Raw genomic sequence first — 72,089 nt, 5'->3', positions numbered from 1 at the left:
CAACAGATCGAAGAGGATGAAGCAAAGATTCAGCTGGCATCTCTTCAGTTGGGAGGCACAACTCTTGTATGGTGGGAGAGAAAACTTCAGAAAGGTAGCAAGTATAATGGTAAAATCCTTTCATCATGGTTTGAGTTTGTTTCTAAATTAAGAGGGAATTTTTACCAATTGGGTTACAAGCAAAAATACATGATGGAGTGGTAAAACTTGAGATAGGAAGGTCATAATGTTCAATTTTTTATAGAAGATTTTAGGAAGAAAGCATTGGTATTGAATATTCCTTTAGACTCACTAGAAACATTAATGAAATACATTGGCGCTTTACACAATTATCTTTGTCACTCAATCTTATTATTTGATCCCACTAATCTAGATGAAGCCAATGTGAAAGCAATTCATAGTGAAAATAGGGGAAATCATAGACAAGAAGATCACCCAAAGAAGCCTCCATTCAAGCCCTAGAACAACAAGTTTAAAATAAAAGGAAATGGTAAGAAGACAATGATAAAAAATAAAGAGGAAGGAAAGTCCTCTTGCACTCATTGCAAGAAATATGGGCATAATGAGGAACATTGTTGGAAACTACATCTAGAGTTAAAGCCTAAGAATTTGGTGGAAAAGGGAAGCAGAAGACGGTTGCTCCAACGCAACAAGACATAGGTTCAAATTACGGTGATGAGATACAGATCACAACCATTGGGATACAAGGTAAAGGTTCCTTTCATGATAGTGCAAGTTATGAAATTAAAGCTCATGATGATGAAAGAAAAAGAAGCAAATTGTTTCATATAAGAGTTGTATCTAAGCACACAAAAATAGATACATTTTTTTATCTCAGTTCTCAAGTTAATTTGATTTCACAATCAATTGTTAAGAAGTTGGGTTTGGAGATGAGACCTCATCTGAAACCTTACCCTCTTGGTTGGGTGAGCAACAATGCAAAACTTAATGTCACCAAGCAGTGTAGGGTCATATTTGCTATTGCTTCAAAGTTAATAGATGAGATTGACTTAGATATTGTTCCACTTTACATTTGTGGCATGGTTTTGGGAAGCCCGTACTTATATGACGGGAAAGCAGTCTTCTTCAGGCATGAGAACAAATACCATCTCACTAAATATGGTGGAATATATTTTAAGAGCTCACCACATGAAAGTCAAGTCAACTCTTGTCAGTGTAGGACAGATGAAGAGACTCATGCACTCCAACAACAAGTGTATGCTCATGGTTGTGAGGGAAAAATATGTTGAGGCAACTGATGTTTTCAAAGGTTGTAATCCTTGTCACAGGAAAGAGATGTCTAATATTAAGTTTCTAACTATGATGAGATTTTTCATGAACAGGGAGGATTGCCTCCCAAGTGGGAAATTCAAAATGAAATCCTTCTAAATGTGGTCATTTACAGTGCGAATAAAGGACTATTTGAGTGGTTGGTAATGCCATTTGGGATTTGTAATGCACTAGCTAGATTCATGCGTGCAATGAATGATGCATTTCGACCATTCTTAGATGAGTTTGTGCTTGTATACTTAGATGATATACTTGTATTTAGTAAAACTTGGAATGATCATGTAAAACATCCCAAGCAAGTACTAGATACTTTGCAAAGGGAAAATTTGAATGCAAATTTGTCCAAATGTGAATTTGGAAAAACTTTTTCGGTGTATTTGGGTCTTTTTGTTTGGGGAGGTCAATTTAAGTTTAATCCTTCTAAAGTTGATGTAATTGTAAAATGGCCTAAACCTACAAATGTGACAGAAGTGAGAATCTTCTTGGGAGTAGTTCATTACATGAGAACATTCATAGTTAAATTCTCAATCATTGCATCTCCTTGCATGCCCTATCCAGTGTAAAGTAGTAGAGGGCTTTTGACACCTTGAAGGAAAAGATCAGCACAACGTGAGCACTAGCCTTGCTAGACCTTCAACAGTCATTTGAGATCAAGACAGATGCCAGTGGATATGCTATGGGTGAAGCACCCATGCAACATTGTACACTTGTTTGTTACCACTTTAATACTTCTCTCAAGCTATTGTTAACTATCCCACATATGACAAAGAGTTGTATGTCTTGGTTCAAAGTGTCAAGAAATTGAAGCATTTCTTGACAGGTAAGGAGACTATCATACATACAAACCATCATCCCTTACAATATCTCTAGTACAGACCAAGTTGTAGCAGGCTCGTCACTTTAGGTGGATGGAATTCCTTCAACAATTCCATTTGGTAATCAAGTACAAGAAGGGTACAAGTAACAAAATCGCAGATATGATTTCTAGACTTCCTGTTTCTTCATCTATTGTTTTGAAGAATGATTCTTTATCTCATGATAGCTATGTTGAATTGTATGATATTGATGAATATTTTAAAGATGGTTATGAGAGGCTAGCCCATGGATCACAGGGAAAGAACTATCATTTGCAAGACAAGTTACTCTACCATCTTGGCAAGTTATGTATTCCTAAAAGTGAAAGAGTCCATGTAATTCGAGAAGCTCACACTTCTCTTGTGTCTGGTCATTTTCGGGTAGGAAAAACCCTCTCTCATGTGGAGAGGTTTTGTTATTGGCCTTGGATGAAAGAAATTGTAACCAAGTATGTAAAGGGTTGTGCGATGTGCTCTACTTGTAAGACAACTAATAGAAAATTGGGGTTGTACACAACACTCCTTGTTCCTTCTCATATTTGGGAGAGTATCTCCATGGATTTTGTGTGGGAGTTTCCTTTGTAAAAAATGGGTCATAACTACTTGTATGTATTAGTGGATAGGTTTACCAAGATGTGCGTCTTGATGACATGTAAAAAGTAGATTACTACTTAGCAAATTGCTCAAATTTTCTTTCAGCATATATGGGTCCATTTTGGACTACCCACATCCATTGTCTCGAATCGATATTCTCGATTCCTTGGAGAGTTTTGGACAAGCTTGTGGAGAATGATGGACACCAAGCTAAAGAGGAGTATGAATTTCCATCCACAAGGCGACAGATAGATAAAGGTCGTCAACAAAAAAATTCTTCATTTTCTCTGAGGGTATTGCAGCAAGCATCCTAAGTTGTGGGATGAAAAAATACATTATGTTCAACATGCATACAATAGGGTGTTGCACTTTACTCAAAAATCTCCATTTAAGACATGTTTTTGGTACCTGCCAAAATCACCCTTAGATTTGGTCTTTGGGAAAGATGAGGATTCCAATGAACAAAGTGATGAAGACAGAGCTCTCAAGTTCATTCAAAGGATCCAAATGATACATCAAGTAGTGCAGGAACATTTGGAGAAGAGTCGGGTATAGTCTAAGGCCTAACATGGCAATCACCGAGTTGGTCATCAGTTTCAAGTTGGAGACAGAGTATGGCTTCACATCAGCAATGACAGGTTGAAGTGAGAAGGTTAAAGGTTAAAACCAATAAGAGATGGTCCATTCACCATCTTAGAAAATATTGGGACAAATTCTTATTGCCTTAACTTACCGACTTATATGAAAATGTATTTTGTAATCAATGTAGATAACTTGAAACTTTATGAACCTCCCACGATCATGGATGTAAATGAGAGTGGTCAAATTCCATTAGTGGAGAACTTTTCTCCAGAGTAATTAGACAAGTTTATCGAAGACATCATCTTGGACAAAAGGATCAAGACTTCAAGACCAGGAGATGTGGAGTACCTTCGAGTGGGTTTCAAAGGAATGCATCCCAACAAGGCATGATGGATTAAAAAAAGAGAAAGTGAGCAGGAAATTCCCTCACCTACCTATTGATTGATAAGGATTTTGGAGGCCTAAAAGATCCTCAGTGGGGAGGATTGATCTAGGAGGATCCAAAAGGGCTCAAAATTTGAAGTCCTCAAATCTCAACAAAGTCGACACCAAGTTATAGATATTCTCAAGACAATTCCAATGATGCGAATGATACCTCATGACAAACTTATTCTCATCTCAATTTTTTTGGAAACATGTAAAAATTTGGCACTGATAGTGTCACGTGGCACCACCAAAAGAGATGACATGGCAAAACAAGTCATTCAAGTGGAAGTTGATGTGGTAGACAAGTCAACAATGACACTGCAAGACATATGACACATGGCCTAATCAATTAGTGCCACCTGGAAACCCACAATTAGCCACTTTGGTATACTAAAAATTGTTGTAACAGTTGGGGTTGAACCCCCGACCTTGCCAGAATGAGCCAACAGTCCAACTGTTGCACCAACGGGAGTGTTTGTTAAACACTCAGGTGGCGAATTATATTTATAAATGTTTTGTTATATAATATTCAAATGTGGAGGGGTCCTACAGGTTTGACCCTAGGACCCCACCAATGGGCAACACCAAATATTATATCTGCCAAACTTAATGAAGCACCAAATTGTTGGAACGACATGCCAAGGTTAGTCAAGTTGTGGACCACACATGATTATGCATTGTATTATACCCCAAAAGGGAGGCCCACAAGTTTTACCCTGGGACCTCCCTTAACTGTTAGGCCTTAACTTATATTTTCCATTCAAACCACCAACAATTCTCGTTGGTAGGTTTGCCCACAATTTGGTATTTAAACCTTACATTTTTCATGTGACAAAAAGATGGAAGGCCACAACTCAGCACGCAAGTCGAGAGGAGATTCGCACCCAGAAGGGCACAAAATTTGAGGGAGATTTTGGAGCATATTTTATGGCATATTCTAAGGAATATTATATAGGAATATTATGATCTATTGTGGAAGCCTTGAATATTCTCCAAGGGGTTCAGAGGGGAGGGTGACAGAACCATATGAAGTTTATAGTCATTTTTCATGAAATTTCAAGACGAATCCATTAGTGTAGTTGGAATTGGGATTCGAGCAGTGGATTTTTGGGTCATCCCCAGAAGTGAGGTATTTCCATGTATTTGCCATTATTTTGTTGAGATAATATAGAATCCTCTCCACTTTGAAGCTAGGCTCGAAGAATTAGCTCACACATTGTTAATGAACTTCATTAACAAAACTTGGTGAACTGTCTATATTGTCTTATTTCTGTGTTGTTTCTCTATGGATGTTGCATTTATGGTATTTTCGTTCTCTTCAAACAATTATGTTTAACATCACCAAAGAAAATATATTGGATCATTTCATAACCCCATCTTCATGATAAACTATGGACGATGGGTGAAGTTGTAAAGTAACACCTTCCACAACACGAGATAGTCCAAGGGGGTGGGAGGGAGTGTTACAAAGTGGTATTAGAGCCCAAGTTCAACACTCGCATTGGATTGGCCTCGAAAAAGAAAGAAAAAAATATAATTTATTTATATGTATGTTGATTTTAAACTTGCAGATGTCGTGACTATAAAATGTTTACATGTCTCTTTATTATATGTAACCAACATGGGTGTTAGATGTGTGAATATAATTATATCAACATGTGTTAGATTAACATGCTTAGTGTTGGCATGGCAATGTAACAAATTAATATGTTTATGCTTTATATATCTAACAACTATGTGTGCTTGAAAACACATAAGAAGATACAATTTGCTGCAGGAAATAGAAGAATGGATAGTAATATGTTTCAACGCAGCATGGACAAAGTCCATCCTAAGCAGGGACAATAAAGCTTCCTTAATAGAATAAATACTCTTTTAAGCTTGAATGTTAAGTTTAAGAGTTGCAAAGGAGAGAACAAAAGGCTTATTACAAAATAAGAAGAATAAGAAAAGTTGAACATAATGTTGCTACAAAACTTTTCCTACATGTAAGGATTATTGCAACATCAATCAAATGTTGGAAATATGGAAGGATATCAAACTTACAAAACCAGAGATAAACTTCGTAAGGATGGAGAGAAAATAAAGACATTGACATTTTGAGGCTACAGAGAATAACACATGATCCATGAATGGACTAACAAAAAAAAGAAAAAAATCTCTTGTAAATTCCAGACACCTAAAACAACAACCAAGAATACATAGGGAGATGAGGAAACATCTCCACAAACTTTCCAAGATATTGTAAAATCCTATTGAACTATTTAGAATGTTGTTTTGGATCTTGAAGTTGTTGTAAAAAAGACTTTGAGTAAGACTCATATTTAATTTTTGTCCATGTACTAAGTGTTCATAGTGAAGTAACTACAAAATGTTGGACGTGTCGTGAATCAAGATATTTTGCAATTCTTCATGTGGCATTGGCTATATGTTCCTACTTTGTTGGTTTTTAGCATGGTCATGCTTTGTGTTGTTTGTCATGTGTTGTTGTTGTCGTTTTTCTTTATTTTTCATTGTCTTTCCTTTCTCGTTTGGTACTGGTTTGGTTTGTTGGGTGTGGGAAAGGAAAGGAAAGAAGATCATGGAGAAGAGTTGAATAAAACCCAACTATAAGTTCAAGACCCTGATTAAATTGTGTGCATGTGATAGATTGTAGTAGAATGCAAAAGAATATAACAAATCAGCCAAGGGGGGACCTGCCTAGGTCCACTTGAACAAAATGGACAGTGGTATGACAACCATGAAAATAGTGCAAGAAGGGAGTTTCCTTGACTTATATAGTGCTTGGTTGTTGCATGTTCTACATTTTATGAATAATGAGACGAAGGTATAATAATGGAATTTTGTTTGGAAAGTCATTTGTTGAAAACCATCATAGTAGGAGGATGACTAATTCAATTTATTTTTATATATTGATTGCATGAATGGTATGCAAATAACAATTAATTCTTGCTATAGTTTGAGAAATATAGTGAAGTTACCTAATGGACACCATGCCATGTGGGGGATCCATTGGGTGAGTGTGCAATAATGACTTCTTGCCATTAACTACTATTATCAATGTACTCATGTTTATGTCTACTCATGCTTATTCTTATCACATTGTTGTGTGAATAAATGGAAACGATAGCTCCTAAAAGTTGACTCCAAAAATAACAACATATAAATATCTTGGAATGTGTGCATATACGACACATGCTTGTCAAAATGAATATGCATAGGAATTGTTGAATATTGCAACAAAAGGTGTGCTAACATCCAACTAGGTTTCTTGAAAATATTTCAACCACAAGTGCTTGCCAATTGTTGTTAAATCACCGAATTATTGGGTGCTTTCCATTTGCTACTAAACTACTAGATATTGGATGCTTTCCAATTGTTATTAAACCATCAAATTACTAGGTGCTTGCAATTGTTGTTAAACTATCAAATTACTAGGTGCTTGCTTGTTCATTGTTAAACCATTGGTGCTAATAATTTTTTTGTTAAACTACCAACACAATGAACCATTGGGGGTCTATTGTTGGCTGTGAGACCACTAAATATCTCAAATATACTATTAAATTTTGGGATGTACTGGTTAATTATATGATGAAATTAATTAACCATGTGTTTAGTCTCTCTCTCTCTCTACCTGACAACCATAAGTTAGCACATTTCCTTGGATGATTTTAAATGACCTGTATAAGAAATTGGAATATTTGGTGTTGTGGGGAAAAATGCCTATGCAGGACGATCCTATCCACCTAAGGTGTGACAGTGCCTTAGCAACAAACGAGTATAGCTATACTGGTTTCTTCCTTTATGAAATGTGAAAGAAGAGAGATCAATAGACTTACCGGTGTCTTCCGTTTGTCCCTCGATCCAATCTCCCTTCTCTTTGGGTGTTCACAGCTACTTGCCTTCTTGCTTATCCAGCTACAACTTCCTGCAAGATCACAAGGGAACAGCTACTTGCGACAAGAGAACAGCTACTTGAGACAAGAGAAGAACAATACACAAAGACAGATGTTCACATTCATAACTAGTTTAGGATTAGAAATAAACCAAATACACTAACACATTCATACATCAAAATACATCAGCATATAGGAGAAACCAAGATAGCTTTATTGATGAATAACAAGGTTCAGGAAGAGATACAACCCAGAGGGCTCCAATCCAGCATCTCCTTCCCAGCAAATGGAATTCCTCTCTTTTCCCCCCTTCAAAGCATTAAGCACCCAATGATTCTAGTCACAAACCAACAACAATTCTTTGCAATAACAAAATTCCAGCCTCTAGATCTCATGGAGGAGAGATCCATATATAGATGTTTGGAGAGAGGATGAGTCAGCTTGAGATCTGACTAGTGTCCTCTCCCTCTGTCAGTTCTTGAGTCCACTTGGAGGTTCTTGCTTCCACTTGGAGATTTGGAACCTCTTACTCATCACCAGTCGAATTCCCTGAGGCAAGTGTCATTTTGGAAGCTTCCTGGGTTTTGACACCTTGAGAAATGAGCCTGCCACTTGTCCACTCTCGTTCAGCGCAGGTAGCCTTTGTTCCAGTTGACATTCAACGCAGGTAGCCAGTGTTGGCTTTGACATTCAGCACAAACAGCTAGTGTAGCCACTGAAATGATCCTGAATTGACTTGTTTTTGAGCAGTTTCAGGTGGAGAACTTCTGTGAATTGCCGTGGTTTGTTAGCCTTGTTCCTCTAGGGGTAGGAACAACATGTTTAGGGACTTTGGATCCCTTAGATTATGGACATTTCATGCTCAATGCTGTAAGGCACAAAAATGTCTATAACAGTTGCCCCCTAAAGTATGAGGCTGTTTATCGGGCGAAATGCTTTATCAGGGGGATCCGAAGTTCATCCAATGCTGGGAGGAGACATGTAATAAGATACAATACAATACATTATTTTTCATACTGCTTTCATGATCTAGCTGAGGTGGGCATTCCGATGCTCAGCTTTATAAATACCATTTTCTGTACATAGAACAGACAATCGTCTGATGGTAGACTGATAATTTTGATGAAATTATCATCCTTTGAGTAGGATGATTATCTGCTGCAATGATGTACATGTCAATGTCTTTATCTTTCCTGAATATATATCGCAGCCCGGATGGATGAAACTAGATCCGGGGTCTTCAAACTCGTTCGATCTTCACTCTAAGTACAAGTTGATCCATGTGAGAAATGTTCTGAAGTCGAACATGGAAAGAGATCGCTTGATTACCGGTCAATGATGTAAACCGTTAACAAGCGCGAGAGGAATCACCGATAATGATAATGGCCCTCAAGGTACTGCAGTACAATTCACGTGGTGTGAATAAAGGACTTGGCGTCGAACACCACGCAAAATCTTTCGGTCGAAGGTCATTGATGTATACCTGTCGCCGGAAGTGAGAAACTTGCCATTGTGGCATGCAAGTTTCAAAGTACTGAAGGGGTTGTTCCTAGATCAACTTCCTGGATAATGAGCTGATGTCGACAAGAAGCGATCCGTCACAGGAGGGCCTTAATGAATCCCACATCAGTGACACGGAACGGAGCTAATGATTTTAATGGAGGTGAAAACGATCTGTGACATATGATTCAGGGTGGCGGTCATGAATGGATGAGGGATAATGTATGGTAGTGGATGGGACACGGTTGACTCTTCTGACTGACTTCTCTTGAACATGTGGCGACACTGATACGATGGATCGGTAGCATTACCCCAAATATGGATGGTATGGCGAGACCATGGATGTGACCGGTGAATGAAACAACCCAACCCGATTGTGGTACGGAGGAAAAGTGTCATGTTCAAGAGCGACTTGCTACCATCAAAGTTTTCTTTAGTTTCTCCCAATTTTTCCCCAGTCATTGCTGACCAATACCTCTTTATTTTTGTCAAGCTTGAGGAGGATAACATATGCTTGTTCTATAACCTGCCCTTCGGGCAAGCCCATCGCTATGTTTTAACGAGCCTAGCGATAGTGAAACTCGTTCTCGTCTAAAGACAAGTTTGTCGCTATTTAATGATTTTAACGAGTCTAACGACAAGGATAACTCGGTCCTTTTCATTTTTAGAGAGTCTGAAAAGGTACATAAAGTTAACTCCAAAAGTCCTTTTTCGTCATCTAATCCCTTAAGTCCGAAAAAGTATAAAACAATACAGAAGGGATGAGTTTTCGATAATTTTAACGAGCCGAACAAAACAAGCGCTCGATCTTTTTGTGCACTAATCCCTCAGGTCCAAAAAGATTAAAATCTAGAGGAGGGATAGCTCTCCCGGTCGCTTTAACGAGCTGGAAGGCCAAAACTCGGCAATCTTTTCATATTTTACGAGTCAGTTGAAAAGAGCTTAAAGAAGACTCGTCTTTTGAGGAACAAGTGATAAAGAGGGATAGCAGCTGATTCCAGGTACAGGTTGGAATTTTCCAATCACGGCAGTGTCACAAGGATGGCTAGGTGAAATCACTCTTCGCAGCTGTTCCTCAAAGTGGGTAAACAATCATATGGAGGTGAACGATCGGCCAAATGAAAAGTGGAGGTGATGGTGCAAACACGACCAAGGCTTTAATGGCTGATGATATTACATTCACAGTGGTTATTTACTGGGTAGGTTCATTTTTTATTTTAAAATGAGCTTAAACGCTGGTGGAAACACTTGCTCATTGCTTATGTTTATTTTTTAACGAGCATGAAGTCCGCGTTAAAACTGCTCGGATCTTGCGTTTATTTTTTAACGAGCATGAACTTTGTGCTAAAACTGCTCGATTACCCAGTCATAAGATAAGAGTGTCTCATCAAGATTCTATTTTTTATGGAGCTTCATCTCACTAAGCTTTGCTCCGCATCCTTTCTTTATGCAAGTTAGGAAACAGCTAACCCAAAAAACAGATAAATAACCGCTCTTTGCTTGCACTCTAAAAGGTTTGCATGCCCCCAGGTATAAAGTACGATTTCAAGGTTACCTCTACTTCTTTTCCGTCAAAACATTTGTTTTAACGAGAGAGGCTTACCTCTTTCAGGTTACCCAAAGATTGTCTCGTTAATCTTTCAAACAAAACACTTCCTCGGCAATGTCTACCGAAATAGACAAAGGTGAGTGACGATTCTTGTCAACTTACATAACTTTGACAAAAGAATCATATTCTAGAATAACCCCTCTTCCTCTACGGACGGGGTACAGACTAGTCATATTCTCCCGCGGAAACCTACTCTATACCCAAAGTTTCCCTGCCGAAGCAGACCAGGACGCATGCCCCCTGGGTTCCAGTCATATCCTCCCGGATTACTCGCGCTCATCAGGAGGACGAAGCGTGCGTTGAGACACTTCTTGCGTGAATAGACCATTTAGGGATGGTACATGACTATTTGCGATGCGTGATCCGGGAAACGAAAGTTGGTCCACGAGCTTGACCCATTCTTCCTTCATGCGGAAAACACATTACTCTAAAGAGTGAGGAGACACTAGCTCCCATGCAATATATATAGTCTCGTCCAAGGAGTAGGTTATAATCCAAGGGTCCTTGAATGACCATCACGTTCATTTGAACGGTCTTCCCTTTCAATGTTATGGGCACATTGGGGAGGATCCCTAAAGGTCGACTGGTTCCTTTATCAAAACCCGATAGATTTCTCATTTCAGGTAAAAGCGCCGGCGAACCAAGCGTTTTCCAAGCAATAGAGGAAAGGATACTCACAGATGCCCCCTCATTAATGATAGTGCTAGCCATTACCATTCTGTATATTTGAACGATAATTCTGAATGGTATGCTTGCTGGCAACCGGGGTCTGCCTAGTTGGTTCCAATCAAAGGACACAACCAGGTTGCTTGGTGGTGGGACCGAATAAATGGCCGGATATCGCTCTAACGAACTTCCTTCCTGCGATAAAGGAATGGGGGCATTGCCCCCTTATTCATCAGAGTCAGTGTTGATGAAGAGAATTCGGACGGTGTCGTCTTTATTCTCCTCTGTGATGGTATCATTCGAAGATAGAGCCTCTGAAGGCAAAACCGGGTCAACTGCCGTATCAACCTTTTGACTTTCGTCAGGCATGGATCCAGACAGTTCATCTTCAATGATAGGTGCTTCAGCTGACCACCTAGGCGGGTCAGCCGGGTTCTCAACTAGTGAAGGACTTGGCAGGAGTTTTTGATATCTAGGAGGAAGTTGCGCTCGTAAAATCGGACGATCTTCCAAAACTCTTTTAGCCTCGTCTAAGAAGGGACAACGGTGGATGGCGTGATCGCCTTCACACAGTTTACAGGGAAATCTAGCTTTCCCTCTCTGTCCTGGGACTTCACTTTCACTAGTCGACGGTGAGCAGTCAACATGGCTATCAGAGGTTGATGCTACCGAATTGTGCAAACGGGGAGACCAGTCCCTTAGTATTCGAGGGATACAGGGACAATCTCTATGGAAGTGGTCTCCCTTGCATATGACGCATGGCGATTTAGGCCTGGTCAGTGCTGTGTGTGGATTTTTGTCAGACGACACTCGTTTGCCCCCAGTCGCCTTTGGCTCCTTCTTCTTCTTTTCCTTCTTCTCCTTAGGAACTTGGTTTTTGGCTTTACCAGTTCCGTCAAGCGAAGAGGAAGGAGGAGAGGAAGATGAAGTAGAAGGCTGGTGGGCAACTCTGGTCTGGTCTAACTGTTGACTCGACTGTTCAGGAATGGTGGTGTTCTGAACGACATTGGTTGAAAAGAGCCAGACTGGCAGGCCAATTGTCAGTCCTGGAAGCGACAATGTGGCCATGTGGGGCGCACCAACATCTCCCCAAGAGGAGAAGGGACTAGGATTTCCACCAAGGGGAATTCCTTGGTTGGTGTGCTCCATTTTTTCAACCTAAAGATCAACGCAGGAATTAAAGGGTGATTGTTCCGTTTAAAATAAATTTTAACGACGCTTAGACACAACTTGCTTTTTCAGTTTTAAAGAGTCGAGAAAAAGCTAAAGATGACTCTAGTCTCCTTCGATGTTTTAACGAGCTCGAAGTGACAAATGCTCGGATGGACTTTTTCCGTTATAGAGTCTGAAAAAGGCCAAAAGGAACTGCTCTGGAGTTCTAGGCAGAGGGTGTGCCAAACTTTTCGCAAAACCGCAGAATACTTTTTAGGGTACGGGCGGTCGATCTTCCTGAATGCTGTGTTCAGTGCATTGCGATCAGTAGGGCGGCCGACACGGCTTCCTAAGGATAAAGGTTTTATGCCTATAGGGGTCTTCCAATATATACGCGACGGTACGTGGGAGCACAATCCGTACTGGCCCTATCGTCCCTCAGGAGGAATCACCCACCATCCACGAGATCGACAGTCACCAGGCTTAACGACGCTAGAACACGTCTCTAGCCTAGACCTCTATGTTGTGCGTTATGTTACAAAGCGTTGTTAAGTTCATTCAATTTATTTTAGGTTGATATTTTTAAAGTTTGCCTTTCAAGGTTCACCACGAGATGTATGATACAAATTCCTAAATGCAGTCTAAAGATGATAAGCAAGCTTTATATCTTTTCAACTTTGAAAATCCTAGCTACTAAGGGAAAAGAAAGACACCATCTTTTCTCAAAGAGCAATCAACACAATGCACTTTTCCTAAATCCAACATGCAAACTATCAAATGCAAAATGCACAATGCAGGTGTTTGTTTTCCGCTTTCTTAGTATTGATGCCTACAAAGAAAGCTTTTTGTACAACTTTGAATTTGCTTTTAAATGATCAATACAAACAAGTTTACTTTTTCGAAATCAGAGAAGATAGAAGAGATTACAACACTTAACGATTTTCGAAATAAAGACTTGTTTCGACACTTAAAAGAGACAAATTCAAACCAATAAGCAAAAGTAAATATATAATCAATCTGCAAACAGCCAATGAACTCTCTTCTAAGATCACAATCAACAGATCTGAATCAAGGGCTACAGGATGACTATTTCACTCATGCAAAGGAAAACTGTAAATGATGCCACAAACACATAAAAACACTCACAGTCTTTTTGTACAAAAGGAGGCGGAATGTAAGCAGAGAAAAGGGGTTATTAGACTGGTACCTATGCTGGTTACAGGCTGCAAAAATCAGAGATCAAAACAAGGCAAAACAGAGCAGAGAACCCCAGCTGCACAAGAGCAAACTGGTTCAGCGCAACCTCAACACAGGGGTTTTGACATTCAGCGCAGGTAGCCTTCACGGGACCTGCGTTGAAATGCAGAATCCCTTCACTGGGTCTGCGCTGAAGGAGAAACTCTCGTTTCCCTCAGGTTCTGGGTCACAGATTGCTACTCAATCAACTGTTTCAGGCCAAATAAAAGCAACAAGCAAGGTGTAATCAAAGGGATGCTTTGAGAGGCTACTAAGATCTATCACAAGGATCATCAAATCATTTGTGAATCCATTGTTCAGATCATAGACAAGTCCAGCAATTGGATCAAAGCAGCAACTTTCTACTTTGCATCCGGGAAAGATGTAGTTCGATTGTTGCTGTCAAGTCTACGATGCAAACAATAATAGAAAAACAAATAAAATGACTAAACAAATCTCCCCAGCGGAGTCGCCAATTTGTTGTGGGGAAAAATGCCTATGCAGGACGATCCTATCCACCTAAGGTGTGACAGTGCCTTAGCAACAAACGAGTACAACTATACTGGTTTCTTCCTTTATGAAATGTGAAAGAAGAGAGATCAATAGACTTACCGGTGTCTTCCGTTTGTCCCTCGATCCAATCTCTCTTCTCTTTGGGTGTTCACAGCTACTTGCCTTCTTGCTTATCCAGCTACAACTTCCTGCAAGATCACAAGGGAACAACTACTTGCGACAAGAGAACAACTACTTGAGACAAGAGAAGAACACTACACAAAGACAGATGTTCACATTCATAACTAGTTTAGGATTAGAAATAAACCAAATACACTAACACATTCATACATCAAAATACATCAGCATATAGGAGAAACCAAGATAGCTTTATTGATGAATAACAAGGTTCAGGAAGAGATACAACCCAGAGGGCTCCAATCCAGCATCTCCTTCCCAGCAAATGGAATTCCTCTCTTTTCCCCCCTTCAAAGCATTAAGCACCCAATTATTCTAGTCACAAACCAACAACAATTCTTTGCAATAACAAAATTCTAGCCTCTAGATCTCATGAAGGAGAGATCCATATATAGATGTTTGGAGAGAGGATGAGTCAGCTTGAGATCTGACTAGTGTCCTCTCCCTCTGTCAGTTCTTGAGTCCACTTGGAGGTTCTTTCTTCCACTTGGAGATTTGGAACCTCTTACTCATCACCAGTCGAATTCCCTGAGGCAAGTGTCATTTTGGAAGCTTCCTGGGTTTTGACACCTTGAGAAATGAGCCTGCCACTTGTCCACTCTCGTTCAGCGTAGGTAGCCTTTGTTCCAGTTGACATTCAACGTAGGTAGCCAGTGTTGGCTTTGAAATTCAGCGCAAACAGCTAGTGTAGCCACTGAAATGATCCTGAATTGACTTGTTTTTGAGCAGTTTCAGGTGGAGAACTTCTGTGAATTGCTGTGGTTTGTTAGCCTTGTTCCTCTAGGGGTAGGAACAACATGTTTAGGGACTTTGGATCCCTTAGATTATGGACATTTCATGCTCAATGCTGTAAGGCACAAAAATGTCTATAAGATTTGGGTTTATTGCTGCAACATTCCATGAGTAGCAAGGATATATTTTTGGCGGTGAGACCACTAACTATCTCAAATCTACTATTAAATTTCATGATGTACTAGTTAATGATATGATGAAATTAATGAACCATGTGTTTAGGCTCTCTCTCTCTCTACCTGAAAACCATAAGTTAACACATTTCCTTGGATAATTTTAAATGGCCTGTATAAGGAATTGGAATAATTGGGTTTATTGGTGCAAAATTTCATGAGTAGCAAGGATATATTATGTGAAATTTTGTGTGGGACCATGCCACTCTTCTTGTCTCAACGACCATAAATTGGGAGAATGCGGATCCCTAATTCCCTGTGTTGATTACCAAGCCAAGATCCATCTTTGCAGGTGCTTGACCTTTGAGACTTTGGAGTATTTGAATATATTTGGCCGAGAATGGTGTTGTTGCTTTTTATTTCAAAACGAGTTTGGAATCATTGTGAACCACATTGAACTACTCAGTTGTGAAACCTTGAATAGGTGACAGGTTGATAGATCCCAAGGACAAAAGGCATTGAGGGAAAACCTTCGAGTGTTCAGCCTTTGGGCCTTTAGGGAAATCAAATGGTTTAAGAGAAGTCACGACTGATCATCCCCCGGTCTGATGTGACATGTACTGGGTTGGTACCACCAACATCGGGCCCTCGAACCTTGGGGGCAACTTATGTGTAATTGAATGGGACTGTAGCCAACAACATACAGTTTGACATGACATGGACCAAAATAGGCCCCACCAAACCTTCAACCAATAAGCCACCGAACCCTAATAAAGATCGAAAGAATCAAACTCGGAAGGTAAGTCTGATTCACTAATGGAAACCAAAATGATAGAACTACACTACTAGATGACCAAGACATCAAGCCCCAAAATATGATGGGTAGCACAACCAAGCAGAACCAGTTCAGTGTGATGTGGCCCAAGGGTGACCCCACTAGGATCTCAACCTTTGGACATCGAACACTATCAACAATGAGAGCAGAGAGGAAGTGGTCCTCCCAATATGAAGAGAAGTGTGCTGGGGTGGACCCATTGGGCTCGCAGTCTTGTGGCCACTAGATTAACAATTCATATATGTGGAGAGTGGATCTGAGAGAGCCCTAATCTAGTATGACGTGGACTTGGGGGCTCCACCTCACTCAGGGATCTCCACCTTCAATCGTATTACATGTTGAATACGCTTGTTGTGTTGGTGAGCCTAAACCACTATAACCTAGTAGTGGTGGGCCCCATAAGGTTGAGATGGTAATGCCACTTGAATAAGGAAAAGGCCACATGGTGCCCTAATGATGACTTGGCCTTATTTCCAAAAGTTATAACAAGCATAAATTTTGATCTGAAACTCAGATTGACAAGAAATATTAATTTTTTCACACAATGGTTATGTAATATGCAAAAAGCACATGTATATACATACCATTCTATATGTGTTGCATGGATATTCTTCTTGTAATCAAAGAAAGCATTGGAGAAATTATGCTTGTTATACCATTTATGGTTGTCCTTTGTGCAAGTCTAATGAAGGGAAACTATCTTAACTCCTCTGTTTGAATGATCATCTCCCTTGGGTATGCATTGGATTCTTTCTAGACACTTCTCGCATGATTGAAAGATGGTGCCTTTTTATATGGAGTCACATGCCATAAATTTATATGAGTTCTTCTTGTAATAACTTGGGTTCCTTGCTTGAAGCATCTCTTACTTCAATTTCCTAGAACCATTCTCTAGTTTCTCCTTTGCCATACGCTAAACCTATACAACAATGTCTTTTCTCAACCTCCAAAGGATTATTCATTCCTTGGGCATTGATGTTGAAGCCCTTTCAATTAAAGCCCATCTTGGTTAGTAGTTTAAAGCCAATACTATGAGCATGCTTCTCAAGTTCACCAAAGGAAGCATCTACATCTTGATGGGAAGAAATAGCGCGATGAATGACTTACAATGCATACTTCAACCATGGATTTTTCATTTGTTGTAGAGGATGGCCTCTTTTAGATGGTTGGCTTTGATTTATCCTCTACTCTTTCACCATTTTGGATTTTTTCAAAAAATATCTAACATGGCTTGCAACTCAAGTTGTATCTCTTCAATGATTCCCATGAAAAATTTATAATAGACCCAGGTTAAAATTTCATGTAATAAAGTTAAAAAAGGAAAAATAAGACCAAGGTGATGGGACATGTATTCCAAGCTGAATGTTGGGGAAAAATATCCTAGCGGGCATCACTTGTTGTGTATTATGGCTAAATGGAAATTGGCAAAGGCAATGGCAAAGGATTTGGAAAGGCAAAAAGGCATTATTGGTATTTTATTTATGGAAATAAAGGAAAATAGGAGAAAAGGGAGGTGAAAGGTCACATGTTGCATGTGAGGAGGAAATTGAAGGAAAATAGAGGGAAAATGAAGAAATAAGAGGCACCAATAATAAAAAGAGATCAAAGCATCAATTTAGGGCCTTTTGTCAATTTTGTTGCGGAATTAGTCTCAGAGAGAATAAGAGCATCAAGAGGAGAAAGAAACCAAGAAAGAAAAGGAAGGACAAGGAAAGCAAAGGAAAGCAAGGATCAAGTGTTACACTTCATTTTGTCACCATGACAAATAATCATCAAAATTGGATCTCTCACCATCCATCCAAGTGTCATGAAGCACTCCCTTGCAAGTAAAAAACCTATATACCTTGAATAAAGTGGAATTTATGGATATCTTGGTTCAAAACCCTACTTTTGAGCATCTGCACAGTTTTTCTAAAGAAAAACCACACATGTGCAGTTTCTTCCACTGCAAAATTGCGCAGATTTGCGCTCTGTTTCTGGACAAAAATTGTGCAAGTCAATCAATAAAAAGTAAAAAAAAAAGAGTAACATCTAGAAGCATTGTTGGGCGAATCATTCCCAACAGAAAGCCTCGAACTCATGTTTATTCGAGCCTAACCTCATTTTTGATGGAACTAATTTCCTTTCTTCAAGGAGCCCTCATCCCTATTTTAGTGGATCTCATCCTTGGACTAAGGATCTCAAACTACTTCCTTTTGGCCTATAAATCAAGCCATAGGTGGGGGAATTGAGGGAGGCCGCTGAGAGTAAGTTTATGCTGGAGTAATCAGGTTGGAGAGCTTATCATTCTTGGAGAGGATTGAGATCAATAGGAGGAGCTTCACAACGACAAGGCATAGGTTTTGTAGCTCCTTTATGTTTATGAAATTAATACAAACAAGCATTTCTACTCACTTCATTGTTTAATGGATTAATTGATCAATTTCATGGATGGTTTATGTTATTAATATTTTTCCATTGGAATGATGTCATTTATATTTATCCATTGGAATGATGTTTGTTACTAGTCTCCTTGATCACTAGTTTGAATTGTTGAATCATTTATGCTGCATATGCCTTTGATCCTTTGTTGTTTCCATGTGTGCGGGTCTAGATTCAAGAATTGAGGGAGGCTACTGAGAGTAAGTTTATGCTGGAGTAATCAGGTTGGAGAGCTTATCATTCTTGGAGAGGATTGAGGTCAATGGGAGGAGCTTCACAACATCAAGGCACAGGTTTTGTAGCTCCTTTGTGTTTATGAAATTAATACAAACAAAAATTTCTTCTCACTTCATTGTTTAATGGATTAATTGATCAATTTCATGGATGGTTTATGTTATTAATATTTTTCCATTGGAATGATGTTATTTATATTTGTCCATTGGAATGATGTTTGTTACTAGTCTCCTTGATCACTAGTTTGAATTATTGAATCACTTATGTTGCATATGCCTTTGATCCTTTGTTGTTTCTGTTATGCTCTTGACTTGCGAGAAGATGCCAGAATACCAAATATACGAAGAAATACAACCTAGAACACAGAACAAAATGAGAAATAACAACATGTATTTTATTATTCAGAGATGAAAGCAATGTTCACTTGCCTCTTCGAGGGGGCAACCTCCAATAGAGTAGGGCTTGATTACAAAATAAGACACAACGCTCCTCAATGGGGAGTCTCTATCCTTTATATAGGATTCATACATGCAATACCATGGTTCTCTTAATACCATCTATCTAATACCATGGCCTGTTTGCAACTAACTGTGGTCCCTTTCTTTAAATGCGGGTCAACCACTTACAATTATTAATATGGGCTTTATTGACTCTTTAACTAACTATAACTATGACTCGACCCTATTACATAAATAAGGGGGTTAGAGTTGGACCCTAACATTTTCCGTGTGTGCGGGTCTAGATTCAAGCATGGAGGGGCTACACTGAAGCACAAAGAGGGATCTTCATCAAGCATGTCGTAATAAGTTATGAATTTCCATTTCTCACCTTGTTAGCTTATGATTTAAGGAAAGATAGATTCTAGTTTCCTTTTAGGATCTATGGAGATTGCTCTTCTCAGCAAGAGGAATTTATCCACCTAACAAATTGGCAACCATACCGGGGGAACGTCCTGTTCTCTTCCATCTCTTTGTTTTTTATTCTCAGACCTGTTTTGATAGCTTTATTTGAGTCTTGACAAGTTAATGATCTTTCAGATTTTGTGATTTGTTTGGATACTTTTTTATTTTTTTCTTTAAGTTTCTCGACCTGCGCGGTTTCTGTTTAGAAACAGAGCGCAGATCTACGCAGATTACCTTTATTAACAGTGCGCATGCGCATTGTACTATACTGTCTACCTGCACATACTCTGAGATTTTTTTGAAAAATAGCTTTTCCTCTCATTAAAATCTGAATTTTTTTTTTTTAAGGTTTCATTACATTTGTCTATGACTCCAGTCAGTCTCCGTGTGTTTGATCAAGTGTTGTGAAGGAGTTTTCTTGAGATTTGTCCATTTTCAAGGATTGAAAGGTAGGGTTTCTCAAGAATTAGTGTTTTGATGAGATGTGCTTCTTGTGCTGCATTGAAAACAAGAGTCATTTTTATTCCAATACTGAAGTTTAATCAGAATTACACTTTAAGCGTTGATTTCATAACATTCATTCAAGCATTTTCATTTTAAGGATTTCATTGGGTGTTTTGAATTTGATTTCCTTTGGTCTTTTCTCAAATATTTCTCTTAGTTTCTTAAAAAATTTTGCATGTTTTTGCTTTCATTATGTCAGAGTGTTAATCGCCTTTGAGTGTCATTATTTTTTTATCTTTGGAAATTTCCCCCGATTTCCTTTATTTACACTTGATTAGTTCTTTAGTTGTATTAGTGAAGGGAAATAACCTTGTTGTTCTTTCACTACTTTGTAATCATCTTGTGTTTGTTTTGAAGAATTCTCTTGCATAGATTACATTTGCATGGTTAGAATTCTCATTTCATGAACATAAATTACGCATAGATACATTTGCATAGTGTTCACGTAAATTGTGCATAGATTACATTTGCATAGTTTTCAGACAAATTGTGCATAGATTTCATTGTGTGGTTTGCAACTTAGAGCTTTGAATTGCATTGAAAAATTAGAAGTGGTACACTTTAGAGTTAATATTTTTAAAGAAGAATCTCTTTACTTACTCTAGCTAGAATTCATCGAAACGAAGAGATTACAAATTTCATATTTTATGCATTAGAGTTTTGAGTCAATTCATAATGCCATCAATTTCATGTCCATTTACCCTTTGAGTAAATTGTTATCGTTCTGTTATTTTGAAGATTGGCAAGACAAAAGTCACAAAAGATACATCAACCACTTATGAGTCTAGGACCTAGCGTTCCTAGACTCGGAGAGGGCTCTCTCTATGTAGTTACGATTTAACTTGTTTTTAGTGCTATAATGTTTTGGGTTAGATATTAAGAATAAAAGATTTGCTTGTTTGTTTGTTCATTTGGTTTGGGAAAAGGTCATTTTCTTAATATTTTCCATTGGGCTATGGAGTCACAGGCAGGGTGGTAACATCAATTTTGCAGAGCGTTTACAGGGCAAGATAACTGTCCTCACTAGATCTTTTAAAGTAGAATGATAAATGGAATGACAGACAATGATATCAATTAGGATTACAAAGAATTTAAGTATTTTGTAATCATACTTCAGAAGAAAACACAAAGATTGTAAATACAGATAGCAGTAAGGTGCTCCAACAACATATCTTAAACTATAGTTTATGTTTTACAATAAGAAGTGAAAATGCATGGATGAGTAAACAGAAATACATTAAACACAGAGAGAAAAACATCACCAGGTCAAAACAGATCAAGTATCTTGTAAACTATCCTTTTATTGTTTCTCCAACTCGAAATTAAAATGCTCCTAATAGAAAAATAGTTCAGATGACTAGGGTCCAACTCCTAATACTCCCAATGCATGGATTATTTAAAGAAAAACTACAACGATTTGCCTTGTACACTTGGCAATCTATTATTTATTACAATGAAGGAAAAATTGACTAATGTAACTAAGGAGTAGCCACGCTGAGAGGACTGGGACAGGTGTCCCTCCTTTTCTGGAATACTGTTGCCTGAAGTGCTAGTTAAACTGGAGTGGTTTTGTTGACATGGTTGGTGCTGACTCAAACTTGTATGACTACTCTAGTCATCCTTGTCTCGTTCTTCCTGATAGTCACATAAGTCACTCCACGCTTCCCCTTCAAGGATCTTAATTTTGATCAACCTTCGATACACTTCATTAGCATCAGTGTATTTGGAAAATGATGGCTTGACCAAAAATATATGATTCAACTCATGTTGGATGTAAATCTGATTGTTGATTGCTTCTAGTAAAGCTTTCCCTGTTATGTTGCCTTTGATGTTTGACAAATTTGCAGCATCTGTAGCTATACCTTGAAGCTTCTGGACATAATCCCCTCTTTCCATGAGTTTGTCATTTATAACAAATAGAGAGGGAAGACCCTTTTGGTGCAGAGGCTACATTCTGTTAAAAAACCTGTTTACTGTCAACTCTAAAACTTGGAACTTTTCCTTCAACTGCACATTTAAATTCTTCTTTGTCAACACCTTCTTGACTTGTAGTATGGTCTTTGTCCTGTCTGCTACTCCCAAGTCTTCCAACTCATATTTGTTTCTTGCATTCATGAACTTGATAATTCTGTTTGTTATCTCTGGCATATCTCCCAACTTTGTGTTGGTGGCTGAAATGGCTTCTTTGGCTTTCTCTAGCAACTCTTTCTGCTAAAAAATAATTTGGATTCTAGGCCAAATTTCATTCATCCGATCTATGATATTGTGCCAAATGATTTCCTTAACCCTCCCTAGAGTATTCCCAATGGAGGATTCTTTTTTCTGACTTTTGAAGTCTCTCAATCAATGCCTTTGCTCTCTGCATCTCTACTAAGTGGTTATCTTCAGCCCTTTTGATATGATATTATAGCACACTAACTTGGGATTCCAACTTTTTAATTTCGTCATTTTGTAGGTTCATTCCCTCCATAGATTTTGCCAATTGTTCTGTACTGCTCCCTGCTCCTGTTGCTGTACCTGTTGGAGTAGTTATGGGGAGGGACGTTAGAGGAAGGGTCTCCATTGTGGACGTAGCCATCTGTGCTACTTTTTATTTTTCATGCACCATCTTTTCCATCTCTATCTCCATCTATCTGATTTGGATGGACTGATCTACTATAAGTTTCATCAGGTCAACTTTTATGCTCTCTGTTTCCTCTATTTCCTTGGTTAGTGGGTCATGTGTAGTAGGCAACTTGAGTCGCTTCTTCAGAGCTGCGATGTCTAGCTCTTTCTTCTTTATCACTTCCTTAGTTGCCTTGGTATCTGAGGGGTCATACCCAATTTTTATTATTAAGTCTTCCAAAGACTTAATCTTGGTGTCCTTTGATAATGATGAAATTTTCTCCATCTTCAACTAAGACTGAGCATTTGAAAGTGCTACCTGCATTTTAAACAAATTCATGGAAGTTCTGGTCAAAGTGGATGAAATCATTTCACCTGTTTGCTTGTGCATCTCTAGCTGATCAATTGGATGCACATTTTTTACATCAAACTCAAATGAGGTCTACTTGTAGTCTACTGGAGTTTTAGGCTCTGATGTTTGTGCCTCCAAAAATGCCATATGCATCTTGCCCTTCTCTGAGTCAAAGGCAGAGAGAAGTCTGCCTTGTGCAGTTGCACTCTGCTTCCAAAACTGAGCATAAGTGCTCTTCTTGAGCATTTCATTCCTAATTTTGATTTCCCTGAAGGTATCAAACACAATTTCTTCTTTTTCTTTAGTCACCTTTGTAGATGAGGACACTTGAAGAGTTTGATGTCTTTATAAAGTTGGAGTAGAAGGAAATGATTATCCTCCAATAGGTGAAGAGTCTGGAATATCAATTATTTTGATCACTGTCTATGGTGGTGATCCTTTATCTATATCCATATGTTGTTTTCTGGCTTTCTTTCTGTACTTCAATATGAACTCCTTTATGGACATATCAATTCTTGGTGATTGCTCTTCCTTGGATCTTTTCCCTGTTATTCCTTGCTCTGGCTCTTTTCCCTTTTCAGACCTTTCTTCAGTAGTTTGTTTCTCCTGTGGCCTTGGGGTTTGTGCATTGGATGAGGAGATTACTTGCTCCTCGACCTCCTGTAATGTATCTGGCACCCACTCTGTTTGATTCATGTATTTTTCGATTTCAGGTCTTTGAGTGTGGATGTAGGTCATGGATTTATTTTCCACCCTCTTCTTAGAAATAATACCCCAAGGGTCATAAGACCACGTGAAGCTATGGGTGAAATTCATCTCTCTTAGTCTTCTATCTGCCTCCTCTCCTACAACTTTGCTATTGCAAATGAAAGGACCAATTTGGGACTTGACCCTAAATTGGGATTTCTTCTTGGCTACTACAAAATGCATCTCATCTGCACTGATCATCTGTCTAATATATTCTAATGCAAAGATCCTCATGGGGATGAACTTTGGTAGCTTGTAGCGGGGAAATTCACAACCATACACTCTTAGCTCAGTGTAGTTTTGGTACAAGTACTAATCACCAGTTCTGGCTTGATCAGACAGCTGCATAGTTCTTTTTATGTCTTCACTTATCCTTGGTTTTGCAATTCCACAGAGGAGGCTCATTGTTGGGTGTACAAACATTTCCACAAATGTCTTGTAATTGAAATCCTTTTGATCTTTCATAACCAAGGTTGTCCAAAATATCACTGATTGATGGTCCCCTTCATCATTCATTTTGCTCAATGAAAACTGAAACCTGTCTGCCTGAAAATACAGAAACATGTAAACCAACACTGAGGAATAATGAAAAACTTCTTATGTGAAAAAGTTGACAAGCTGTTCATGAATTACATCTGCTAGAAACTGGTTGAAATTGAAAATGATTGAGGGCTTGGATTCAGTGGAGAGGATAGATAAGAAAGCTACAATAGCTTCATCAAGCAATTAATTAGAATAATAGCCAAGTAGGTAGGAGAGGACTGAGGCAATATGTCTGGTTCTGTCAGGGAAAACAAAGGAGGAATAAGGAGGGTTTTTGCCTGGAAGAGGTGTGTTCTCGGCCATGAAAAGCTCTAATGTTTTAGCTCTTTTGGAGAAATCAAGCTTTCGGTGTATTTCAATCAAAAATTCATGTGAAAAAGGAAAATTGATGCATGATTGATTGAGCATCAATTGTGAATAAAATATGTCCTGTTGGGGCCATCACTGCCCTTTGCTGTGGGTTGTAACATGAATGGCACTTCTTGATCAGTTCTGGACAACTCTGTGTTTTAGGGAAGATATAGAAAGGCAGGTTGGTGTCCCATAGGCCTATGTCATCCATTTCCTCCATAAATTTGTCCTCCCACCAACAATATACATTAAACAGATCAAATTCTGAGAGGGTTTCATGGATCTTGAAATCCTGTTAGCCAATGGTAAATGATCTAAATCCAGTGGTGGGTGCACCATTGGGTTGAAGATTTCTAGTTCTTTCTGCTTAGGTGCCATTGCTATCTACTCTGTAACAGAAAAGGATGAAAGAAGTGGGATTTTTAGTGAGGGAGAAAGAAATGGATTTGAACAGAAATGGGATTCAAGAATAGGAATTGATGATCACTGTAGGAATTGATGATCACTACTTGAAAATAATGTTGGACTGTGTTGTTGTTCTCTTGCTTTGCTTAGCATTCTCTGTAATAGATGAATGGAGTGGGAGGAAACGCCTACAAGTGAACAATAAGCATTCTTTGTAATAGAGGGAGTGGGAGGAAACGCCTGCAAGTGAACAATAAGCGTTCTTTGTAATAGATGAATGGAGTGGGAGGAAACGCCTGCAAGTGAACAATAACATTTAAAGTTTGAACTCGGTGCAATTTGGTGGTTTTATGATTTGAAATCAGGCCATTGGATTGGCTTAATTTGGCATGGGTTTGTTGGCTAACGACCCGACCTTCATTTATGGCTCAACGGTGGGAATCATAATGATTGGATGGATGGGACGGTTTGGCGCGGTGAGGTGGCGAGTGTTCAACGGTTGCTTGGGTTAGTGGTTTGGAAGATATTGGATACGACTTTCGGAGGGCATGCGAAGTGGTAGGCGATGTGAGAGGGGGGGTGTGAATTCATGAGAGAAAGCCATGTAGGGGAGCGGAAACTGCTAACTTCGGACCCCCCTCCCCCAGGATTAACTTTCGGACAGTGGGGGGGGGGGGGGGGGGGGGCGAAAAAAGACGTGGGCCATTCGATTGGGCGCAGTGAGCGAAGATGAGAGGGAATATGGTGGGTAGGCTAACAATGACGTGACGGGTGAGTGCATGGTGGGGTCGGGTTATGGATGGGGGCGGACTATAGGAATGTAAAAAGGCAAATAAATAAGGTTTAAAGGGGGATAATTATTAATGTGTCATAAGCCCCTTTTCCTTACGCATTTTGCTATCCGACCTTAGAAAGATCGAATTTTCTTCGAACCTTAGGAAATGTCTTCCAATTTTTAAGAAGGTCCTTTGATACCCCTTCTTTATTCTCTAATTCTACCTACCCTTATTCTCTATCCTAACATTTTTTGTTCTTTCATTGTTTTTTTTCTTTTTCATCTCTTTTCTTTTAAGATCTAACCTACTCTATCACTTATTTCTCCTCTTTGGTCTAGATTAAATAGTTGGACCAAATTCCATTTCTACCTAGCTACTGATTTGCCAAGATTTAACTGTTTGGAAACTCTTTATTTTCTAACCTATCAACATAAATTGAAATTTGTTCAATCATGCTTAAACTGTATGATTTGAACAATCTTTGGGGCTTTTCTTTTTCTTCTTATTTTTCTCTCTCTTTTTTTTTTATATGCCCTCTTTTCATTTCTTTTTCCTCTTTTTTTTATGAAATCAATTGAAAATTGAAATATATGAATAATTTGAAACCTGCGAACTGTGAAATGCTTTGTCACCTTGGGATCCTACAAATTATAGAACCCTAACATAAATAACAAGTTAATAACATTGTGTTAATAAAATTCATCTAGATTTTTTATTATTTTTAGGGCTCTTTCCACCTACAATAGATTAGGTTGTAAGGATTTGGAATAGGAAAGGAAGTAAACTTTCCAAAGCTACAGACAAACAATAGAATCTTGAGTTAGGGAGAGAAATCCAATTATTTCAGTTTTGTTATGGGAAGATCTTCTTATACATGAGTTAAGCACGAGATCATGTCGGATCTAGTGAAGTGATCGTACCCACTTCATTGGCTATGATAAATTGATTGGCAGGTATTATAACGGTACCAAAAGGTACTTGGGGTCACTTGAAAGTAAACCTCCAATTGATCATGTGGAGGAGCTTTCAAGGGGATTGAGCTTGTTACTCTGCCCTTGCGTGTATGTCCGATCTACGACTGTCCCCCCAGGTAAAATTGTTGTAGTTGGTAAAATTAGTGACCATAATCCTAGGGCTCTACCTAAGGTGATGACAGAGGGAAGGTCCTATTGTACCTGGAACAGATGTTGACTAGACTCACTTGGAATTTTTGGAGGGTAATCTTTGCTCAAGATGGCATAAGCAAAGTTACTTGCACCAGACTGTTTCATTAAGTAGGTTGTCAGGGTAACTGGTTCCAAACGCTCATATCTATAAAAAAAAAATCACTTTGATCTCTGTGACGTTGGATTTCATCACCAACTAGTAAATATTGATCTTTGTGAGATGTGAGTTTGTATGGTTGAATCCTTAGATTTATTAGCGTGTGCTACTTTGTTTGTTTTTACTTTTTACAAGACCTTAGGTGTGGATTGTGAATATTATTTAATTTTAATAATAAAAACTTATTTGGATTGAATCTAATGGCTACCCATCCAGAAGTTACCGACCAAGGAAACCCCATTAACAAGAATCCTAGTCCTTTTCCCAATCTTGGAAATGTCAGTCCTCCTTATATGGCTACATTGTCACTTCCCACATTCATGATAGGTTTACTTGTATGGTTGTTCTCAATCTAATGTCTACCCATCCAGAAGTTACTGACCAAGGAAATCCCATTAACAAGAATCCTAGTCCTTTTCCCAATCTTGGAAATGTTAGTCCTCCTTATATGGCTACATTGTCACTTCCCACATTCATGATAGGTTTACTTGTATGGTTGTTCTCAGATTCTTCATGTTACTTCAGATTCTTCTATAGATGGGGGCATTTCATATGTTGCTTTTGAACCCCATCCAAGTAACGAGGCTATTTCTCTTGATTGGTGTAGACTGACAGAACCTCATCGTCCTTATTCCACCCCTTTCCAAATCATTGTGAAGGCTTACGGTAAGAATGGGCATCACACAAATGTAGATGAAGGTTCTTCTGTCAGTATTTTATCCTCGACTGCTTGGCAAGCTTTGGGTTCTCCTCAGCTTGTGCCTGTTACACATAATCTGTTAGCTTTTAATAGAATTGTTAGTGAACCTTTAGGGATCCTTCCTAAGTTACCTATTACCTTGGAAGGTAAAACTGTCTGTATTGATCTTATGGTAGTCCAAGGTCCCTTAGATTTCAATTTGCTCCTTGGGCGAGACTATGTCTATGCCATGAAAGTTGTCGTATCGACACTCTTTCACGTGATGTCCTTCCCTCACAATGGAAACATTGTGACGGTTGATCAACTTTCATACGTTGATCTTGCTTCAACTACCAGTGATCTGACACCCCTGAATGTTCCTTATATGGAAGTGGTACCTACCCTACCATGGGTTAATTATGTGGCAACCTGTTGTGGGGAAAAGTATCCGATGCGGATGACACTAACCCTTTCTAAAGGTGACAGACTTTAGCAACAACTGAATGACAAAGTTTTCATGTTCATCTTTATAAAAGCACAGAGAGAATAGAAAGAGGATCAACCAACCTGGTGTCTTGCGCTTAGTCGATCCTTGTCCTTCTCGCTTTGTATCCCGTTCCCAGCTCTTTACTCTCCAAGCCGATCCAGCTACACACAGAATCTGCACAACAAAAGGGAGCAAACTACGAGATACAAGCAATCATAATTGAAGCATGGATTAGGTTGCATCAAATATACATGTAAACACAAAAGCATCTATGTAAAACAAGTATATAGAAGAACATGCAAACTTTATTGATAGAAAGTAACAGGGTTCCAGAGGAAGTTACAACCAATGATGTTGGCCCCAATCCAGCAGCACCTCCTCGGCAGCAAGAACTCTCTTCTTCACCTCTAGTAAAACAATCACCCAATAATCCTGGCAGTATACCAACAGCACCTCCTTGCTTATACAAAATTCCAGCCTCCTTAGACCTCATAGAAGAGCTCTATATATAGGAGAGAAGAGGAAAGGATGAGTCAGCTTGAGACTGACATGAAGCTGCCTTGTGTCCTCTCCATCTTCAGTTCCTGTGTCCACTTGGAGATCCTTGCTTACACATGGTGATCAAGTACCTCTTACTCATCACAGGGCGAATCTCATGACCCAAGTGTCAGTTTGGAAGCTTCCTGGGCAATTGACACCTTGCAGGATGACTGTGCCACTTGGCCAATCTCGCCCAGCGCAGGTAGCCTTCATTGTTTTTGACTTCCAGCGCAGGTACAGAGTGGGACAGTTGCAATACAGCGCAGAAGCTCAGTTAAGCAGCTGACATGATCCAAAATAAGCCTGTTCTGAAGTGTTTTCAGGTGGAGAACTGATTGGAAGTGCTTGTTGATTGATGACCTTGTTCTTTTAGGGGTAAGAACAACATGTTTAGGGACTGAGGATCCCTGTAATTATCGACATTTCCTGCTCCTTGACGCGAGGCACAAAAATGTCTATAACAGTTGCCCCCTAAAGTATGAGGCCGTTAATCGGGTGAAATGCTTTAGCTAGAGGGTCCAAAGTTCGTTCCAGTGCTGAGGAGAGTGCCCTGTAATACAATACAATACAATACATTATCTTTCATTCATCATTATTCTCATGATCTAGCTGAGGCGGGTATTCCCATGCTCAGCTTTCTATAAATACATTTTGGTACATATGACAGACGATCGTCTGAAGACAGACTGATAATCTTCCGCTAAAATTATCATCCTTTGAGGAGGATGATCATCTGTTGCAATGATGTACATGGCAAATGCTTTTATATTTCCTGAATATATATCGCAGCCCGGATGGATGAAACTAGATCCGGGGTCTTCAAACTCGTTCGATCTTCACTTTAAGTACAAGTCGATCCATGTGAGAATTACGCTGAAGTCGAACATGGAAAGACATCGCTTGATTACCGGTCAATAATGAAAACCGTTAACAAGCGCGAGAGGAATCACCAATAATGATGATGACCCTCAAGGTACGGCAGTACAATTCACGTGGCGTGAATAAAGGACTTGGCGTCGAACGCCACGCAAAATCTTCTGGTCGAAGGTCATTGATGTATACCTGTCGCCGGAAGTGAGAAACTTGCCATTGAGGCATGCAAGCTTCAAAGTACTGATGGGGGTGTTCCTAGATCGACTTCTTGGATAATGAGCTGAAGTCGACAAGAAGTGATCCGTCAAAGGAGGGCCTTGATGAATCCCACATCAATGACACGGAACGGAGCTAATGATTTAGTGGAGGTGAAACAAACTGTGACATATGATTCAGGGTGGCGATCATGAAATGGATGAAGGAAAATGTATGGTAGTGGATGGGACACGGTTGACACTTTCTGAAATGACCCCTCTTGAACATATAACAACACTGATGTGATGGATCGGTAGCATTACCCCGAATGGATGGTGTGGCGAGGACCATGGTGATGAAACCGGTGAATGAGACAACCCAACCCGATGTGATACGGAAGAAAAGTGTCATGTTCAAGAGTGACTTGCTACCTCTAAACTTTGATGTTCTCCCAATTTTTCCCCAGTCATTTCTGACCAGTACCTCTTTATTTTTGTCAAGCTTGAGGAGGATAACATATGCTTGTTCTATAACCTGCCCTTCGGGCAAGCCCATCGCTAAGATTTAACGAGCCTAGCGATAGGGAAACTCGTTCTCGTCTAAAGACAAGTTTGTCGCTATTTAATCATTTTAACGAGTCTAACGATAAGGAAAACTCGGTCCTTTTCATTTTTAGAGAGTTTAAAAAGGTACAGAAAGTCAACTCCATAATTCCTTTTTCGTCAGCTAATCCCTTAAGTCCGAAAAAGTATAAAACAATACAGAAGGGATGGCTGTTCGGTATTTTAACGAGCTGAACCAGGCAAGCGCTCGATCCTTTTGTGCAATAATCCCTCAAGTCCAAAAAGATTAAAATTTAGAGGAGGGATAGCGTTCCGGTCATTTTAACGAGCTGGAAGGCCAAAACTCGGCAAACTTTTCATATTTTACGAGTCAGTGAAAAGAGCTGAAAGAAGACTCGTCTTTTGAGGAACGAGTGATAAACAGGGATAGTTACAGATTCCAGGTACAGGTTGGAAATTCCAATCACGGCAGTGTCACAAGGATGGCTAGATGAAATCACTCTTCGCAGCTGTTTCTCAAAAGAGGTAAACACACCAATGGAAGTGGATGATCGGCCAAATGAACGGTGGAGGTGGTGGATGAAAACACGATCAAGGTTCTTATGGCTAATGAATTTACGATCTCAAACGGTTATTTACCGGTTCATTTTTTCCATGAGCTTGAACTCTGGGGGAAACATTTGCTCACACTTTTCTATTTTTTAACGAGCATAAATTCAGGCCTAAAACTGCTCGAATTTCGCGTTTATTTTTTAACGAGCATGAACTATATGCTAAAACTGCTCGATATACCAGTCATAAGAATGCCTCCTATAAGGACCAATTTTTATAGAGCTTATGCCTTACTACAGCTATGCTCTTATTTTGGCAAATTTTACTTTTGCCCCACAGGCTTTCTTTCATGCAAGTTTGGAAACGGCTAATCTTAAAACCAGATAAATAACCGCCCCTAGCTTGCACTCCAGAAAGTTTGCATGCCCCCAGGTATAGGATAGAATTTCGAGGTTGCCCCTCCTCTCTTCTACTTCTGCTTTTCTTTGGGTGTTCACAGTTATTTGTCATCTTGCTAATCTAATGCTAACGATACTTGTCTTCTCGTTATTTTAAGGGGTCTTACGCAGTACTCAGACTTCCTGTCGGCCCACTTTTAACAAACAGCTATTGTGACAATAGAAGAACACTACTCAAAGATAAAACATTGGTATTATCGAGGGAGGCTTGCCTCTTTCTTATTATCCGAAGAGTGGTTCTATTCGCTGCCGCAAATCAATCTCTTTCTTCGGCGGTGTCTATCATTGGGTTGTCCAAAGATGGTTACCCTCTGTCACAACAATACGGTCTCCTTCTTAGTTTACTGCCCCTGCTTATCCTTCAAAACATATGTTTCGATGGGCGAGGCTTGAATTTAAAGATGGTGACTACTTGTTATAATAAGGGAATTCCTACTTGGGCATTGCCCACTTTTTAGACAAAGGTGAATGATTCCCAAACACATAACTTTAACAAAAGATCATTATTCCAGAACAACCCCACTTCCTTCGGACGGGGTACGGACTAGTCATGTTCTCCTGCGGAAATTCTTCCTTATACCCGGAGTTTCTTCTGCCCGAAGCAGACCAGGGTGCATGCCCCCTGGGTCCTAGTCTTTCTTTCCGAATTACTCGCGCTCATCGGGAAGGAGGACTGGGGGCGGAGGCGAATCTTGAGTGAACAGACCATTTAGGATTGGTATTTGACTATTTGCGATGCGAGATCCCGGAAATGAAAGCTGGTCTACGAGCTTGACCACCCTTCCTTCGTGTGGAAAACACATTACTCTAAAGAGTGAGGAGACTATCGCTCCCATGAAATAAATATAGTCGCGTCCAAGGAGTAGGTTATAATCCAAGGGTCCTTGAACTACCAACACGTTCATCCTGACGGTCTTCCCCTTCAATGTAACAGGTACATCGGGGAGGATTCCTAATGGTCGACTGGTTCCTTTATCAAAACCTGAGAGATTTCTCAACTCAGGTAAAAGCGCTGGGGAACCCAGTGCTTTCCAAGCAATAGAGGAAAGGATACTCACAGACGCCCCTTCATCAATGATAGTACCAGCCATAACCATTCTATAGATCTGGACAATGATTCTAAATGGTGTACTGGCTGGTAACCGGGGTCTGCCTAGTTGATTCCAATCAAAGGATACAACCAGGTTGCTTGGTGGTGGGACCGAATATACGGCCGGATACGACTCAGATGATGTTCCTTCCTGCGATAAAGGAATGGGCGCATTGCCCGGATGCTCGTCGGAGTCGGTGCTGATAAAGAGAACTTGGATGGTGTCATCCTTGTTCTCATCAGTGAGGGTGTCACATGAAGACGATACTTCGGTGACGGTGTCATTTGAAGACGGGTCTTCAATGACGGAGTCATTGGACGATAGAACCTTTGAAGGAAGAACCGGGTCAACTGCCGTTTCGACCTTTAGACTTTCGTCTGGTCTAGATTCGGTAGGTTCACTCTCAATGACTGACACATCAGCTGACCACTTGAGTGGTTCAACTGGATTTTCAACTATCGAGGGATTAGGCGCGAGTTTTCGGTATCCAGGCGGAAGTTGCACCGGTGACACCGGGCGATCTTCCAAAACTCTCTTTGCCTCATCTAAGAATGGACATTTGTGGATGGCATGGTGACCTTCACACAATAGACAGGGTGATCTTGGTCCCCTTCTTCGTCCTTCACTCTCGCTAGTTGAGGGAATGCAATCAACTTGACAACCAGAGGTTGATGCTACCGGATTGTGCAACCTCGGGGACCAGTCCCTTAGTATCCGGGGAATACAAGGACAATCACGATGGAAATGGATCCCTTTGCAAATGACACATGGCGATTTAGGCCCGGTCGGTGCAGTGTGTGGGTTTTTGTCAGTTTTCTTCTGCTTGCCCCCAGTCGCCTTCGCCAGAGGCTCCTTCTGCTTCTTCCCTTTCTTCTTCTTTTCCTTCTTCTCCTTGGGAGGCTGACTTTTGCCGGCTCTACCCTGCGAAGATGAAGGATCAGAGGAAGTATCACAAGAGGTAGAAGGCTGGTGGGTAGTTCTAGATTGTTCTGACAGTTGATTCGACTGCTCAGGATTAGTGGCGATTTGGACAACATTAGTTGAAAAGAGCCAAACAGGAAGGCCGATTGTCAATCCTGGAAGTGACAATGTAGCCATATGAGGCGCACCAACATCTCCCCAAGAGGAGAAGGGATTTGGACTTCCGCCAAGGTTACTTCCTTGGTTGGTGGGCTCCATACTTTTCAACTGAAAGATCAACGTGGGAATAACAGGTGATTATGTTCCGCTTTAAAATAAGTTTTATTTACGACGCTTTTAGACACAAACTTGCTTTTTCATGTTTTAAGAGTCGAGAAAAAGCTAAAGATGACTCTAGTCGCCTTCGATGTATTAACGAGCCCGAAGTGACAAATGCTCGGTTGGACCTTTTCAGTTATAGAGTTTGAAAAGGGCCAAAAGAAACTGCTCTGGAGATCTAGGCAGAGGGTGTGCCAAACCTTTCGCGAAACCACAGAATACGTTTTACGGTACGGGTGGTCGATCTTCGTGAATGCTGTGTTCACTGCATCGCGATCAGTAGGGCGGCCGACACGGTTTCCTAAGGATAAAGGATAAAAGCCTATAGGGGTCTCCCAATATACGCGACGGTACGCGGGAGCTCAAATCCGTGTTAGTGCCACCGACTCTCAGGAGGAATCACCCACCTTCGTAGAGATCGACAGTCACTATGTTTAACGACGCCGGAACACGTCTCTACCTAGACCTCTAGATGTTTGCGTTAAATTCCAAAGCGTTGTTATGTAAATTGAGTTTATTTTAATGTTGATCTTCCTTAACAGTTTGCCTTTCAGGTTCGCCACGAGATGTATATATACAACTTCCTATATGCAATCTAAGAATGAGAAGCAAAATCTTTTCAATCTTTCAACTTTGAAAACCTTAATCTACTTGAGGAAAGAGCAAGACACAACTTTTTCCACAGATCAAAGAACACACACTAAAATGCACATTTTTCCTAAATCGTCAAGCATACAGTCAAATGCAAAATGCACAATGCATGTATTTCTTTTCGTTATCCTTAATGTTGATGCTTAACAAAAGGAAACTGTTGTATGATTTTTGAATCAACTTTCAAGTAAAAAATAAACAAGCTTGTCCACAATCAAAAGAACACCTTATGAAAGACTTGTTTTAAATACAAGAAAAGTATAGATTCAAACCATAAAGTGAGAAGCAAACCAATCCAAAACAGCTATGAACAGCAATAACACTAACTCATAAGATCGCAATCTAAGAGGCCACAGCTACTAGGTTCGCTTTTCACAATGGGAAATTGTAACTGAAACAAGAAATACTGAAAGAACGTTTACAATTTCATCACACAACTGAGGCGGAATAATGTCAAGGAGATAAGGTCTACAACAAATACAATAACCAGCAAGCAATCAGCCAAAAAACAAGTGCAAACAGGGCCAAGACACAAAGGAAGAGCTGAGCTAGACTAAGGCCAACTGGACCAGCGCAGGCACTGGTCTGCCAATCTCACTCTCAGCGCAGTTCCCGAAGGGAGCACCTGCGCTGTAATGCAGACTGCCTGTGGACAGCCTGCACTGACTTGCGAGAGTTACGTCTGCTAAGAATTCCGGGTCATAAAAAGCTCAAAAATGTACTGTTTTGACTGAAATAAAATGCTATGGGTTAAGTACAGGCTAAGGGATGATCAAGAGGATAAAGATCTATCACAAAGAGTAAGGATTCATCTGTAGATTAGCTCTTTAAATCTTGAATTTGCTCAGCAAAGGAGCAAGAGTAGCAAAAACCCTCTACTTCGCTTTTGATAGAGTCAAAAGCTTTTCGATTCGGTACTCCTTTCTTCAAGAAATGAATAGAAAAATACTACAACAACAAGATACTAGGACTTCCCCAGCGGAGTCGCCAGTTTGTTGTGGGGAAAAGTATCCGATGCGGATGACACTAACCCTTTCTAAAGGTGACAAACTTTAGCAACAACTGAATGACAAAGTTTTCATGTTCATCTTTATAAAAGCACAGAGAGAATAGAAAGAGGATCAACCAACCTGGTGTCTTGCGCTTAGTCGATCCTTGTCCTTCTCGCTTTGTATCCCGTTCCCAGCTCTTTACTCTCCAAGCCGATCCAGCTACACATAGAATCTGCACAACAAAAGGGAGCAAACTACGAGATACAAGCAATCATAATTGAAGCATGGATTAGGTTGCATCAAATATACATGTAAACACAAAAGCATCTATGTAAAACAAGTATATAGAAGAACATGCAAACTTTATTGATAGAAAGTAACAGGGTTCCAGAGGAAGTTACAACCAATGATGTTGGCCCCAATCCAGCAGCACCTCCTCGGCAGCAAGAACTCTCTTCTTCACCTCTAGTAAAACAATCACCCAATAATCCTGGCAGTATACCAACAACACCTCCTTGCTTATACAAAATTCCAGCCTCCTTAGACCTCATAGAAGAGCTCTATATATAGGAGAGAAGAGGAAAGGATGAGTCAGCTTGAGACTGACATGAAGCTGCCTTGTGTCCTCTCCATCTTCAGTTCCTGTGTCCACTTGGAGATCCTTGCTTACACATGGTGATCAAGTACCTCTTACTCATCACAGGGCGAATCTCATGACCCAAGTGTCAGTTTGGAAGCTTCCTGGGCAATTGACACCTTGCAGGATGACTGTGCCACTTGGCCAATCTCGCCCAGCGCAGGTAGCCTTCATTGTTTTTGACTTCCAGCGCAGGTACAGAGTGGGACAGTTGCAATACAGCGCAGAAGCTCAGTTAAGCAGCTGACATGATCCAAAATAAGCCTGTTCTGAAGTGTTTTCAGGTGGAGAACTGATTGGAAGTGCTTGTTGATTGATGACCTTGTTCTTTTAGGGGTAAGAACAACATGTTTAGGGACTGAGGATCCCTGTAATTATCGACATTTCCTGCTCCTTGACGCGAGGCACAAAAATGTCTATAACACAACCTATCCCATGTTTTTAGTTACCGATGCAAGCGAGCCTCTCAATATCTGCTCGACTTCTTTTGATTTAGATCCGGTAGCTAACGTGGTCAAAACATCAATGGGGGCATTTGAATATGATTTTCTTATACCTATTGATCCCCTTGACATGTTTTCCTTCCAGAGGACTGTTCTTCCATCTGATGAAGACCTTTTGGAAGCCATGATCAAGGGGTGTCCCTTGTCATGTGTTTCTTCCATATGGAAGCCATGAACAGGGTCTTTTGAGGATAGTTATTTTACTGTGTCAACCTCATTAAAAAAGAAACAACCTCTTTTGAGGGTCTTTCTTTTACTGTGTCAACCTCGTTAAAAAATGAAATAGGGTCTTATGAGGATAGTTCTTTTACTATGTCAACCTCGTTAAAAAATGAAACAACCTCTTATGAGGATAGTTCTTTTACTGTGTCAACCTCGTTAAAAAATGAAACAAATCTTTATGAGGATGGTTCTTTTCCTATATCAACCTTGTTAAAAAATGAAATAGGTCCCATGAGCATAGTTCTTTTCCTGTGTCAAGCTCGTTAAAAAATGAAACAAATCCTCCCCTATTTGAGTTGAGTCTTTAACTAGATCTCATAAATGTTAAGTCGAGTCTTTTTGATCTCGTAAACAAGCCTTCATTTCATCCTCCTACTAGTAACTTGTAGTCTACTTAGGTGAATGAAATGAAGTTTGGGGGGCATGTGCCCTTGCATTCATTATGCTGGGGGCATGAAAACTTATCTCAAGCAAAATTTTCCTATGTTTTAAGCTTGTGTAAAAATGAAACCTATCTCGAGTCCATTTCGGTTATTATTTTCAAGACTCGTTAAACTCATGAAAATCCTGAGCTCCTTTTGCTATCTTTTCATGCTCGTAAAATGTACATGAAAATGTCGAGTTCTTTCTGTCTTTTCCTGCTCGTTAATTAAATTGAAAGTCGGTAAGATGAGTATATTTTTATCACTTTTTCAAACTCGTTAAAACTTATGAAAAAGAGAAACCATGGAGTCCTCTTTTAAGCCCTTTTCAGACTCTTAAAACATGAAAAGATTGTCGAGCACTTGATTGTTCGAACTCGTAAAAGTAAATGAATAACCATCCACTCAGTATAAGTTTACCCCTTTTACGGGACTGAGACAGGATTGTTTATGAAAAAGGTATATGTTGATTGATTATTGTCAATAGAGTTCTCTCCCGCATTATTTTATCCTTTTTTGGGCTTGAGGGACTAAATTTATGAAGAAGAACTTGATGGAGTCTACTTATGTTTTTCTTTTGACTCTCTAAAACTGAAAAACACCGAGCTTTACTTTCTCAAGGATCGTTAAAATTTTACAGTAAAAGAACTAATGAGTTTCCTTTTTGTCTTTTTCAAACTCTTAAAAGAAAACGACATCGAGTTACTCCTTTACTGGACTCGTAAAAACTAAACAGTATAGGACTCGTTAAGCATAACGAGACTGAACCACTCCTTCTTAGGGTTCGTTAAAAATACTAAGATGGACTCATCCAAAGGATGAGCTTACAGGACAAGCATATGTTATCCTCCTCAAGCTTGTAAAAAATAAAGAGGTACTTGCCAGTAATGGTGGGGGGAAATTGAGAAGAAAAGTTTGTTTCTTGTATTTCAAGTAGTATGTCGCTCTTGAACATGACACTTCGTCACATATCTGTTCGGGTTGGGGAATCCATTTATCTCACAGTTAATCGAACCTTATTGAAAGTATTCAGTTGGTTTTGGGTATTATCATTGAGTCAAATGCTGCCAAGTCATTTTGTCGTGTCGCCAATATGTTCAAGAGAAGTCTTAACCTCAATTCAAATTACCTTGCAATTTGTTGCCTTCATTCGCGTCGGCCATCCTTGAGTCAGTCCTTGCAAACTATTTTCAAAACTTGATATCATGTTTCGTGTCGTAGGCTTTCCTACGACGGATTGCTTCCTATCGACTTCAACTCATTATCTAGGAAGTTGATTTAGAAACCTTTAGTACCTTGAAGTCTACATGCCTTAATGGAAGGTTTCTCACTTTCGACGATAGGTTCTCATCATTGGCCTTCGATCGAACGATTCTATGAGTGTTCGACTTACCTATTCACACTTCATAGATTGTACTAGCAGTACCTTGAGAGCCAATTCACTATTGGTGGTTTCTCTCACACTTGTTAACGATTCACATCATTGACCAGTAATCAAGTGGTTTCTGCCATGTTTGACTTCAAGACATTTACTCGTATGGCTAGATTTGTACTATGGATTGAGAGATGGAGATCAAGACCCTTGATCTAGTTTCATCCATCCAAGTTGCAAGGAGTTTTGTATTCATAATTATACAGAGAGTTTTATGTTTGATGGTTGTGTCCATCCTATATATACTTTGAGATTATGTATTTCCATATTGTGCTTTAAGACTTTTATGTTCTGAGTATGGGAATGCCTACCTCAATGATGATTATTATATTTCATTGTAATCCTTGATTTATTGTTGCAGGTTTTCAACCATGATCTTTGATCCAATCCTTGATATGATAAAGTTCTTCAGTCCTCAAAATTTTATGACTTCGCACTTTAGAGGGCAATCTGTTACACTTCATTTTGTCACCATGACAAATAATCATCAAAATTGGATCTCTCACCATCCATCCAAGTGTCATGAAGCACTCCCTTGCAAGTCAACAACTTATATACCTTGAATAAAGTGGAATTTCTGGATCTCTTGGTACAAAACCCTACTTTTGAGAATCTGTGTGGTTTTGTTGAAGAAAAACTGCACATGTGTAGTTTCTTCCACTGCAAAACTACGTAGATCTGTGCTCTGTTTTTGAACAAAAACTGCGCAGGTCAATCAATAAAAAGTAAAAATAAAAAGTAAGATCTAGAAGCATTGTTGGGTGAATCATTCCCAATAGAAAGCCTCGAACTCATGTTTATTCAAGCCTAACCTCATTTCTTATGGAACTAATTATCATTCTTCAAGGAGCTAGCATCCCTCTTTTAGTGGATCTCATCCTTGGACAAAGGATCTCAAACTACTTCCTTTTGGCCTATAAATCAAGCCATAGGTGGGGGAATTGAGGGAGGCTACAGAGAGTAAGTTTATGCTGGAGTAATTAGGTTGGAGAGCTTATCATTCTTGGAGAGGATTGAGATAAATGGTAGGGATACACAACAACAAGGCACATGTTTTGTAGCTCCTTTATGTTTATGTTATTAATAATTGTCCATCGGAATGATGTTATTTATATTTGTCCATTGGAATGATATTTGTTACTAGTCTCCTTGATCACTAGTTTGAATTATTGAATCATTTATGCTGCATATGCCTTTGATCCTTTGTTGTTTCCAAGTGTGCGGGTCTAGATTCAAGCATGGAGGGGTTGCACTGAAGCACAAAGAGGGATCTTCATCAAGCATGTCGTAATAAGGTATGAATTTCCATTTCTCGCCTTGTTAGCTTATGATTCAAGTAAATATAGACTCGGGGAAGGAATTACCTTGATTGTCTATTTGTTTCTAGTTTCCTTTTAGGATCTAGGGAGATTTCTCTTGTCAGTAAGAGGAATTTATCCGCCTAACATCAAGAAATAAAAGGTTGTATCAAGAAAATTCAATGGGAATACTTGCAGGTAACATGTTGAATGTGTGATTTCCTAGATGGTTTTGGCATGCATGCTATATGCATGTGAGTATTTGGTTCATTTGTTGTCATTGGCATGGGTTTTGTCGGGTTTCGACAATGGTTTTTGCCTTGACATTTCTGGATAGCCATGGTGTGATGGGATTTTTTCTTGGTTGAGCTTTGGATTATTGGAAGGTTTTGGATCTAGGTAAGGTGTTCCTAGGAAAATCCCAAGGGTTGGGGGTGGAGATGGTTTTCTCCGGGAAGGACTCAATAGGTGGGTGGAGATAGGAAAATTCCTTAAGGGATGGTGAAGGAATTCTAAGGCATCCAAGCTCGGTTTGGTTTTGTGATTTTGGGAACAATTTAGGTGAGATAACAATATGGTGAGGTTGGAGGTGGTTTAACCTTTGGATTCCCTTGGTTGTTTATGGATTGGTTTATCCCATGAGATCCAACATTCATGTTTGGAATATGGCACGGGGTGATTGCCGGAAAGAAATATTTGGTTCAGCCCAATCTATGGTCGAGTGGTGTGTGGAAGTCCCTGACTTGGTTGGATTTTGCATATGGTTAATAAGATCTGAGTTTCTCTTGTCTTTGATGAATAGTTGTACTTGTGTTATGTGGCTTTAATGGTTGTTCTATCATTGTTATCTACCTGGTTATATGTTGGTAATAAGCATGGTTATATGACAAACTTAAGTATAACTCTTATCACATTTTATGTAATGAATGTATGGTTAATGAATGCATGACCTAATTGGTGTTATGACAACTATTGTGAGAAGAAATTTTTCCTTCTTGTTAAACCTCGGGTAAGTTTCAGATCCCTATGTTTAGATGTGCATTCATGACATGTAGGTTGCATGTTTATCATGTGTTTGATGGAATGGATGTCCTGGTTGGGAGGGGTCAGGTCAAGTTCTTATTCAAGTTTTTGGTTTAGAATCTTTGTTTCTATGTTATTCATAATTTGTGGAAGTTTTATTGAGTTATGGGCAGAGAACTGATTCCTAGCCCTAAAAAAGTGGCTTAGAATTCGGGGTCATTGGCACATAACTAACTAGAAAATTCCATAGTCCCTAGAAGCAGACCTATAGGAGTGACTGGATGGTTTCAGTCTCTTGGAGGGCTTGACAAGGGAGTGACTGAGAGGCCAGTTCATTGAAAAAGAGAGTTAGCTCAGGGGTTGGACACCTGGAGGGGTTGGGTAGCCCTTGGAGGTCCTGTAGCACTTGAGGAAAGTTAGTAAAGTCTTAAGTTGTTGAACCCATTTCCTTAAGGTCATATAGGAGGTTGAGTCTTATCATAGTGACCCTCAGCTAATGTTTACCTTGGAAAAACTAGTGAAAGTGGCTAAATGTGGGAGGAGGCGGTTATATGGTGGTATTAGAGCGGTTTGTGATCTATTTGGGTAAAATATGATGTTGTCAAGGTTATGGTTGTCATGCATGGGGTCGTGGTATATAGTTGGTATGGTCATGTATGCTGTTTTTATATTGATACGATTATGATGATACATGTATCATGCTAATGTGGAATGATTTTGCAGATGAGATAAGCCTCCCCTGAATGTCAATGAGGTATGGTTTTGATTTTGGTATCTATTTGGTTTATCTAACATGGCCTACTTGTAGGAAGAAGAGAATTAGAGAAGACGAGCAAAATGATAGACTACAATTCCAGTGACTCTCCCTATAGATCAGTTAGGCAGCAAGGAGATGAGTATTCTCCTGGTATATGATGAGCCTCATAAATGGGTAATTATATGGGCTCATTTTACCTCCTAACCTAGTCAAATCAACCATTCTCTTAGCTTATTGTATGATTTTATGATTATATTTATGCTTATAGGGTGAGTTGAGTTAGTTATTATGCCATGTGATCTAACATGTATTTAATACAGATTATTGATGGATTTCGAGGTCAAAGTCAAGGATCTAGTGGTCAAAATGTAGCAATAACTCGAAGTAGACAGAGGAGAGGACTTATAGGAGGGAATCCCCCTCATTTATTTCTCCTCACTTCGAATTCCCCTTCATTCAACTCAGAGTACAAGCAGCCGAATCATGCACTAGAAGGCAGCCGAGCAAGTGGAAGATGATTGATAGTTATCTTGAGTTTTGGGAGCCAATCCTCCCTGATTTTAAGGAAGCTATTGGTAGCTTCAGATTTATAAGTAGAGAGGCCTAGGGCCTCACTAGGGTCAACTTTTTTTGCTTGTGTAAACTCTGCTCAAATTTCGAGCTTACTATTTTATGACAGTTTTATGTAATCTTGCTATTTTTTGATAATGAAGATGGAATCCTTTTTGAGCTAGCACTAAGTTACCTCAGAGGACTGAAGCTCTTGGGTTAGGGCCCAATCCAAGTAGCCAATCTTCTCTTTACTTGTATTTGTATGCTTTACTTCAGTTTGTAGATTAGTTTGTTGTTAGATGTATTCCTCTTATGGTTGAGAATAGGTTGCTTTTGATGATTTAGTAGCTTGCTTCCATTTGTGATTTCTGTAGCAGGTTAAGCAGTGATCAAAGAAGATTAAAAAGGCTAGCAATAGTGCCTTGGCTTCTCTTCCTCCCTCTGGGACCATGATTTGAGGCAAAGACTCTCTTGCTGCCCCAAAAACACACGTTTCCTCATTCCTAGGACTTCTAGTGTTTGCGGCTCTCTAGTAGGTTTATAGTCCAGTTTTTCTTTGCTTTAGATCTTCTTTATCATGTTCACTTCCTGATTTGCAATATTCCTTTTGCATGCTTTCCTTTCTTACAACATTTCCTTCTATACATCATAGTTTAGGCCATTTTAATGCAAAACTCTGTTTTTCCTAGGATGCACTCATTTCATTGGTTGCTTGATTTTCTTGGTTGACTGTCAGTTTCTATGCAGTATATCTCTTCCAGAAGTAGGCAAACTTACCAGAAATCACACCCTCCATCTGATCCATGCCCTATAGGTCTCCCAAACCTCACCTCAATTCTACCCTAGTTTCTTTCATTTTTCATAGAACTTCTTCCTCTCTCCTTGAGCAAACCCAATCATATTTCTCTCTCCTGGTGATTCATGGTAGACCTTAGGTGCCCTAACACCTCATTCCAATCTTCATCCACCTTTTCCACCCACTTTCACACCCTCAAAACAATGAATATTTCTCTCGGCCTCCTCATGTAGGCCTCCTAGAGTTTCCCTGTTTTCCCCCTGTAGTTTTCCTGTGTCCTCCTATAGTTTTTCCCATAGGCTTTCTTTTGAAGGCCGAGTGTAGGAAAAGTCTCCAGAAGGCCACCTAAGACCTCCTAGGACCCATCCACACCATCCTACATCCTCCCAAGCTCCAAAACCTCCCTCTAATGCCACCCATTCGTTGCCACACTCACACACAATAAATTAGATGCATGTTAAATTCACATAAAAACACATAAAAATCCAAAAATATGTTTTTTTTTCTTATTTACTTCCAGAAATAGCATGGTTAGATTTTTTTTACTTCCTTGAGTAGGTAATGGCATTTCTTTCATGGTTTTCATAGTGTTTTTGGCAAAAGTAGAATTAGCTTGTTAATTAGGGTTTACTAGGTTTTGCTTTACATTCCAGTCTTTCTCCTTTCTACAGTTAGAATAGCATATGTAGAGTAATATTTCTTTCCTTTCATCACACATAGAGCTTCTTCTAAAATCTATAGAAGTTGGCTTAAGCTCCTAGTGATCTCGCATCGGCTGACCAAGTGACAACCTGCAGTGAGAACTAGTACTTGTGTATATAGCACCGACGCTTCCAAGTTTGTTACGAACTACCGGGTTGATAAAAGTAAAGTTGGTAGCCCAGGATTTGCATCATTCTTACTGCAATACTGGCGCTCACCAGTATAACAGATACATTGAGGAGTTTGAGGGTAGAGATCAGAAGTTGAAAAGAAAACAATGACAGGTTGGTTGAGGCTCAGGAAAGACTTGCAAGGGCTTAGGAAAAGTAGGAAGAAGTCAATGTAGTTGTTGGAATAAGGGGGCCTAACCCAGGTTTAGATTTAACTGCACCAACCAACAAAACCCTAAATGCTGGTCCGTTTGGAAACAACCTGCGTAGTGCAGGCTGCAGTCTCACTCGAAGCAGTATTGGGGGATGCTAGAACTAGTTTTCTGCATCTAGAGGCATGTGTAATGGTTTCCTAAGGTTCTTCGGGTTTATATCTACATCTGTGCAACCCTAACTCTTCTTATTGATCAACTACTGTAAATCTATTCCAACAACTTCCAACTCTTCGCGAAGGTCTTAAATTTTTATTAACATGCATAAAAGATATAGATCCACTACTTTCCCATAATAAACAAGAATTAATTCACATAAGTCATAACAAATCACAGAGATATGTTGGAAATACTGGGGGGGGTGAATCAGTATTTCTTACTTTTTTATTCTAGTGATTGCCAAAAGCATATATAGATATGTATATGTATACACAGAACACAGAAACCAGTAGCTGGAATAAATGCTTTTATTAAAACTCAAGACAGTACAATGAAATAAATACAATATAAGTATATATCTGACTGTGAATAGTTGCCAAGCTCCAACTTGGACTTCAGTGAGGCTCCAACCTCTAGAGCACCAACTCTGTTTTCTGCACTTAGGAGCACCTACCCCTAATGACTTTAGTCTTGTTCAGTTCTAAGGCTCCAACCTCTTGGGCTCCAACCCAATCTTGGTATACACTAGTATGCTGCTGCACTCTATTCAGCTGAGGTTCTCTCACTCCTACTCTCCTACCTCTGCTGCTTCTACAGCCTCCGCTGCTTCTGCTGCCTCTTCTGCCTCTGCTACTTCTGCTACCTCACGCTCTGGTTCTTCAACACCAAAAGTTCTCTGTTTTTACTTTTTTATACATTCTCATGCCTTTGTCCATTTGTTTCCCCTTACTCGCTGGCTCTTTGGCTTCCTCCTCGCTCGCTTGAGCTTCAGCTTCCTCAACACTCGCTCAACCTTCTCGCTTCCCTCCTCCATTCGCTTTAGCTTCCTCTGCGCTCGAACTAACCAATGCTTCACGGGACACGTTCAAGAGGAAGAGGGGCCGAATTACAATAGAAATGATGCTTATTGAAAAAATATTAGAGAGGTCCTTTTTTTTTTCAAGTTCACGAGTTGTGAACTGTTATTTGTTTGTAATATAGATGCCGGAGATCAATTCCATAAATGAGGCGTTTCAACATATATATATATATACATATATAGATATATATATATATATATATATATATATATATATATATATATATATATATATATATATATATATATATATATATATATATATATATATATATATGTGACTTCTTCCTATCACCAAGGAATGAAAAATATATATGTCGGAGAATCTTTTATTCACAGACTTATTACTTCACGGAAACCATATAAAGGAGGCTATAGCCATATAGAGGTCCCGCATGCCACGTCATCCTTTTATCGCAATCGCCGCTTTCGGAGGTTCACACATAACATAGTCGATTGCTGATGGCCGATTCCCCTGCTGGACGCGATACTATATAAACTGTTTTTGATGAGTCCATCGGGTCCATACCTCTATCGCAATCGGCACTCTGAAGACTATAATTCCTTTGTGTATTGTTGCGATGGGCAGATGAGATAAAGCATTCAACCATAACATAATGCTGCATCGGGTCCGCGTACATTCTCGCAATCAGAGGTTTCGCCGATATATATATAAACTTCTCCACTAATCTCCTGTCACATCATTCAAAAAACACGTGAAGTTAAACCTATCGTCCGATCATTCATCAGGCGATCTGACTATGTTCGCTCCTCCTGATCCCGCGAACCGCCCGAGCGTTAACTCGCGATAAAGCGGTTTTTGCCCTGTCCCATCTGCCACGCGTCGTCCAGTGATTGTGATCGCTCGCCCACGTACGATTACTGTGCACCCTCCAAAGCCGGTGCAAATAATACCGTTTACCGCCGTCCCCGCTCGCTATCTCCCGTGCATGTTTATCACCCGGTAGTCGTTGGATCTTTTCGCTGGAAATATGATGGGTCATGTTTGTTTGCTGTTAAACGCATCCACTGCTCCTCCGATAGCTCCTGATAACTCTGTCTGCTTCCTCTATGGTTCTGATGGCTCTGTGTGCTCCTCTTCTTTAGCTCTGTTTGCTCCTCTCATCTCCATCTGCTCCTTTGGTGGCTCTATCTACTCCTTGCATATTTCCATATTGACATTAACGAAAATGCGTGTCCAACAATCTCCCCCTTTGTTATTGATGGCAATATTCTTCTGCTCTCTCCCCCTTTGACATCAATGGCAAAGGAATGCATACAGACTCGCCCTATCAAACTACATCTTTATGAATGAACTTGAGTGATGATAAAGAAATAACCCCCATCTTTTGACGCAGATGTTTGAATGCTTCTCAAGGAAGAGGTTTTGTGAAAATATCAGCTATTTGCTCCTTTGTACTGATATATTCCAGGATGATGTTTTGTTCAGCTACTTGCTCACGGAGGAAATGATACTTGATTGGTATGTGTTTGGTTCTTGAGTGCATCACTGGATTTTTGCTGAGACTGATAGCACTTGTGTTGTCACAATAAACGGTAATTGGTTGATCTGTACATATGTCGAGATCTTTTAGAGCTTCCTTCATCCATAGTATCTGAGTACAACAGTCTGCTGCAACAATATACTCGGCTTCGGCTGTGGATAATGATATGGATGACTGTTTTTTGCTAAGCCAGGATACCAAACAGTCTCCTAGGAAGAATGCATTTCCACTAGTACTTTTCCGATCATCTATACTTCCAGCCCAATCAACGTCGGTGTATGCAGTTATAGTCAGTGTTGAGTTCTTTGGGTACCAAAGACCGAAATCAGAAGTTCCCTTCAGATATCTGAGAATTCTTTTTATAGCTAATAAATGGGATTGTTTGGGAGCAGATTGAAATCTTCCCACCATTGCTACTGCTTGAATTATGTCTGGTCATGTAGCTGTTAAGTATAGAAGGGCTCCAATCATTGACTTGTAATGAGTTGCATCTACTAGAGGGGAGTCATCATCTTTGCTCAGTTTGCAGTTTGTGGTCATAGGTGTGCTCATGGGTGCACAATCCTCCATTCCATATTTTTTGAGCATGTCTTTTAGATATTTGGTTTGAGATATACACAATCCTACTCTGGTTTGAGATATTTGAAGTCCAAGGAAGTGGGACAGCTCTCCTATCATTGAAATCTCAAACTCTTTTGACATGTTTTGAGGAAATTCATGGATCATTTCATCATTATTACTAGCAAAAATCAGATCATCGACATAAACAAGAGCAGCTAGTAACTTACCTTGACCTGTCTTTATGTATAGATTACTTCCAGCCACTCCCTTTTTGAAGCCTTGTTGTTGTAGATAGTGATCCAGTCTTTCATACCAAGCTCTAGGAGCTTGTTTCAACCCATATAAAGCCTTTTTCAACTTACAAACTAAGCCCTTTCCTGCTGTTAGATCAAAACCTTCTCGCTGCTCCATGTAGACTTCCTCCTTGAGTTCCCCATTTAGAAATGCTGATTTCACGTCCATTCGATAGATTTTGAATCCTTTTGAGCAAGAAAATGCCAAGAACATCCTGATAGCTTCCATACGGGCCACTGGTGCAAATGTCTCTTCAAAGTCAATTCCTTCAATTTGTGAATAGCCTTTGCAGACAAGTCTTGCCTTGTTTCTGATAACCTGTTCTTCCTCATTCATTTTATTTTTGAACACCCATTTGGTTCCTATTATGTTTTTGTCCTTTGGACGAGGTACCAGCTCCCATGTCTTGTTATTCTCAATTTGGGTCATTTCTTCTTCCATGGCTTTTACCCAGTGAGGATCCTTACTTGCTTTTGCAAATGTTTCTAGTTCTATCATAGATAGGAGGGCAATGATTTTCTCTTGGGTGTAATTGTTATCCTTCTTCGGGTCTGCACACCTTCATCTTTATCGCCAATGATTTTCTATCTGGATGATGTCTTTGGACATACTTCATCTTTGAAGGGGTATTAGGTGGTTCTCTTTCTTCTTCTTCTTATTCTTCTTCCTCATCTATTTCTTCTTCTTTAGGTTCTTCTTCTTCAATGAGAGAGTCATCTTCATGTTCTTCAATTTCCTTTTTTGGAAGATCTTCATCAACCTTTACATCAATGCTTTCCACTATTTTCTTCAGTCGATAATTGTAACTCTTGTAAGCCTTGCTTCATGTAGAGTATCCAAGAAATATCCCTTCATCAACCCGAGAATCAAACTTTCCAGGTGAGCCATCATTTATTTTTATGAAGCACTTGCTTCTAAAGATCTTGAAGTACTTTATCGAAGCAGGTCTTCCTTTCCATGGATCATAAGGAGTTTTTTCACAATTTGGTCTTAATTGAGTTTGATTCAGTGTATAAACAACTATTCCTACTGCTTCTCTCCAGAATTTAGGTTGTAAGTCTACTACTAATAGCATAGTTCTTGCCATTTCTTAGACTGTTCAGTTTCTTCTTTCAACTACCCCATTTTGTAGAAATTTTGAATAATTAATCACTTATTCACAAAGATTATCCCGATTATACACTATTGCGAAATACATGCACAATACATAACCTCCTTTACTTTGATCATCAATTTTGCAGCATTAAAAACAATGAAACATCAATTGCATGCGCACATTAACACAATATGTAACCCGGGGAAAGCATACAGCTGAAAACCCCACACTATCTGTATATTATAATGATAGAGAACATGTAACAATATATAGTACAATACTCCTCACAAGTACTCAGTACTATCTCCACCTCTTACACACAAAACTAGCTCAGATTTGATCAATCACAGCTCAAATCTCCTCCATTGCTTTGCCTGCCTCCACTGCGCAATCCTGCAAGAGAATCAATCACTCTGTGAAATCGAATTCCTTTGGTTATACTACACAAGCCTCATGGGCAATCTCCATCCATGCATGTGCAAATCTCATGCACAACTATAGTCACAACTGATGGAAATCTCAACCTCTAACACCTGTCTCCATTGAACTGTACATGCACTGAGTTAACTGATGTATTCTTTAGTTGCTTTATGAGTTAATAATTAGTGAATTAATTAATATTTAATTCACACAACTCATCACTAGTGTATTCTTTAGTTAGACTAAAATACAACTAGTTCAACCAAGTCAAAATCAACACAACTCCATCAACTCCACAATCAACTCCACCGAAACTCAACCACATGAGTTCTAACTGAAGTCCTGCATGCAATAGCTCAACTGACCCACAAAGAAAGCGTATTTCCTTCTGACAGCTGCATGTGCCACATCTGTAGCTCAAATTGAAGTGCTCCAAGAGGATAAGATAATGTTTATAGTCCAAATATTATTATGAGACAATAATATTTGACTGTTCTATTTTTAGCTTGGCAGTCTAAAAATAGAAACCGCCCATATGTCTAAAAATAGAAGTCCATCTATTTTTACCAACATGACCAATCATCCACAAATAGCATCCTGCAACTCATAGACCATGATCCATATGTCTAAAAATAGACTTTGCGCCAAAAATAGCCTGCAGGCCCACTTAGTGAAGGCAACTTCTTTCCACTAAGCTCCATCATCTTGTTGCATTCTCAACACTCCCTCTCAACAAGATATGGATTATCAACAACCCTTATCCTGCCTTGGTGGTATTTGAATTTTCTCCTGGTGACCGCCTTCGTCAAGATATCAACATCCTGATCCTCCGTTGGAATGTATGAAAGTAACATGATTCTCTGCTGCACACAATCTCTGATATGATGGTACCTGATGTCAATGTGCTTAGGTCTATCATGAAATACTAGATTAGCCGAGATTTTAATGCAACTCTGGTTATCACAGTAAATCACAGTAGGCTCCAAGTATGAACCGAACAACCCGACCAGAATCTTCTTCATCCATATAGCCTCTCATGCAGCCAAACTTGCTGCCATATACTCGGCCTCTGCTGAGCTGAGTGCCACGGATCTCTGCTTCCTGCTGTACCAAGAAACTGCTATCGACCTGATACTGAAGACCCCTCCAGATGTGCTCTTTTTGTCCGTTGGACTCCCTGCCCAATCTGCATCCGTGAAGCCACATAGCTTCACCTCATCCTCCTGTCTGTACCACAATCCATATCCCGATGTGCCTCTAAGATAACGCAATACATGCTTGCCTGCCTTCCAAAAGAGCTTGGTTGGCTTAACCATAGCTTGTGAAGGCTGGTTAACAACATAGCATATATCGGGTCGTGTATTGACCAGATACATAAGCGACCCCACCAACTATCGATAAACAGTGGCATCCACTACTTCGGCCGAAGTAGCATCCTCCTTCCTCCAACCTCTAGGAAGCGGAGTATCAACAGGCTTGCAGCCATGCATGTTGAACTTCTCCAGTATCTCCCATGCATACTTACCCTAAGAAACAAATATTCCATCACTACGCTGCCAAATTTCCAATCCCAAGAAATAATGAAGGAGGCCCAAGTCCTTCATCTCAAACTCCTTAGCAAGATCATCCTTGCATGAAAGTATCAACAGCTCATCACCTGTTAGAATCAAATCATCTACATAAAGTAAAATGATAAGCAACTTACCCTCCACCACAATCTGGTATAGGTTAGGATCCACCTCACTCTTGGAGAATTTAAGTCCGGTGAAATAACTGTCTATCCGTGTGTACCAAGCACGTGGTGCTTGTTTCAACCTATACAGCGCTCTCTTGAGCCTACACACATGCGACTCGCTGCTAAAGATCTCAAAACCTTCGGGTTGTTCTATCTACACCTCCTCCTCAATGACTCCGTTGAGGAATGCAGTCTTCACATCCATCTGATGAATGTGCCACCCCATCTGTGCTGAGAGAGCAAGAATCATCCGTATGGAAGAATACCTTGCGATAGGTGCAAAGGTCTCCTCATAATCGATCCCCTCTATCTATGAAAAGCCTCGGGAAACAAATCTTGCCTTGTACTTCTCCACACTCCCGTCAGCTGCCTGCTTAACTTTGTAGATCCATCTCGAACCCACCACTGATTTCCCTTTCGGTCTTGGGACAATTTCCCATGCACTGTTTCTGACAATCAAATCATACTCTTCCACCATGGCATCTACCCATGCGGGATCCTCCACAGCTTCCTCGAAAGAGGATGGCTCAGTCACAACACATTTTCTCAAAAGAGCCATGTATCTAGTGTACCGATCAGGTGACTGTCTCTGCTTGCGTTGAGCTGTAGGTGGTCCTACAACCTTCTCTGCATCTTGAGCCAGTCACTCAGCTTCTGTCAAGTGCTTTCACCCTCTGATGGTTGGCACTGCATGAGTGGTCTCTTCCACTCCATGAACTTTGTCCTGTGGCTGATCCACGTCCTGAAGCTCATCTTTAGGAACTAGTAGCTCCTCATCCGCATGCAAGTGTGGCTCCCTCTCAAGCGAACACTTCATGGCTTTCTCCTCCTGAAATTTTATATCCCTTCGCACAACAGTCTTGCCACTGTCTGGCAAATACACACGATAGTTGTGGGGCGTATCAGTGTACTCCACAAATATCCCAACCTCTGCGGTCGGCTCCAGCTTCTTCTTGGAATCCTTCATCACATGCATGTAAACGTTAGAACCAAAAATCCTCAAATGAGAAATATCAGGCCTCTTACCAGAATAAGCCTCCTCGGGTGTACTCATGCCAAGTATCCTGTGAGGACAACGGTTCTGCACATATACTGCAGTATTGCATGCTTCTGCCCACAAGTGAAGGGGTAGGCCCTGATCATGCAACATCGCCCATGCAGCACCCACGATCGTTCTGTTCTTCCACTCAGCAACCCCGTTCTGCTGTGGGTTATGGGGAGCTATGAGCTCTCTTCGAATCCCTTCTACACTGCAGAAATCCTTGAACTCGCCAGAGATGTATTCACCACCATTGTCGCTCCTAAGAGCCTTCACCTTCTTCCCCGAATCCTTCTCGACCAGTGCTTTGAACTCACAGAAATTTGAGTATATCTTGCTCTTCTTTTGCATGAAGAAGATCCAACACTTACGAGAGAAATCATCAACAAAAATCACATAATACCTGTGCTTTGCTATCGAAGCTACTGAGAAAGGTCCACACACGTCTGTGTGAATTCTCTCAAGGATCGTCGTGGCGCGACTATCCTTTTCGTGAAAGGTGGCTTTCACAAACTTTCCCAAAGTACACCCCTTGCACTGATCTAACTGCGCAAGAGTGCCTTTAGGAAGCCCAGTAGTGATCTGCTGCAGTATCTTCAAGGCTCCATGGTGAAGGTGACCCAATCTCCTGTGCCACAGCTTGCCATCATCCTGGCTAACCAATCCTTCTGCCTTGCATGCCATTGCTACGCAACCATCTACATGCAACTGATAAAGGTTCCTCACTCGAACCCCTATCTTCCGGGTTTCTCCAGTTGTCTTACTGCACAGGAAAGCCTTTCCCTCGCTAAAAACAACATCATATCCCTTGTCTTCTAACATCGCCACAGAGATAAGATTCTTCTTCAATCCTGGAACATGCATCACTTCCTTCAATACGAAGGGTTCACTAGACTCCCTCTCAAAGCAAAAGGTACTGATACCGGTCGCACTGTATCTACCATCATCGCCCATCTCGATGTGCACTCCAAGATCTTTCTCCTCCAGATCAGAAAACAAATATCGATCTCTTGTCATGTGAAAATACGCACCACTGTCCAAGAACCACACCAATCCCATCAAACTTGAAACCAAGCATGCGATCAATGAAAAATCAATCTCAAACTACGAGGCTAAGGCCTCTCTCGCTGCAGATCCAGCAGCTTGCTTATTCTTCTTCTTCTGCAGACAATTTGTGGCATAGTGTCCGTGCTGGTGACAGTGAAAGCACTTCACCTTGGACATATCCTACTTCTTGCCTTTCGCACCGGAATGAGAAGCTTTCTTGTTCTTCCCCTTCTTTTCTTTGACAGCCAAAGTGCAATTTTCTTCATCAGGTCCCTTTGATGAAGATCCGTCCCTGGTATTCCGCCTTATCTCCTACTGCACAAGATCTGACCAAAGTCTCTCCCATCCTGGCAATTTCTCCCGACCATTGACAGAGTCCTGATAGGAATGCCAACTCTTCGGAAGACCAAGGAGAGCCAAGCTCACCAAGTCCTCATCATCGACAGTCACCCCCACACTTCCCAGCTCATCCCTGCACTGAGTGAACTTTGTGAGATACTTGGGCATACTGTCACCCTTCTCGCATTTAATGTTTCTGAGTTTATCCTTGAGCGCAAACTTCCTTTGATTGCTCTTGCTTTGGAATAGATCTGTCAACGCTTTCCACATAAAGTATGGAGAAGCCTTTCCATGCAGGCTGGACACAATGTGATCCTTCACGCCCTCCAATAGAATCCTTCGACACTTTGCTGTCTTCTTTTGCCAAGCATCAACTTGCGCAGTATCAGTAGGCTTTGGGACCTCAGCCTCTATGAACTCCTTTAGCCCATTATCATCTAACACCGCCTCCATTATGTCCTTCCATGCAATATAGTTTGAGTTGCCCTCAAGAGCATACTCCAATCGCAATCCGTTGAAAGACATTGCCACGTTGACACCAAGAAAACACTGCTGCAAATTCGAATTCCAGCAGCTCCAAAACTCAACCGCCTCTGATCTAAAATTTGTGAGAACAAAGTATTTCTCATACAGAGATTGACTGTATGGGCTTTTACTGGATATCTCACCTTCCAAAGGAAGGATGAATCCAGAGGCTACCTGGCCCGATTACAAACTCTGCCTGAAGAAATAAAATGTAAACACTTTCTGAATAATAGATCTGATGATCAACAGCTCCGATACCATGTAGAAATTTTAAATATTTAATCAGTTATTCACAGAGATTATCCCGATTATACACTATTGCGGAATACATGCACAATACATAACCTCGTCTACTTTGATAATCAATTTTGCAGCATTAAAAACAATGAAACATCAATCGCATGCGCACATTAACACAGTATGTAACCCGGGGAAAGCATACAGCTGAAAAACCCACACTATCTGTATATTATAATGATAGAGAACATGTAACAATACATAGTACAATACTCCTCACAAGTACTCAGTACTATCTCCACCTGTTACACACAAAACTAGCTCAGATCTGATCAATCACAGCTCAAATCTCCTCCACTGCTTTGCCTGCCTCCACTGCACAATCCTGCAAGAGAATCAATCACTCTGTGAAATCGAATTCCTTTGGTTATACTACGCAAGCCTCATGGGAAATCTCCATCCATGCATGTGCAAATCTCATGCACAACTATAGTCACAACTGATAGAAATCTCAACCTCTAACACCTGTCTCCACTGAACTGTACATGCACTGAGTTAACTGATGTATTCTTTAGTTGCTTTATGAGTTAATAATTAGTGAATTAATTAATATTTAATTCACACAACTCATCACTAGTGTATTCTTTAGTTAGACTAAAATACAACTAGTTCAACCAAGTCAAACTGAACACAACTCCATCAACTCCACAATCAACTCCACCGAAACTCAACCACATGAGTTCTAACTGAAGTCCTGCATGCAATAGCTCAACTGACCCACAAAGAAAGCGTATTTCCTTCTGACAGCTGCATGTGCCACATCTGTAGCTCAAACTGAAGTGCTCCAAGAGGATAAGATAATGTTTATAGTCCAAATATTATTATGAGACAATAATATTCGACTGTTCTATTTTTAGCCTGGCAGTCTAAAAATAGAAACTGCCCATATGTCTAAAAATAGAAGTCCATCTATTTTACCAACATGACCAATCATCCACAAATAGCATCCTGCAACTCATAGACCATGATCCATATGTCTAAAAATAGACATAGTCTAAAAATAGACTTTGCGCCAAAAATAGCCTGCGGACCCACTTAGTGAAGGCGACTTCTTTCCACTAAGCTCCATCATCTTGTTGCATTCTCAACACATTTTTTTGAGGTGTTTTGGCAGCCGATAATTCCCTTTTAATTCCATGAATATTACAGAACTCACTAAACTCGTTTGATGTGAATTCTCCTCCTCTTTCTGTTCTGAGGCACTTAATTTTTGAATATTTTTCATTTTCTACAAGGGCTTTTAGATTCTTAAAACACTCAAAAGTTTCAGATTTATACTTTATGAAATATATCCACATCATTCTAGTATAATCATCAACAAATAACACAAAGTACCTTTCTCCTTGGAGTGCTTGATTTCTAGTTGGCCCACACACATCAGCATGGATGATCTCCAAGGGCTTCGATGTATAGAGCTCCTTTATCTTGTGGCTGGTTCTATTCTGCTTTCCATGTTGACATGGACCACACACTGCTTGATTTGGTTTGGACAGCCTTGGGATGTCTTATACAACTTTGATCTTGCTGATATTGATCAGATTTTCGAAGCTTGTATGTCCAAGTCGCTTGTGCCACAGCCAACTCTCATCTGTCTGACTTAAGTAGCATTTATTTTCTTGAATCTTGTTCAGAATGTAAATGTTGTCTGATGTTCTCACCCCTTTTGCCACAAGTTTCCCTGAGGCAGAGTTCCTTATTTCACAGTCTTTGGTGCTAAAAATGACCTTATGTCCTTGATCACAGATTTGGCTGACACTCAGGAGGTTGTGTTTGAGCCCGTCAACTAGCAGAGCATCTTGAGATTTTCCTTTTCCATTGATCAGAGTAACTGTTCCTTTTCCTGCAATTCTGCCTGATCTGCTTCCAAAGGACACATTCCCTTCCTTTTTACTCAGTGAGACAAACTTCCTTCTGTCTCTTGTCATGTGTTTGGAGCACCCACTATCTACAAACCACTGGTTTTCATTATTTTGAGCATATAGAGCCAGGCCGCATTTGTCCATGCTGGAGTTCTTGCTACTCATCTTTCTTCCTTTGAGTGGGCAGTCTTGTTCATAGTGTCCATTATTGTAGCAGAAAGAGCAAATCAGATCAAATTTGGTCAAGGGATAAAATGAATTGAACATTTTGATTTGTCCCTGCCTTTTGGGGGCATATGAGTTGATTATTTGGTCCTTTAGCTTTGTCTTTTCACTTTTGCAAGCCATATAATGTCTGGCTTGATGACCGAAGTTTTTACAGTGAAAGCAATGTCCAAGAAAGATGGTTTTGTACTTGTTGAAGCAACCATGGTTTGAGTCGATTTCCTTCTTGGGAATTACTCCTCCCTCGTTCTTTAGATTTGCGATGGGCCCTTGGTGGAGTACAGGTTTGTATTTGCTGTAGTGTCCATGATTCGACTCCACATTCTTCTTTGGAGTAATTCTCTCTTCATTCTTGGGATCTGGAATGCAGTTTTGATAACATACTTTTTCATCTTTTGGATTGCAGGAAAGTGCATTGGCATAGCTTTTCGCATTATTCTTAGTGCTTGAGGATTCTCCTTTGAAACCTATTCCAGACTTGTGATGTTGAGGTTTTTGATTTTTCATAATAGTCTCAAGTATTTGAGAGCTTTTATAACCCTTTTTAATTTGCTCCAACTCCTTTCTCAGAGACACTATTTCGGCCTCGCGTTCTTCACAAGTCTCTTCCTTTTCTTTAAGCTTTGCTTCCAAGAGATCTTCTCTCCTTCTTATTTCCTCGTTTTCCACTTTGAGAGAAATGATTTTGTTCCGTAGTTTCTCATTTTCTTCAATGGCACTTATTAACAGTTCATCTACATTTCCTTCCAGCCCTGAGTCATCATCATCTGCGAGTGCCATGAATAATGCTTCTTGGCTTTCATCATGATCACTTTCCTCATCTAATTTCTTTTTGATGACCATAAACTCATCCTCATCAAACTCATCTTGCTTGGAGAAGAAGTTTTTCTTATTGAACCCTTTCTTTTTATGTGCCATTCTTTTAGAATTTCCTTCATCATCACTATCATGTTTATGAGGACATTTTGCTCCATAATGACCTATTTTACCACATTTAAAATAGATGAGAGGATAATTGCCTTTAAGCTTAGATCCTCTCTTCAGCTTTCGTATAAATTGAGCCAATTCAGATTCCACATTTGACTCATCACTACAGTCATTCCTTTCTTTCCCCTTCTTTGACTTTGAGGCCTTGAATGCTGCATCTTTGGAGCTTGGGCCACCTTTCCTCATTTCATAGGCAGTGAGAATTCCATGGAGTTCATCCATTTTGAGGGTATCTAGATCCTTTGCTTCTTCTATAGCACTTATTTTGGAGTCAAATATGTCTGGAAGAGACCTTAATACCTTTTGAACAATGGTACTTTCTTCCACTTTTTCGTCCAATCATTTCAGGGAATTTACCACTTCAGCTACTCGGAGGAGGCATGCTGCAATATCTTCTTCATCTTCCATCCTCAAACTTTCAAATTGTCTTCTGTGAGTTTGAAGCTTTGCCTTTTTGACTTTTGAGTCTCCATCGTACAAGCCAACTAGCTTCTCCCACATTTCTTTGACAGAGGTACAATGCATGATTTTTGTAAACTCAGAATCAGTGATTTCACTAGTGATGGAGTTCATGGCCTTTGCATTTGCGATGTAGGCTTTCCTCTCATCTTGGTTTGTTGGAAGAGTGGAAGTAGTTTTGTATTCATTTTGAACAAAATTCCAGACTTCAGGTCCAAGGGACATTAAGTAGTAGGTCATTCTTTTCTTCCAGAAACCAAAGTTAGTGCCATCGAACAAAGGAGGTCTTCCTGATGCTTCGTAATTTCTCATCATGGATACGGATCCTTCTTCAAGCTGTTAGGTTAGTATGAAGAAGCCTGCCCTGATACCAATTGTTGGAAATACTGAGGGGGGGGGGTGAATCAATATTTCTTACTTTTTTATTCTAGTGATTGCCAAAAGCATATATAGATATGTATATGTATACACAGAACACTGAAACTAGCAGTTGGAATAAATGATTTTATTAAAACTCAAGACATTACAATGAAATAAATACAATATAAGTATATATATGACTGTGAATAGTTGCCAAGCTCCAACTTGGACTTCAGTGAGGCTCCAACCTCCAGAGCACCAACTCTGTTTAGCAGTGGTTCTGCACTTAGGAGCACCTACCCCTAATGACTTTAGTCCTGTTTGGTTCTAAGGCTCTAACCTCTTGGGCTCCAACCCAATCTTGGTATACACTAGTATGTTGTTGCACTCTATTCAGCTGAGGTTCTCTCACTCCTACTCTCCTACCTCTGCTGCTTCTGCGACCTCACACTCTGGTTCTTCACCACAATAACAGCACCAACAGTTCTATGTTTTTTCTGTTTTATACATTCTCATGCCTTTGTCCATTCGTTTCCACTTACTCGCTGGCTCTTTGGCTTCTTCCTCACTCGCTTGAGCTTCAGCTTCCTCAACACTCGCTCGACCTTCTGGCTTCCCTCCTCCATTTTTTAGCTTCCTCTGCACTCAAATTAACCAATGCTTCACGGGACACGTTCAAGAGGAAGAGGGGCCGAATTACAATAGAAATGATGCTTATTGAAAAAATAACAGAGAAGTCCTTTTTTTTTTTTTTCCAGTTCACGAGTCATGAACTGTTATTTGTTTGTAATATAAATGCCCGAGAACAATTCCAGAAATGAGGCGTTTCAATATATATATATATATATATATGTATGTATGTATGTATGTATATGACTTCTTCCTATCACCAAGGAATGAAAAATATATATGTCGGAGAATCTTTTATTCACAGACTTATTACTTCACGGAAATCATATAAATGAGGCCATAGCCATATAGAGGTCCCACATGCCACGTCATCCTTTTTATCGCAATCGCCACTTTCAGAGGTTTGCACATAACATAGTCAATTGTCGATGGCCGATTCCCCTGCTGGACGCGATATTATATAAACTGTTTTTGATGAGTCCATCGGGTCCATACCTCTATCGCAATCGGCACTTGGGAGAGTGTAATTCCTTTGTGTATTGTTGCGATGGGCGGATGCAATAAAGCATTCAACCATAACACAATGCCGCATTGGGTCCACGTACATTCTCGCAATCAGAGATTTCGCCGATATATATATATATATAAACTTCTTCGCTGATATCCTGTCACATCAGTCAAAAAACACGTGAATTTAAACCTGCCATCCGATCATTCATCAAGCGATCCGACGACGTTCGCTCCTCCTGATCCCGCGAACTGCCCACGCGTTAACTCGCGATAAAGCGGTTTTTTCCCTGTCCCATCTGCCACGTGTCACCCAGTGATTGTGATCGCTCGCCCACGTACGATTACTGCGCACCCTCCAAAGGCGGTGCAAACAATACCGTTTACCGCCATCCCCGCTTACTATCTCCCGTGCATCTTTATCGCCCGGTAGCCGTCGGATCTTTTCGCTGGAAATCTGACGACTCATGTTTGTTTGCTGTTAAACGCGTCCACTGCTCCTCCGATAGCTCCTGATAACTCTGTCTGCTTCCTCTATGGCTCCGATGGCTCTGTGTGCTCCTCTTCTTTGGCTCTGTCTGCTCCTCTCGTCTCCATCTGCTCCTCTGGTGGCTTTGTCTACTCCTTGCATATTTCCATATTGACATCAATGACAATGTGTGTCCAACAAGATATACAAACTTAACTGAAACAATAAACAAGGCACGGATGCACATATTCAGTTCAAAATAGACTTTATTAAGTATAATCGTTCAAATACATTCTTCTTATCCCTATGCACCCAGCTACAGGGGCCCATGCACTCAGATGCAGACTTACCAAGGTCTCCACGCACTCAGCTGCAGGAGCCTTCCTCTTTTGCCTAAGTATAGGAAACATACCTTTCTTGCCTTAACACCTTTCCCTTACAATGATTCTTCGCAAAAATTTATCTCCTTAGACTCACTACGACTCAACTATATATAGCCTTTTCATTACAATACCATGGTCCGTGGACCATGGGCGGGTCTAAAAACAACTCTATCACCCACCCATACAAGGGACTAATACCACTTTGACTCTTACTTAGCTTCACGCTCTGCTTCCACATTTCATGGATACTTTACATACTTTAACAAAAACTATTACAAAAGATAACTTAACTGAAAAAAATTGGCCCCAGGGACCCCATCCCAATAAGCCCCCAACAAAAATATGGTGACTCACCCTCGAGTCACTCAACTGGATTCTCCACTTTATTGTGGAGGTCACTGAACTCCAGCTTCAATACTTCAAGGTCCGTTGTGCTCTGTACTGCGGCCTGCTGCACTTCTTTGACCAACTTCTCTGTAGTTGGCCCCTCCATTGTGAGGCGCATGGTCCTTTGTGTCTGTTGGAAAGTCTTCAGCTTCTCTTGGATAGCCAGAGTAATCTGGATCACTTCCTCTATCCATGGTTGAATCCAAGCCTTCAAAACTGCTTCTTTGCACTGCAGCTCCTCAACCTGTGCCTACAACAACTTCCCTTCTTATAAGCACGCTAAGCGTTGGACTAGCACCAAAGTGCGCGCAGTCGCCCTGATCTCATAATGCCTCTCTGATCTTTGTACCTAGTCACTGAAGGTTTGAGTCCTCCTGCAAAGTGGTCCATAGCTCCATTGTGTTTTCAAAAAGACCATTGCAGCCCAATACTGCATTATCCAAAGTAGACATGTGTTCTTTGATGGTTGTGTCGTGCTACTCCCTGACCTCTGGCAGAGTAGTCGACTGCAGTTTCAATTGCAGTTCCGAGATCTTCATTTGAAAGTCAAAAGTAACTCGGCTTACCTCATCCTTAGACTGTCGCACTGCAGCAGCCAATTCTGAATCTTTGTTGAAGCTGCTGCATCCTCTAGAATGTGTAGTTCTGGTACTAAATTACATGCTTGTGTAATTATTTGTTCGAGGATCTAGCTTACGCTGCTAGATCTTCTTTTTCCTTAAGAGCCTGAGCCTTTTCGATGAAGATTTTCTCATTTTTCATTACTCTCTGATCCGAAGCTCATTTGAGACCCCTTGATGAAGTGCATGGAGGGTCTGAAGTGGCAGTGCGGCTAAATTCACACCCACGCCTTTGATCATTCCGAGTTGAGCATTATCTTCTTCTGACTTTGCGCGTAATGTTCCTTTTGGCAAGGGAATGACTCTTATGTCTAGTGTCTGTTCTGTTTCCATTACGCTCTCGCTAGGTTGCTGTAGGCTCACTTGTAACTGACTTGTCTGTATTTGCAGCTCATGGAGATATTTTTGCACGCTTCCGAGTGATTTCTGGAACTGCTGCTTGAATTGTTGCCACAGTTCCGTTGTTGTATCTTTGACCTTATCCCCAATTTCATCAAGGTCACCCTCCGTGAGGACCATTGGGTCAATGTGCACTCACTTTTCCAATTTGTGCTTTTTCCTTGGTTCAATAGTTGTCTCCTTTTGGTGCTTTGACACCTTGAAGGGAGTGCTCTGCGTGTCACCCTCGCCTCCTTCCAGCTTGGGCAATTCCTGCTCTTCAATATGTTGGGAACTCTACTCCTCAACTTTTACTGTGGCCTCTATTGCAGCATGCTCTTTTTTGGCAGCTGCTTTAGCAACAATTTCTTTTTTCTTCTGATCGGCTAATTTCAGCATTGTTGCTTGTGCTGCTTCTTTCTGTTTATGTGCAGCTTTCGTCTACGTGGAGGAGTTGTCTTTGCCTTCGCTGGTACTTGCACCAATATCTGTGGGTTGTAGCCACTCCCCTAGCCATGTCCCCACAATCTCCTGTACATCGACCTCCGTAACTAGGTATGGTAACTTGTGCCATATCTTCTTAGGATCTCGCCTCGTGCTGATGTATACATTATGAAAATTGGCCTTAAATTCCGTGTAGGCTCGCAACTTCTCGAACAAGGTTGGAGACAACCTTGGCCTCTAATTGATTGCAGTAAGAAGGTCCATCTCGACCAGTATCCATAAGACTTTTGTTTCTATGACCGTCTTCAGGTCTTTCATCGCCCACAGCGAAGCGAACTTCACCATCTCTGGTAAATCCTCATCCTGCGGAGGGAACTAACTATCATTCGAAAGTCACCATGCAAGGAGTACAACTGACAACAGGAGCCAGGAATAGTGAAATGCCTTGCCATCATCTTGCACTTCGCGACAATTTGTTAAGAACTCCTTGTAGAGGTATTGTGCCTACTTGTACTGCAGCCTCTTTGCGCACTACGCAACCAATGAAATTACTTGCATTGGAACTTCGTCCACGTGACATTTTTGCATGACCTTCCCGACCAAAATCTGAGTGGAAAACTCCACCACTTAGTCTGTAATACAACAGATAGAGTATCCGCGCGAATTCTTGACCAGTCCAAAATCATTTTTCATTTTATCTGTAAGTCCTTCTCCTTTCTTTTGCCTCCAAACTCCTTGGCTGGATCCACCCCTTTATAGGGAAATTTCGTAATTCTATGGATCAACATGTCTGTTATGGGGATGGGTTCGCCTAACCACAAACACCCATCATGCATCAGCGCAAGCAATTGGCACACACATACAATATTGATAAGCAACCTATTAAAGTGTGGCACACACAACATATGTAGCAATTCGGCCTCCTCGACCCCTTTTACCTATTTCATTGGTTCCAACTTTGTAACCCCAGTCTCTTTATAGTAAATCTTGGTCATGTACTTATTAGTGGCCAAATGCAGAAATTTCTCGTGGTCATCTAGATCCCAATCCTCCATTTTTAACACATGGATACGCACTAAGAGCGCGCCTTCAAATACCACTTCTTCCAGCAAGAGCGCCATAGAGATCGTGAATTTCGTGTTATCGAGATCCTTTGGAACCTTTTCTTTGCCTTTTTGCCGAGGGATATACTCTGGGAGCCTATTGAGAGGCTCTTCCTCATCAGCATCATTTCTTCAACTTCTTTGTGGAGTTCTTCTTCATCCAAATCTAAGGGTTCATGGGGCTGCTTGGACTTATCCATTTTTCCTTTCTGCCTAACCTCTTCCTCGGTGACTGTCTCACCGGTACAGCTTGGGGTTTCTTCTGCTTTTCCTTAGCAGCAGATGGCTTTGGCCTAGGTGACCTCGGCATCATAGGCACAGATGGCGTAGCTTCCATTCATGCGGCTTCTGCTGGAGAGACAATGGCATCAGAACTTACAGTTTCGATGGACATCTGTTCAAGGATAATCTTCTAGTTTCACTCAGACAGTCTCGCAAATGTCGAGCTTGAAACCAAATATCTGAAATATGCCGATTCATAGAGTGAAAACAAGAGGGCTCATACGCGATTTGCAAAAGGCAAAGTGTTCTATGACAGACCAACATGCCATATTTATCGATGATTTTGAATTCAAATCCTATCGTTCGCTCCATTTGTTGACCATAAATGCATCTTTGGTGGCAGATCTCAAAATATTTTCACTATAAATGTCACCTACCCACTCCTCCTAACGGGATTTTAGCTATCCAACCATGAACAGTGTCTTCAACAACTACTTTTGGACCCAGCTGTGCGACCCCAACCTCCATGGTGCAGCTCGTCCATCGCAACTTCTTCTATCGTAACTTCTTTAGTTGTACCCCTTACATCCATCACGCAGCCCCCTTACTGCATTTTCCTTTTCTTTGGGCAGTGTAGTTTATAGTCTCACTCTCCCTTGCAACTACCTGGAGAGCTAAGATTGTCCTGCTACCATGTAGTCAAAGCACAAGGGAAAGATCCCTTGTATACAACTTCAGTCAACTTCCATTCACCCTTCCAGGGAATAATTCGCCATTCAGCTTCGAGAGCTGAACCGCACCAGCATCTGTAATTTCCTTGATAATATACGGGCCTATCCAGTTCATTTGGAACTTGCCAGGAAACTTTGTGAACTTACTATCATAGAGGAAAACCAAATCGTTCACCTTTAAAGTGCGTAGCTTAATATGCTTATCAGGTCAGGGCTTCTCACGTTCCTTTTTCACTTATTGGTGAAATCCTGCAAGAAACCAATCTTCTTCCAACTGCATCAACTACGCGAGCCGAAGGTCTCGCTATCTGCCATCTCTGTCAAATCCGCAATGCGCAGGCTTGGAAAAATATATTCCATGGGCATCACAGCCTCGATCCCATAGACCAAGCTAAACGGAGTTTGGCCTGTCAACTTCTTGCACATCGTCCTATATGCTCATAGGACCATTGGAATGTGTACATCCCAATCTTTTCTCTTCTCATTCTCCAAAATCTTGTTGAATGCTTCCAATGTACCATTAGCTTGGGGATGATAGGGCATACTCTTTTGATGGTAAACCTAGAATTCTTTTGGCATCTCGCTGATTGTTTCATTAAGGAAATGTGTACCCTTATCACTCATCAATATCTGAGGGCACCAAAACCGCATTAAGATGTATTCAAACAAGAACTTCGCAGCTGTAGCAGTAGTACAATCCTTCACCGGTTGCGCTTTTGCCCATCTGGTTAAGTACTCCATCGCAGTAATAATGTATTGCGTGCCTGTCTTCCTTCCTGGTGGTTGTATCAGACGTATAAAGTTAATTTCCCATTTGTCAAATACTTGTAATGAATCATGAGGGTTTAAGGGCAATTCATCTCTTTGTGAAGGCTTTCCTGTCCTTTGACAAGCATCACATGCTTTACAAAATGCCTTAGAATCTTTATGCACTGTCAGCCACCATAACCATGTGCATAAAATCTTCTGCGCAATGGCTCTACCTGCATAGTGTCCTCCCGCCACTCCTCCATGTGCTTCAACAAGGATAGTAGTGCGCTCAAACTTTGGAACATATCGACGCAATATTTAATATGTTCCCATCTTATACAAATGTCTCGCTATAACAAAAAAATCAGCTGTGCAGACCACTAATTCCATTTTTTGTTGAGTGGAATAGCCTTTCAAGGTTGTACCCGTGGTAAAAAACTGAATGATATCAGCAAAGTGGTCATCTGCAACACGCACAACAAAGAGTTGCGCTTTCGGCAATCCTTCTTCCAAATTGGTTGGTTCTTCACCTGTCTCGATTCGGCTTAGGTGATCCGATCCTGTGTTCAACCATCCAGGCTTCACTATTACTTCAAAGTCATACTCCTGGAACAATAACAACCACCTACAGATCTTCCCCCCCAACACGGGCTTGTTAACTAGGTACTTGAGAGTGGAGCGATCTATGTACATTTTGAAATGTGCACCCAACAAATAATGTTGAAACTTTTGTAGTGTGTAGACCATCGTAAACCCTTCGTTTTGTTGTGGAATAGTTATTTTTGGCTTTTGACAGTTTCCTACTTGCAAAGGCTATTGGATGATCAATATCACCTTCACCAGGTTGGGTCAATACCACACCCAATGCAATACATGAGGCATCTACATGCACATGGAACTCTTTCTTCCAATCCGAAAATACTAAGATGGGCACAATCACCATCTTGTCCTTTAACACATCAAGACTCTATTGACACTCCTCATCCCAACAAAAAGTTGCATCCTTCTTTAATAGTTTCTCCATTGGCGCGGTTATCTAGGCATAAGACTTGATAAACTTCCTATAGTAGCCTGTGTGGCCCAGCGTTGCGCGCAACTGCTTAACATTCTTGGGAGCTTCTAAATTCACAATCACTGCTATCTTCGCAGGGTCCACCATCAATCCCTGCTTACATACTACATGGCCTAGCAAAATTCCAAAAGGCACACATAATATACATTTCTTCAAGTTCAGTGTGATCTGATATCTACAACATGTATCCAGCATGAGGCACAAACTTGCAAATGGCACTTCACCAATCCGAACACAGTTCAGTCATCAAAATATACCTCCAAGAATTTACGAATAAACTCCTTAAACTCCGCAATTACTACCCTGGACAAGATCATGGGTGCATTCTTAAGCCCAAATGGCATTACTGTATACTGAAAGCAACCCCACTTTGTCGTGAAAGGTTGTCTTGCTGCGATCCTCTAACGCGATCTTTATTTGATGGTATCTTGAGAATCCATCAGTGAACGAATATACCTCCTGGCCTTCAACATTCTCCAATACTTCATGTGTAAATGGTGTTGGAAAAAGATCATGAATTGTTGCACAAAATATCATCACCACGACATTCTACAATCAGTGTGAGTCTATCACCACTTACACTTTCCTCCTTTGCAATTCTTAAACCTCAGCTCTTCATGTCAAGCCTTGAAAAATGAGAGAAAGCCCTTAAAAATCCCTAAAACTCTGGTTCCACACTTTCTCTTAGCATTACCTGCGGTCCCGCACCCCTGGTCATGTCCCCTGCGTATCTGACCACTCTGTTTCTGTGTAATGGGTGAGGACCCATGTAAAAGTAAAAAAGGCGCAAGTATATTCTTAAAAAATCACTTTGGGTTATTTCTGGAAGCTTCTAGAGGGAATCTTGAGGTGGCAAGTTCGCTCCTTTGAGGTTCATGCATCCCTTAACTAAAGGAGCTAACCCCTTGATGTGAGGAGCTTATCCCTTTGAAGGAGGACTCTATCCCTTCATAGGTGGACCTGTAACTTCCTTCCTCTGCACTATAAAATGAGGCATTGGGCTGGTTTACTAGAGAGGTTGAAAGCTGAATATTTTTGAGGGTAAATGCTATTGGAATTTAGGCTTCCTAATTGAGCTTGAGAGGAGAGATTACATACCTTTTGATCTCATTGGGAAGAGTGTGAGGCTTGTCAAAGTAGAGGAGATTCTTGCTTGGACCCTGGGAGGAGCTTGTACAACATCAAGGCACCAAGGTTGTAAAGTTCTTCTTTGTTTAAAGTTAATACAATCAAGTTTATTTTTCTCAATAAGCTGTCTTTTATGGTTTATTTCATGGATTCCTTGATCACCATGATGAATATGATTTATTATATTAGCTATGCAGGTGTTATTTGATGTGTGCTTGTTTGTGTTTGCAGGTTCTTTAAAGGAAACTTGTTCGGACAGTCAAAGCGTGGTTGCCACAAACTACCGTTGGACTTAAGGTAGGGTCTAAAACACCTCTTGGTTTTTATTTATAAATCACAATATTTAGAGAAAGGTAGATTTGCTTGTCTTGCTTGTCACTAGATATCAGTTGATACTAGGGAGATCAGTCTTGTCCGCAAGAACGATTTATCCGGTCGGCAAAATGCCAACTCCACTGGGGAATTGAATTTTGGTTTTTGCCTTTACTTTTACTTTGACTTGAGAAAATTTTTCTTGTTTATGGTTTTTGCCTGATGTGTGTGGGATTGGGTAGTTTTTTTTAGATTCTGAATTGTTTTTTGTTTTTTCATGTTTATGAAAGAGGACCGCACGTTCTGTTTGTAACACAATGTGGACATCCTCGCACTGTTGCTTTACTACACAGAGCGGTACCGCATCTGGTTATACCGAAGGCCTGCGGACCCTGTCAAATTTTTGAAAAAACCTAAAATCTTTTCATCCAGCTAAGCTTAAGATTTGTTTACGTTTTTTAGCCTCTGCCCAGATCTGCATGTGTCCTGTCAGAAACTTCTTGTAAGTGAATTCCATTGGCATTTTGGTTTTAGGTGATTTTCTAGAAGTTTTGCGTGCCTGGTTTGATTTTCGCTTGGTCTTTGTAGTAACTCAGAGATTAGAAGCCTAAGAAACCTCAGATTACCCTGGTCTTTTTGGTCTTCTTGATGAGTCTGACCGATTTGTGAAATCTGCCTTTGGTGAGAAATAGATCTCGTTTTCTCTTTGCAAAGCTTTGAATGAACTTGTTGGAAAGTTTTGAATTTCATTTTTAAAAAAGAAAACATAGCTGGGTGTTTTTTGATTAATTTGTTATTCTGAACGAATTAGTCCTTAGTTTGCTGAATAACTAAGTAAAACATCCTCAAAAAGAAAATTTTAAAGCTTTTACTTCAATTAGGTTTTTAGAAATTTTTAGATCTCAAGCATAGTTTTTTATAGTTTTGAGTGTTTTCTAGAAATTTTAGAATCTCTTTTGAAAGAAATTGTTTTTTGTAGTTTTTGAGTGTTGAAAAGAAAGGGATATTTTTTGTGAGCATAATTAGTAGTCTCGTTTTTGAGTTTATTGAAAAAGACAAAAAAGATTTTCTTTTCATCTATATGTTGAAGAAAGATTTGTTTTTTAAAGATTGCATTCTCAACTCTTTCTTTAGCTAGAAATTCATTGAAGAAAAAGAATTGCTTATCATCTTAGGTGCATTTTTAGTGTTTTGGAGTCGAGTCTTCACACCATAAAGTTTAATCTCCATACCTTTTGACTTAAGAAAAAACCTATAAAAATAACGCTTAAAGTAAAATTGATTAGCAATATTTTTATTTCTAGGGTTCTTTATCACCAACATAGCTTAGGCTAGTATCTTGGAGTAGGGAGTAATTAACTCTCCAAGATAGTTTAAAAAAACAAGTAGCTATATCTTGCGGTAGGAGATAAATTCCACTTGTTACATCTATGCTCTGGGAAGCTCCTCTTAAAGGAGTCAAGCACGAGATCATATCTGAACCAGTGGGGTAATCAATCCTTCCTCATCGGGAACGATAGAAGATATACACGTACTAAAAATGGTAAACCTCAGATTGACCATTGTCAAGGAGCCTGGGGTCACTTGTTGGTAAACCTTGGATTATGTCAAGGAGCCTTCAAGGGGATTGAGCTTTGTTACTCTGCCCTTGCATGTGCATCAGATCGTAGACTGTTCCCCCAGGTATATTTGTTTCTGTTGGTAACCATAGTGACATAATCTATACGATTCTTTCCTAAGGTGACGGTGGAGGGAAGATCCCACTGTACCTGGAGCAGACGTCGACTAGACTCACTTGGACTCTCTGGGGGGTTCTCTTCACTTGAGACGGTTTAGTGAAGAAACTTGTGCCAGTCTGTTTCATTAAGCAGGTTGTCAGGGTAACTGTTCCAACCGCCCTTTCTGTATTGAATTCTGCGACGTTGGATTTCATCACCAACTAGTGTTTTTGGTACAGAAAGTTACTGTTTGTGTGTGGTTTGAACTCCTAGATTTCTTAGACGTGTGATTCAAATTGTTTGCTTCTTTAGAGACTTTAGGTGGTTTTATTGAGATTTTTCTTTGTTTGCGTGTGAAGTAATTAAAATTTTTAATCGTGGCTGAATTACCGAGACAATTTTGGATTGCAGGTTTCTGTGGAGTGGTTTTTGAGAGATTGTATTCGTATAATCCACAGTATTCATCTTCATTCTTTTTGTCGACGTTTCTAGCCTAAAGCAAGACTCATCATAAGGACTTGATATACAGAGAATGGAAAAGGATTTGCGATAAATAAGGTAAGTGCAGATATGATTCTTTTCTCTATATTTTGACCCTTGTTTTCTCGAGATTACGTATCTCTTTCCAAGTATTCCCTCCGTACAGGGTAACGATTTTGGATTGCAGGTTTCTGTGGAGTGGTTTTTGAGAGATTGTATTCGGATAATCCACAGTATTCATCTTCATTCTTTTTGTCGACGTTTCGAGCCTAAAGCAAGACTCATCATCAGGACTTGATATACAGAGAATGGAAAAGGATCTGCGATAAATAAGGTAAGTGCAGATCTGATTCTTTTCTCTGAATACTGTGGATTATCCGAATACAATCTCTCAAAAACCACTCCACAGAAACCTGCAATCCAAAATCGTTACCCTGTACGGAGGGAATACTTGGAAAGAGATACGTAATCTCGAGAAAACAAGGGTCAAAATACAGAAAAGAATCAGATCTGCACTTACCTTATTTATCGCAGATCCTTTTCCATTCTCTGTATATCAAGTCCTGATGATGAGTCTTGCTTTAGGCTCGAAACGTCGACAAAAAGAATGAAGATGAATACTGTGGATTATCCGAATACAATCTCTCAAAAACCACTCCACAGAAACCTGCAATCCAAAATCGTTACCCTGTACGGAGGGAATACTTGGAAAGAGATACGTAATCTCGAGAAAACAAGGGTCAAAATACAGAGAAAAGAATCAGATCTGCACTTACCTTATTTATCGCAGATCCTTTTCCATTCTTTGTATATCAAGTTCTGATGATGAGTCTTGCTTTAGGCTTGAAACGTCGACAAAAAGAATGAAGATGAATACTGTGGATTATCTGAATACAATCTCTCAAAAACCACTCCACAGAAACCTGCAATCCAAAATCGTTACCCTGTACGGAGGGAATACTTGGAAAGAGATACGTAATCTCGAGAAAACAAGGGTCAAAATACAGAGAAAATAATCAGATCTACACTTACCTTATTTATCGCAGATCCTTTTCCATTCTCTGTATATCAAGTCCTGATGATGAGTCTTGCTTTAGGCTCGAAACGTCGACAAAAAGAATGAAGATGAATACTGTGGATTATCCGAATACAATCTCTCAAAAACCACTCCACAGAAACCTGCAATCCAAAATCGTTACCCTGTACGGAGGGAATACTTGGAAAGAGATACGTAATCTCGAGAAAACAAGGGTCAAAATACAGAGAAAAGAATCAGATCTGCACTTACCTTATTTATCGCAGATCCTTTTCCATTCTCTGTATATCAAGTCCTGATGATGAGTCTTGCTTTAGGCTCGAAACGTCGACAAAAAGAATGAAGATGAATACTGTGGATTATCCGAATACAATCTCTCAAAAACCACTCCACAGAAACCTGCAATCCAAAATCGTTACCCTGTACGGAGGGAATACTTGGAAAGAGATACGTAATCTCAAGAATACCGAGACAATCCCGTAGACTTTGGGGGCAACCTCCCGAGTATTCACCAAGCCAGCTTGAAGGGCTACGAGCTCTTGTAACTCCTAGTGACAGTAGAGTTGGGTCACCGGAAGAAAGAGAATCTTCTTTAGTCGTTCATCTTGATTATCAAGTTCAAGCAAAAAAGTATATTTCCGAACCAATTTCATTTTCTGAAGTTACTGGTAGTGTTTCTTCTACTAGTGAATTAGCTGAAGAACCTGAAATTTCTGAGCCTAACACTGAACCTGCTGCTACTCCATCCTCAGGATTTGCCTCTCCAACTTCTAGTGGTCCTGGTTCACCCAGGGTAGGAAGGATCATTACCCAAGATCTTCCTTCGAGACTCATTTCTATTGAGGAACTTGTTAGTCCGGAAGAAGGTATAACTATCCCTGAAAATCAACCAACTTTAGAACTTAGGGAGCTTGAATCAATCTTTTACAGTCCACCTAGGAGGGACGCTTGGTACCTCTCATTGACCAACTTTTTAGAGAATCTGGGTCTTAGTTTTTCACCACCTCGAATTCCTTTTCATCCAACACCTAAAGGTTATTATCCTCCTTTGAATATGTCGAGACAGTCATCCGTGTTTTCCCAATCACCGGAATCATTTTTATATGGTGGTCCTTCTGTTCCTTCTGGGTATCAGTCACTCACTGGTACTTTTTCAGGAGCATCTCCTCAACCCATTGAACATGAGATATCGACTGGTAATAACGGAACTAAACCGTTGAACTTAGAATAAATTATTATGATGTCTCTACTATTCCAACTCTGCAACCTCAAGGTAGTCAGTTACCGCCTGGGGGGCAACCTCAAGGTACTCAATTATCGCCTGGGGGGCAACCTCAAGGTAGTTAGTTATCGCCTGGGGGCAACCTCAAGGACAGTACATTCCTTCGGGACAGTACATTCCTCAAGGTCAACCCCAGACTCAATATATACCTCAAGGTCAACCCCAGTATCAATATATGCCTCAAGGTCAACCTCAGTTTCAGTACGTGCCTCAAGGTTATCAACCTCA

The sequence above is a fragment of the Pinus tabuliformis genome, chromosome J, assembly GCF_031772625.1.
Source record: "Pinus tabuliformis cultivar Carrire ecotype Pingquan chromosome J, CPIR1, whole genome shotgun sequence".
NCBI lineage: Eukaryota > Viridiplantae > Streptophyta > Pinopsida > Pinales > Pinaceae > Pinus > Pinus tabuliformis.
The sequence above is the reverse complement of the archived record's forward strand: the minus strand, read 5'-3'. Positions refer to the sequence as shown.